The sequence below is a fragment of the Nicotiana tabacum genome, chromosome 7, assembly GCF_000715075.1.
Source record: "Nicotiana tabacum cultivar K326 chromosome 7, ASM71507v2, whole genome shotgun sequence".
Lineage (NCBI taxonomy): Eukaryota > Viridiplantae > Streptophyta > Magnoliopsida > Solanales > Solanaceae > Nicotiana > Nicotiana tabacum.
The window spans coordinates 159,603,461-159,675,549 of record NC_134086.1 but is presented as its reverse complement, the minus strand read 5'-3'; the positions used below and the strand labels follow the sequence as shown (position 1 = coordinate 159,675,549).

Genomic DNA, 72,089 nt, shown 5'->3' with positions numbered 1-72,089 from the left:
TCAACTTGCATCAATTAGGTCTGATCAGGGAACTGAATTTGAAAATACTAAGTTTGCTGAATTTTGTGATGAGCATGGTATAGATCATAATTTCTCTGCCCCTAGGACTCCTCAACAAAATTGAGTAGTTAAAAGAAAGAATAGGACTCTTGAAGATATGGCCAGGACTATGCTTCTTTCTAGTAAACTGCCCTATAGCTTCTAGGTAGATGCTGTAAATACTGCATGTTACATCATTAATAGATGCATGACTAGACCTCTTATAGAGAAGACTCCCTATGAGTTACTTAAAGGGAGAAAACCAAATATATCACATCTTAGGGCATTTTGATGCAAGTTCTTTGTGCATAATAATAGAAAGGACTCCCTAGATAAGTTTGATCCCAAAAGTGATGAGGGAGTATTCTTGGGATATTCTTTACATAGCAAAGCCAAGTGTACAACAAAAGAACTTTGTGTGTAAAAGAAAGTGTACATATAGTTTTTGATAAAACTAACATTCTTTCTGAGAGACAGGAACATGAAGATGAAGCTATTGGGCTAGTAAAAGAATTGAGTGAAGTCGCAGCTCAAGCTGAAGATGCACCAAAAGAAAGAACAGGTGATGGAACAGGTGATTCCATCCAGGGCAACCTAATAGGGGGAACTGAACAAAGAAGAACTTAAACCAATCCCCAAATGAAACCTGTCCATGAGCCTATTCCTCAGCAATAAAACATGGGAGAAACTTCAAACATAACCCAATTGGTTGTGAAACCTTACAATTATCAAAGTTCCCATCCCATTGAGAACATAATTATTGATCCAACATCTGGAGTTAAAACTAGATCACAATTAATGAATCTGTGTGCTTTTAATGCTTTCTTATCTCTTATTGAACCTAAAAATGTTGCTGAGGCTTTACAGGATGAAGATTGGGTAAATGCAATGCAAGATGAACTTAATCAGTTTGAGAGAAGTCAAGTTTGGCATCTAGTTCCAAGACACAAGGACATATCAGTAATTGTCACTAAATGGGTCTTCAAAAACAAGCTTGATAAAAATGGAACAGTTACAAGCAAGACTGGTGGTCCAAGGTTATACCCAAGAGAAGGGCATAGATTATGATGAGACCTTTGCTCCAGCTGCATGACTGGAGGCAATAAGACTCCTTATAGCCTTTGCAGCACACGTGGAATTCACTCTTCATTAGATGGATGTCAAAAGTGCCTTCCTGAATGGCTACCTAAAAGAAGAAGTGTTTGTCAAACAACCTCTAGGGTTTGAGAGCAAGGAGTGTCCGGAACATGTGTACAAATTAGACAAGGCTCTTTATGGACTCAAGCAGGCTCCTAGAGCATGGTATGAATGATTGTCCAAATTCCTGCTTGAACATGTCTACAAGAGAGGTAAAATTGACAGTACTCTATTCCTGAGGGAAAAAGGTAAGGATTTTCTTGTAGTACAAATATATGTTGATGACATCATCTTTGGGGAAACCACTGACAAAATGAGTAAGGACTTTGCCAAATTAATGGGGAGTGAGTTTGAAATGAGTATGGCGGGTGAGTTTAACTTTTTCTTTGGCTTACAGATCAAACAAAACCCAAATGGAATCATGATTCATCAGCAGAAATATGCAAAAGAGTTGATTGAGAAGTTTAAAATAGATAAATCAAAGGAAATAGACACACCCATTTCAACAGCTACTAAATTAGACATAGATGAACCAGGTTCATCTGTTGATCAGAAGTTCTATAGGGGTATGATTGGTTCACTTTTATATCTTACTGATAGCAGACCTGACATAGTTTTCAGTGTAGGGCTTTTTTGCAAGTTTTCAGGCAAATCCTAAGGAATCTCACTTGACTGCTGTCAAGAGGATACTGAGATATTTAAAAGGCATTACTTATCTTTGTCTTTGGTACCCTAAAGGTAGTAACTTTAATCTAGTTGGATATGCTGATGCTGACTACGCAGGTTTTCTTGTGGATAGGAAGAGAACCTCAGGTATGGCTCATTTTCTTGGTTCATGTCTTGCATCATGGGCAACTAAAAAGCAGAATTCAGCGTCCTTATCCATTGTTGAGGCTGAATATGTTGTTGATGCCTCTTGTTATGCTCAATTGCTATGGATCAAACAATAGCTGATAGATTTTGGCATTGAAGTTGGTTGTATTCCTATCTTTTGTGATAACACTAGTGCTATAAGTATGACAAAGAACCCAGTTCATCATAAGATGACTAAGCACATAGATGTTAGACATCACTTCTTAAGGGACAACTAGGAGAAAGGATTGATTACCATAGAATTTTGTGCTATTGATAAACAAATTGTTGATATCATTACTAAAGCACTAAGTAGAGAAAGCTTTGAAAGGAACAGGTTAGAATTAAGGATGATTAATATCACCTAATAGGACCATCTCTGAATGTACGATGAAAAAAATTGAGAAAACAAATTTGGCTAGGAAATCTGGAACTTGTGTAAATATCTAGATTAATTTTTACTTAGCTTCATACTGTAAATAGTATACTCATGTGACATGTGTTAATATGACTCACTAATCTCAAAAAAAAAAATCTATTGTGGTAAATTAAGGCATGATCAAGAGAATTCTAAATGAAGAACCTGGTTCATCAGTATTGGTTCATCTGAATGATAAGGTATGTTTTCTATACTCTGCATAATTAGAAATATAAATATTTAAATCATGAGCAGAGTCCTACCATTTTTCAACACATTAGAAAATCCTATCCGTTTGTTTTGAACCAGTTCCATCCTTATTAGAATCATTGCCACAAAAATGCCTAAAATCTAGGGAAGCATAACCGTTTGTTCGACCTGTAATTTTAGGTTGATTAGACCTCTAATTGACGGCTAAAGCTACCGTTATCCATTAAATGACTCTTTCTCTTTAAATACTCATTATTACTTTCTGCCACCCTCATTATTCTAAACCGTCAAAAATCTTTTTTCACTATAAATTATTTTCTTCTCCAAAAGCCTAATTCACAAACTCTCTGAAGCCATCAGCTACAATATCGAACCCTCAAGATAACCCAGGGACTCCTCCACTACCATCCCCTTGTGGTTCCTTCACGCCGCCTCCAACCAGTACAAACCCCTAGCCTAAGAAAAGACATATTAAAATGCTAGCCCGAAAAACTGTAGCCTTAGGTGCATTGTCAAAGAAATTAAACGCACAATTGAAGGCTACCCAAGCCCAAGATTCTGAGAACTCGATGATTCGTTCAAATCTGCTAGTGAGGGGGAAGAACCTGGGTCTTTTGACTCTGAGAAAACTCAAAACTCCCATTCTAACGTAAGTTCTGCTTTGGCTGAAAATTTAGAAAATAGGTTTATTTTGGTTGGGCCTATTAGGGGTGTGGAAATGCTTGAATTGGGAAGGTGTGGAGGTAAAAAGAAAATTGAAAAAGAAAAAAAGAGAGAGGGTGTATGTGGTGATGTGAGGGGAAAAGGGAAAGGAGTGGTTGGTTCTTTACCCAGTTCTGAATTGCCGTTACTAGCTATCTGTGGGATTGCACAGGCAACTGTGGAAGAAAGTGGCAAGAAATCAGGGGAGGCTACTGAAGGGTTGGTTAATCTAAGTTCACAGGCAGATGAACCTGGTTCATCTATTGAGGAGACCCTAGCAGACCTTCTGAAGAAAGTAGGTGCCAGTTATGATCCAAAGAAAAGGAGAACTCCAACACCAAAAGCCCTCAGTACAGCTAAACCTTCAGAGAAACGAAAGGCTTCCTCCCCAAAAACTACTGAAACTCCCTTGCCAAAGGGAAGAGCCATAAGAAGCAGGGTGAAACAGAGTGAGAGTGACCTATAAAAGGCTTTGGCTGAAAGTAACAAGAAAAGGATGGATAAAGGAAAAGGTAAGGTTGCAGAGTCCTTTGAAGCTGTTGATGTTGAGGAGATGGAACAGGTCCATCAGGAGGACCATACAATAGAGGTTCAGGCCCCCAAGCCCAAAAAGACCAAGACTTCTTCCAAGAAGTCTTCATCTGTGTCTAAGGCTGTTGAACCTTCATTGGCCAAGAGGACAAGGTCTGCAATGAAAAGCAAACAAGTTAGAGTTTTTGAAGATGAGGAATGGAGTGGTGAAGAAAAAAAGTAAGTATGATGATAAACAAGACAAGCTGGCCCAGTTTGGCAAAAGAAAAATTTTGAAGGCATACTGCTAACTATATGGACTTAGTTTGTCAACAAGTGTCTACTTCCCAGGCAGGAAAGAAGGCATACTGCTAACTATATGGACTTAGTTCTGATGGATTGCCTTGAAAATGGAAGGCAAATCAACTGGCTTGCATTCATCATCAATCTACTGGACAGGGTTATCATTGGCTCCAAGGCCCATGCCACCCCCTATAGTTTTATTCTGACTATTGTTCTGGATCGATGCAAGGTGCCTCTGAAGTAATGGGAAATGGCAACAAGCAAGGACTACTTTGGAATTAATACTCTGATTGCTTGTGACTATCTAGTCAATGACATTCCAAATGAACCTGGTTCATCCAAGAAGACACCTATCAATAGTAAAGTTAGGGCTTTAGTTCAGGAAAGTGAGGCCAGGGATGCTGAGATAGCTAGGCTGAAGGCTCTCTTAGCAGAGGTTGAATCTGAGAGGGATGCTCTCAGAACTGAGCTTACCAAGGAAAATGAGAAGAATGATGGGATTCTTCACAATATGTTGAATCTTCTCCAAGCCCAAAACCAACCCTCTAGCTCCCCCAAGCCTTAGGAATTCGAGCCTTTATCTCCTGAACCTGTCTAGTACCATCAGTGACCCGGATTAGGGATTTTTCTTTCTTTTTCCTCATGTTTTGAATATTTTTTATTTCTGGTTGTAGATTATGGTAGCAACATATCTTCTATCAATGATATCTACTGTTTTTGCTTTTGTTGACTGTTAATATTTCCTTGATAGTTTAAATATGTTTGCTTGATTACTGATAATTAATCCATGATTGCACTTGTAGTTGCCCCAGTGGCCATGAGTACTTATTAAAATCTGGGACTCACACTCTGTTTATGCAACTTTTTGATGATGCCAAAAGGAGGAAGAGATATTGTGCTTTATATATTCTGAATATGTGATATTTATAACCTAATTAACCTGGTCCTTGATGATAAGTGAATTTTTCTAAACTTTGTATTGATGATTAAGCTAAGTTCTTATAGGGTCTAAATGAGTAAAAAGCATAGAGTTTGTCATCATCAAAAAAGGAGGAATTTATTGGCCCAAGTAAATGTGAAGTTTTGAAGACTAACGAAAGAATTCAGACATGGACTAGGTCCATCTTGTGAAGCACAGTCCTGATCAACCCAAACATGTGAGATACATATGAAGGAGATAAATCTAACTTGTCAGAAGTAATATCTCCTGATCTGATCGAAAAGGTTGCATATTGGATAAGGAGAGAAAGACTCCTTACACAAAGAGAACACAGTTTAGGAAGAGGATAGAGTTAGAGTATGAGATCAACTAGAACTCTTCTACCATAGAAGAGTGGCATCTATATCCCAGTCAATCTTTAATTACTAACCTTTTAAATATCAGTATTGTTCTCTTTTACAGGTAATGCATATAAGCAGAAATTAAACGTGAATTGAGAGCAAAATAGCAAGGCAATTTTGCAAGCAATTTATGTGTGATTCAAGCGTGCAATCCTGAAGCTACTTGAACCAGATAGAAGAACCAATTCCAAGTGTCTATCTTTTATTCTAGTTCAATTGTAGTAGGTGATTTTACATTGTACCTTTCAGCTTATATAGAAACAATTGTATTAGTTACTTAGAGTTTTCAAGTTAGAGTTAACTTGAAGTTGTCGCAATAGTTGAGGCTGTGTGCCACAACAGGATTAGAGTTAATCCTAGGTTTACAAAAGAGTTTTTTGTAAATGCAGTTTTTGGCTCAGTGATTTTAGTGGAGAGTTTGGGAAAATCCTACTAGAAGGTAGGTCATGATTTTTTCACCTTTTGAGCCAGGTGTTTTCCACGTAAAATCTCTGTGTTCTTTATTTTTTGTACTTATCATTCCGTAATAGTTGTAGTTGGAACACATAGAAGAACCATGTCCTTTTATAATCAAGTTAAGCGAAAATTGAATACCACACAAATCACCCCCCCCCTTCTTGTGTGGTATTGAAGTATAAAACATCAATTGGTATCAGAGCGGGTTATCCTTGAAGAGGCTAACACCTTAGGAATAGATCAAGATGAGTGCATCACCTGGAAACTAGGAAGGGCAATCCACTGCTAGGCCTCCACTCTTCAATGGCCAGTACTACTCATGGTGGAAAAATAGGATGAGAGATCACATCATAGGTGAAGACTATGAACTCGGGGAAATAGTTATTGATGGTCCCCTGGCTACTACAAAGAAGAATGTTGAAGGAGTGGACGTGCCAAAGACAAGAGCTGACTATACTACTGAATATTTGAAAAAATGGGAAAAGAATGTCAAGGCCAAGAAATGGCTTGTGTGTGGACTAGGTCCAGACGAGTATAGCAGGATTCAAAGTCGTACCACTGCTAAGGAGATATGGGACACCTTACAAGTGGCCCATGAAGGAACTTCTCAAGTAAAGAGATCAAGAGGAACACTGTTATATTTTCAATATAAGAATTTCACCATGAAGGAAGGAGAAACCATCTAAGATATGTACACAAGGTTCACAGTACTAACAAATGAACTTAAGTCTCTTAGAATAATTACCCTTGAAGAAAACAAAGTTGAGAAAATCCTGACAAGGGTCTTGCCAGTAAGTTAGGAAAGCAAAATCATGGCTATTTAGGAATCAACGGACATTGCAACCCTCAAGTTGGATGAACTGATTGGGAATCTCACTGCCTATGAACTGAGAAGGCAAACTATGAATATGGATGTTCCCAAGAAGGAAAGAAGTTTGGCTCTCAGAATAGTTGAAGGTACAGACGTAGAGGATGATGAAATGGCTATGATCACGAGGGATTTCAAGAAGTACCTAATGAGAGGAAAGGGTTATTCAAAAGGTGAAACCTTCAACAAACCAAGGGCTCCTAAAAAATAGACCAACGAGGGTTGCTAAAAATGTGGTAAGACTTACCACATGATCAAAAATTGTCCCTAGTGGAAAATTAAATAGAAAAAGGAAAGGGTTGAACGAAGAAATAGGAAGAAGGAAAAGGTTCAACCCAAAAGGAACAAAGGATCAACAAAGGCTATGGTTGCTGCTTGGGAAGAAACCTCATATGAGGATTCAGAAGATGAAGCTGGAGATGAACATGCACTTACGGCCATTGGCGAATCAGACGATGAACAAGAGGTAAGTGTTATTCATCTCAAAGAAAAGATTAAATTTTTGTCTTAAAGAAAGGCTATTTGAATTATTGCTAGACTTCATTGATGAGTCTGAGGTCATAAACAATGAGAAGGAACAGCTGTCTAGGGAATGTGTGATCCTAAAAGCCAAATGCAAAAATTTGGAATTTAGGGCTAGTGAAAGTGATAGTAAAAATGTTGAGTTGAAGAACCAGGTTCTTGAACTTGACACCAGTGTCTTAGAACTTAGGTCTGAAAATTTAAAACTGAAATTAGGAATAGGTAAGAAGAAAGTTAATCACACACATCTCACCTTAAAAGAAAATCTAGGGAAGATGAAGGATGAGTTGTACAAGAAAGATGAGCAGATAAGATTCCTAAAAGAAGATCTAGGCAAAGTGAAGCATGAACTAGATAGAACTTGCAAATGGAATAAGTCCTCTAATGCACTATCCTGGCTACAAGAGCACCATAGTAGCAACACGACAAGACTTGGCTATGGGACCCCAGCACCTAAATAGGATCCCAAAAGTAAATACATCACACTTCCTGAAATTAAAATCTGCATACACTGTGGCAAGACTGGTCATTACAAAAGTGAATGTAATGCAAAAGAAAAGGCTAGTCAAAAGAACAAAACCTTTGTTCAAGAGAAAAATAGACTATCTCGATGGGCCAAAAGGAATTTAATTCACCCCTTTGCCTATAGAAAAGGACCCAAACTAGTTTGGGTTCCTAAGACTAACCCCTGATTTCATTTTACAAGTCCAAGTGAAGGAAAGTAGCCAAATATGGTACATGGATTGTGGCTGCTTAAAGCATATGACTGGAAGCAAGAACCAGTTCCTTTCACTTGAGGATCTAAAAGGAGGTAATGTCTCCTTTGAAAATGGGAAGAAAGGTGAGATCATTGGGGTTTGAAAGGTAGGTAAGATGGACTCACATTTCATTGAGAATGTCTACTTGATAGATGGTTTGAAATATAGCCTAATCAGTGTATCATAACTGTGTGACAGAGGTAACCTGGTAGCATTCACTTCTATCAAATATTTTGTGATTAATCTTACCACTAACAAGATTGTTTTGCAGGGAAAAAGAGTTAACAATATTTACATTGTAGATTTGTCCACTCTTTCAGAAAATGAACTCACTTGCTTGAGTGTGTTGGACAATGATCCCCTCTTGTGGCACAAAAGACTTGGTCATGCAAGTCTGAATCAACTTAACAAATTAGTCTCCAAGGATCTAGTAACAGGGTTACCTAACATCAAGTTCAATGAAGACAAAGTTTGTGAGGCCTGTGCAAGGGGGAAGCAGGTAAGATCATCTTTTAAAAGTAAGAAAATGGTAATCACAACCAGGACGATGGAACTGGTTCATATAGATCTCTATGGTCCAATGAGAACATTGAGCAGAGGTGGTAAGAAATATGTGATGGTACTTGTTGATGATTATTCTAGGTTTACATGGGTACTATTTTTAACATCTAAGGATGAAGCATTTGACATATTTACTGCCTTTGTTAGAAAAATTCATAAACAACTAGGTAATCAACTTGCATCAATTAGGTCTGATCATGGAACTGAATTTGAAAATGCTAAGTTTGCTGAATTTTGTGATGGGCATGGTATAGATAATAATTTCTCTGCCCCTAGGACTCCTCAACAAAATGGAGTAGTTGAAATAAAGAATAGGACTCTTGAAGATATGGCTAGGACTATACTTCTTTCTAGTAAACTTCCCCATAGCTTCTGGACAGAGGCTGTATACTGCATGTTACATCATTAATAGATGCATGACTAGACTTCTTGTAGAGAAGACTCCCTATGAGTTACTTAAAGGGAGAAAACCAAATATATCCCATATTAGGGCATTTGGATGCAAGTGCTTTGTGCACAATAATGGAAAGGACTCCCTAGGTAAGTTTGATCTCAGAAGTGATGATGGAGTATTCTTGGGATATTCTTCACATTGCAAAGCTTATAACGTGTACAACAAAAGAACTTTGTGTGTAAAAGAAAGTGTACATGTAGTTTTTGATGAAACTAACATTCTTTCTGAGAGACAGGAACATGAAGATGAAGCTATTGGGCTGGTAAAAGAATTGAGTGAAGTCACAGCTCAAGCTGAAGATGCACCAAACGAAGGAACAGGTGAATTCGAGCCTTTATCTCCTGAACCTGTCTAGTACCATCAGTGACCCGGATTAGGGATTTTTCTTTCTTTTTCCTCATGTTTTGAATATTTTTGCTTTCTGGTTGTGGATTGTGGTAGCAACATATCTTCTATCAATGATATCTACTATTTTTGCTCTTGTTGACTATTAATATTTCCTTGATAGTTTAAATATGTTTGCTTGATTACTGATGATTAATCCATGATTGCACTTGCATTTGCCCCAGCGGCCATGAGTACTCATTAAAATCTGGGACTCACACTCTGTTTATGCAACTTTTTGATGATGCCAAAAGGGGGAAGAGATATTGTGCTTTACATATTCTAAAATGTGATATTTATAACCTAATTAACCTGGTCCTTAATGATAAGTGAATTTTTCTAAACTTTGTATTGATGATTAAGCTGAGTTCTTACAGGGTTTAAGTGAGTAAAAAGCACAAAGTTTGTCATCATTAAAAAGGGGGAATTTATTGGCCCAAGTAAATGTGAAGTTTTGAAGACTGACAAAAGAACCCAGACATGGACTAGGTCCATCTTGTGAAGCACAGTCGTGATCAACCCAAACATGTGAGATACACGTAAAGGGGATAAATCTAACTTATCAGAAGTAATATCTCCTGATCTGATCGAAAAGGTTGCATATTGAATAAGGAGAGAAAGACTCCTTACACAAAGAGAACACAGTTTAGGAAGAGGATAGAGTTAGAGTATGAGATCAACTAGAACCCTTCTACCATAGAAGAGTAACATATGTATCCCAGTCAATCTCTAATTACTAACCCTTTAATATCAGTGTTGTTCTCTTTTACAAGTAATGCAGATAAGCAGAAGTTAAACGTGAATTGAGATCAAAATAGCAAGGCAATTTTGCAAGCAATTCATGTGTGATTCTAGCGTGCAATCCTGAAGCTACTTGAACCAGATAGAAGAACCAGTTCCAATTGTCTATCTTTTATTCTAGTTCAATTATAGTAGGTGATTTTATGTTGTACCTTTCAGCTTTTATAAAAGCAATTGTATTAGGTACTTAGAGTTTTCAAGTTAGAGTTAACTTGAAGTTGTCGCAACAGTTGAGGCTATGTGATACAACGGGATTAGAGTTAATCCTAGGTTTACAAAAGAGTTTTTATAAATGCAGTTTTTGGCTCAGTGATTTTAGTGGAGAATTTGGAAAAATCCTACTGGAAGGTAGGTCGTGGTTTTTTCACCTTTTGAGTCAGGTGTTTTCCACGTAAAATCTCTGTGTTCTTTATTTTCTGTACTTTTCATTCCGCAACAGTAGTAGTTGGAACACATAGAAGAACCGAGTCCTTCTATAATTAAGTTAAGCGAAAATTGGGTACCACACAAATCACCCATGTGTGGTATTGAAGTCTAAAACATCACTCCATACAAATTATCTCCATTATTTGTGCCAACAATTTTCTTCCGAATGTTTAAGAGCATTAAAGAGATTGGAATTTTGTATTACTAATAGAACGGAAATTTATCGGCACATTAATAGTTAAATAGTCTGAAAGGGAAAATCACTGAAGCCAGCAATAACTAAAATCTAGAATCACATTAGTTCAATTAGCACATCTGCAACAACTATTCAGAGCCTAGACAATATTAAATATAAAGGAAAAGAGAGACTCCAACTGCATTTATTATTTGTAGATAAAGCCCTATTTAAATGTAATATGATGCTAGCCACCTTCATCTAACTGTTCTGCAAATTCTTCCAATCACATGATTTCTTAAAAAAATAATCTGAACACGCCCCACACTGTATTACACCGCACTTGCAAATGCCCTAACCCGCCCCGTACCGCAAGCCCTGAAACCCGCTCCACCACGTCCCATTGTCATCCCTAGTGATTGATAAGTTATTTCTGGAGATTTCAAGATACACCTGCTCGACGCTCGCATGTCTTGAAGTCACTTTCTGCTTTTAGTTGTATTACTGTTCATTTCCTATTCAAAATAGTGTTATATTTTGATATTTTTAGTACACTATCTGTAGAGCTTATGACTCGTTTCCACCGGGTTTTGGAGAGTTATTTGACAGTTGTATCTTTTTGATTTTATTATGATAGGTTACTAGTTTAAGTTGATATTTAATCTTTATTTTTGCTAATCTTGATGTATGTTAGGCTTACCTAGTCTTAGAAACTAGGTGCTATCACGACATCTTAAGGTGAAAATTTGGAGTCGTGACAATGCTAAGTGTGTTGGGGGCGAATTTATGCATAGTGACGAATGTATAAGCATTTGTCATGGTTTAAGCACGCGGGTAGAATTAGCCAAACCCAAGAAGTTCATTTAATGCATATACCGCTACGCTTGCCCATTACCATTCTTAGGTCTAGAAGTACTTATTTATATGAATTTTTACCTCCTATAGCAAAGGTTAACCCCCTATTTATTTAAAATAGATACCATTTAAATAAATTACCTCTTATAGATACCTTTTATGGGTTATAGCAAATTTTCTAATTTTGGTTATATCCTACACTTAAGCCACTTAATACGCTATGTTTTATTTTTCTCTCTCCATCCTCCGATTTTTCTCTCGCAGACTTACTGATTTTCATACAACTTCTAAATACACGTTCAAAATCATGCTCAAAATCAGAGAAACCTCCTCACCCACACCGTTGCTTCCTCCTTCCCCCAATCTCGGCAAAAACCCTAATCTCCTCTAGATTCTACTAATTTGTTTCTATATTTAGTGTGGTAAGTATTTAATTTTTTTGATTTTCGCTGTGTTTGATTTTTCACAACATCTCTACTCACCAAATTTTCTCTAATCAACAGTATCCAAGCGTATTCTCACAATGTCTGAGAATACACCTAGCAAGTTGATTACTATAGGTATACCTACTAAAATTCTTAATTTCGATGGGCCATCTTTCTCATTGCAAATCACTCAAGGGGAATTGGATGCAGGTATAGCCAAAAATTTGGCATTGGAGAGGAGAACAAAATCTCGACATGACAATTTCCACAAACCCAAGTCGAGACATCATTGAAGGAAACAAGACTTCCCGTTGCGGAAAAAAGGAAAAAACATATTTCTCCAGCTTCATCTGTCAAGGGGAAGGAGGTTGAAGCAAGTAAAAGCTCGGATACACTTGAAGAAAAGGTATTTTATGATGTATTCATCTGTATTATTGATGTATTCACATGTATTTATATGTATACAACGGTTGAGTTCTCTATTCAAAAAGGATATTTAATGTATTTTTGTACTTATAGAAATTAATAATACAAATTTGTCAGTTGTATTCTGATGTATTCTTATAGTTATATTTATAAGGATTTTCATGTTAGTTGTATTCATATGTATTTATAGTTGTCAGTTGTATTCATATGTATTTATAGTTGTCAGTTGTATTTATATGTATTTATAGTTATCAATTGTATTCATATGTATTTATAGTTGTCAGTTATATTTATAGTTGTTAGTTATATTCATATGTATTTATAGTTGTCAGTTGTATTCATATGTATTCATGTCAGTTGGCTTATGTGTTGTATTCAGTTGTATTCATTTCAGTTGTATTATGACATGTGTTATATTCAATTTACTATGAAAATATGTGTTGTATTAAGTTGATTTTAGTTCTATTCATATCTATTCATGTCAGTTGTATTTATGAAATATGTGTTGTATTTAGTTGTATTTATATGTATTTTACATTTGTTAAATGCAGGGAATTAAGTTGTTTGTGAAAAAATAGCCTATATTTGCACCTCATATCAGTGTATATACTAACACTAACATATTCTCTGAGCTAAAAGAAAATCTTTCTCCAGAGCAGTACAACCAACTGGGTAATACTTGTTTTGGAAATTTCCTTCAAATGAAGCGTTGTGAAGTCCAACATCAACTCTTTAGATGCTTCATGGCTCTCCAGTTAGAAGGAACTCCTGACAATGTATTTGCTATACACGTCAATGGTACTCCATTATCTTTCTCAATAAGGGAGTCTGCGCTTGTGACTGGCCTCAAATGTGTTGGTAACGATGCTGATTTTGAGTTCAGTGAAAATGTTCCTAACCGGCTTATTGAGACTTACTTTGGAGGTGCCAATCTTGTTAAGAAGAAACATTTGATGAAATGCTTTGCTAACAAGAACTGGGGTCACGACAACGATGGTGATGCATTGAATATAGCTTTATTGTATTTCATACACACCTTCATTTTTTCATCCGAGAAGAACAGCACAACCATATCCAGGCTACATTTTGACTTGGTCAAGAGTGGGTGCTATTCTGAATATCCATGGGGTTTAAAAGCATTTAAAACGCTGACAAAATCTATTAGCAAGAAGATGGATGCTCAGAAGAAGTATTACAGGAAAGCTGGGATGCCCCTAGCTATGCAAGTGTGGTTTTACTGTTCAAATGTTGATCCCAAAATCGCACTTCGAGTTGATAACGTAGTCCTAGAATACTCAATTGGAGAACCACCGGAAATCAACCAAACTTTGCTTATCTAATGAACAGCATGTTCAATGACAAGGGAAACATGGTAATATACAATTTGTATCGTAGCTACTTTACAAAATTTACTAATCATTAATGTTGTATACAGTTGCATACAGTAGCTGAATACAGTTGCTGCTGCCTTCATTAGTACTGCTGCATATTTGGTTAATTGAAACTTCAATACAGTTGTTGCTGCCTTCATTAATACAATTGAATATAGTTGCATATAATTTACTAATCATTATTGCTGCCTTCATTTGAATACAAATTACATTTTGATTCCAGTATTAAAATACACCCATTGTAGTAAGACTTTGATTGTATTTCGTTTTTCAGATTGTTTACAAGGACATCCATCCAAACGATATAGAACTTGCCGTTATTCAGATTCCTCCAGTAGGCGTTGATGTTGAGAGCAATCCTACTCATACTCATTCAGACAAGTCGGCAGAGGATTCGGATGACTTTTCTCCTACACCTGATCTCCAGTGTAAGAAGAAACATGCTGCAAGTGTTGGTCCATATTCATCACCGCCCCATAAAAAGTGCAAGGAACAGAATATTTATCCTTCAAATACATCTCTAATTGGTGTGTCTAAAATTGCACAAAATGTTTTGCATCACAATCAGCTGGCAGATTCCAAAAATGATGAAGTATCTTCTTTGAGGAAAGACCTAAATTCATTTAAAGAATACGTGAGCTTTTTATCACATTAAACATTACAGTTTAGTGCTTAACATTCGTATGTATACAAATGCACCTATAATTATTTCTGTTTTGCTAAGGTTGTGGTCGAGTTCAAGTCTCTGAGATCATTGATCAATGATAAATTTAAAATGCTTGTTGGCCATCTTCAACACAATCAGCAAAAAGAAAGCTTACACCAGAGAAAGGAAACCACAGGGACATGTGATGATGGTATTGAAATGCCATATGAAGCGAACTTGCAAGATATTCCAAAAGGTCACAGACAGACTGATACACTAGTCGGCGATAATATTGAGGTTTAACATTTTTTAACCTCTTTAGTATATTTTTAGATCTCTTGTTTGCTCTTGTTCTGATTAATCATATATAAAACAATTTTATTACATTGTAAAATACAAGTCTATACAGAATAATTCAGTATTTTAAATTATATTAATCTATATGCATCTCTATTTCTGTTGTAACTCTTAAGGAGATTCATTGAACATACTTCTAACATGTATTCATATGTATTCGTAAGACATGTATTCAGATGTATTCATTGAACATACTTCTAAGTTATCTAAGTAAGACATGTATTCAGATGTATCTAAGTAAGACATGTATTCAAATGTATTCTGCTGTATTTTCAAGTTATTAGTAGTTTGTAACTAACATATGTATTACAGTAATATGTATTTAATTGACTCATTAGTTTTGAATAACATGTATTTAACTTAATCTCTATGATGTACTTAATTGCCTCTTTATTCATGAATTTCTGTTGTAGTACAGCAATTTCAAATGTATTTTTCTGTATTCAGTTGTATTCAGTTGTCTTTGAACATACTTCTAACAATGATGCATACGACTAACAGAATGCAGTGGTTAATGCTCCTTGTGTTGAGACAAGAGTGGAGGGGAATACTACATCAGAGGTGCCGTGCAACTTACCACCTATAGGCCAAGAGGGTGTATCCACAGATTACTATGTATCTCAATTTGAGCTAGACGACAAGTTTCTTCCCAGTCAAATTTCAGAAACTAGAATTGTGATACACAACAGTGCCAAAAAGGTTGCATTAACCCCAGTACCATCTCATAGGAATCGGCGACCAAGTAAATGGTATTCTTCGCCTTATGAGTCTAACTTCGACTCTGTAGGTTAGTGTTTTATAAACTAATTATCTATTTCACCATGGTTTTTATAATTAAAACTCTATATACATGAATTCAATGAACAACAGGTACCTCAGTAAAGTTGACCCCCATTTTTGAAAAAAGACACTCATTTGAGGATGATTCAATAATGGGGCCGCACCCTACATTAATCATTCAGGAATACGACAAATGGGTTTGTGATGGTCTTCTTGCTAGACATGAGCAGAAGTGAGTTTTTTCCTAGTATGTCTATTATGTATTTATATTTTTAAAAATGGATATAATTCCTTTTTTATATCATACTTGTAGAAGTAATTTGGAAGACCATTACAAGAAGAACAAGTCAACACTTCATATACCATTGGATTTTGGAATTGATCAAGTTAATTCAAAAAATTGCTTTTACCTTCTATCTTTTGACGGTAAACTATGGGATGACAATGTAAGTTTTACCCCTTCCAAATCCACTATAATTCATTTCTTTAGTATTGGTTTGTCTAATTGTATAATTAACAAATTGAGCTCTAACCCAAATTTGTCTTACATTACTTTGATGTACTCAATTGTATGCATATGTTACTAATAAATTTGTTGTATTTAATTGTATTCTGATGTATTTTAACATTTTTTATTAGCTGAAAATGCAACATGTTTTTAACTGAATCTTTATGATGTATTTAGTGGCATCATTATTCCTGAAGTACTGCTATATTTTAATGTATTCTGCTGTATTTTCAAAGTTATCATTAGTTTGTAACTAACATATGTATTACAGTAATATGTATTTAATTGACTCATTAGTTTTGAATAACATGTATTTAACTGAATTTCTATGATGTACTTAATTGCCTCTTTATTCATGAATTTATGCTGTAATAAAGCAAATTTAGATGTATTTTTCTGTATTCAGCTGTATCCAGTTGTATTCAGCTATATTATTCGGTTGTATTCTTTAATATGTATCTTTATGTATTCAGCTGTATTTTTCTATATTCAACTGTATTATTCTTTAATATGTGTGATGTATTGGACTAACACTACGTAATTAAATTTGTGTATAGCATATTGACGTCATATTCTACAATCTGAGAAAGAAGGGAAAGTACAACCAAACAAGCAACTTCAAATATACAACTGTTGATTGTATATTCAAGACAAGAATCGCTGAAATCTTCGACATGTATGCTGATACAGATAGTAATGCCAATGTAGCCAAAGAAGAGGATGTGGTATGTGAGTACATAAGGGGCTACAGTTTGCTAGCTAATGTACCTTGGCATACTATTGACAATCTCTTGATACCAGTCAACTTGAAGGATAAACTACACTGGATATTGGTTGTTGTCTCATTCAAGGAGAGGTGTATCAAAGTGTATGACTCGTATAGATCTGCAGGTCATGATGCCTATGTAGCTTTTGAGATAGATAAGCTAGCTAAGCTTGTACCTCTGTATCTATCAATCAGTGGCTTTTACAGAGATAGTCAAGGCATAGATTGGTCTACTTACTCAGCATACACTGACAAGCCATATACTGATTCCTTTGAAGTTGTTTTCATATCAAATCTACCTCAACAGAAAGCTGGGAGCATGTATGTATTCAATCATCATTCTTGTATCATTTTAAAAATCTAATTTTATGAATTATTTTTAATTGTTTCAATCAACATTTTTCGGGGATTGTGGGGTGCATGTTGCGGCATACACAGAGTTTCTGAGCACTCTTGGTGAGATTCCACAAGCAACATTTGATTCCAATCTACTCCGTCAAATATATGGTGATCTCCTCTAGGACTATGCTATGCGGAAGATAGATGTTGATGCCATAACCGAGAATGAAGCACCCTCAAAGATTGTTAGGCAAATTACAGAGTCAGATTCAAAGTTGCAGATAGTGTAAGAGTAGCTTTAGGTGAATGTTGTTTTTAGGTGAATACTTTTTTTTTGAATAGTTTTTTGATGAAGATGGTATTCAGTTAGAAAAAATCATCACTTTATCAACAGTATTCGTGTATGACAATTGCAATTTTTCAATCGATGTTTCATTGTTTTGTTCATAAGTATTCATACTTAATCTTTAGTTTATATTCATATGTATACTTACAGGATATAAGTATGTATTAATATTCAGTAACTTGGCTTGAACAGGTTATACGTATTGAACAAGTTAATATCAAAGTCAGAAACTTTAGGTATATTGAACAGGTTATATTAAAGAATTTAGATGTATTTTTCTGTATTCAGCTGTATTATTCAGCTGTATTCTTTAATATGTATCTTTCAAATTCAGTTAATACATATTAAAGAATACAAATTCATATGTATTAAACAAGTTATACGTATTTATTGAAATTGTTATATTATAGCTGAGTATATAGATGTATTCTGACTAGTTATGTATATTTTTAACTCAAACACTGTCTATGATTGTATGTCTAAGTATATGTGGACAAGGTTGTATTCGATTGTATTCAACACAATACTGCAACTAAATGTATACAGAATCTAATCATGTTATATGTATTTATTGAATTTGTTATATTATAGCTGAGTATATAGTTGTATTCCGATGTATTTTGACTAGTTATATATATAACTCAGGCACTGTCTATAAAAAATTGTCAAAGTATATGTGGACAAGGTTGTATTCGAATGTATCCAACACAATACTACAACTAAATGTATCCAGAATCTATTCACGAAAGGCATTTCAAAATTTATTACTTGACAATGAAAATTTATTACTTGACAATGTCATCATAAGTATTGACAAATCGTTAGAGCACTAATACATGGTTAACTAAATGCTACGTGGATCATTTCTACACGTTCGCTTGTTATGTCCTCCATGCCCACATATGCTACATGAATGTTGATTTTTCGGTTGCAGCAATTCACTTAAAGGTTTATCGTGCTTCTTCTTTGGCCTTCCAAGAGGTCTTTTCCATTTGGGTGGTAATACAACCTCCTCTACAACATGTGCTGGTATATTCCAATCATTTCTATCTGGTAGTGGGTACACAGGCACATCGTATGTCATTACAACAGAATTTGATTTGTAATAGTTAGAGCAATATTCTTCTGGCATTAGAAACTTGCTCTTCAATACAGCCCAAGCATGTGGGAATGGTAATTCATCAACTTGGAACCTCCCACAAATACATTTTCTCTCTAACAGGCAGACGGTGTAATGCCTCCCTCCATCGTTAATCGTATGTAAGTATTCAGTTGATGGTACCACCTACATTTAAACATAGAACTATAAGTTTTGAGCACATATAACTGAATTACCATATGTATAATGCTGAATTACTCAGTTATATACAACTAAAATGATTGCATACAGAAGAATACATCATATATTTAGATCGGCAGACTATAAACTATAATTACGTCTTAGCTTATGAATACAATGACATACATCAAAAATTTGTTGTACTTTAGGCAACTAAAGTGTAACAAAAACATTAGAAGGCTACGGTATGACAATACGTCTATATAAAAAAATTATGTATTATACAGATTTTTTAGTTGTATTCTGATGTATTCGAATAGTTTATTTTTGCAACATGTATTTATTTGTATTCATATGTATTCAACTCAGATCTTCGATAAACTATATGTTGTATGTAGTTGAATTTAGTTGTATTTATATGTATTCATGGCAGTTGTATTATAAAAAATATGTTGTATTCATGTCAGTTATTTCAGAAAATAATTAAGCTATATAATACAATGACATTAAAATAAAACTTACGGTCATGCATGTAGACATTACCTCATTCAAAGTCAACATCTCCTGGTATATTTTTCCAAGCGTTGTGTATGTCTGTGTAGCTTCTTTGCGGTTACTACAATTCCAACGTCCAAACATCTTCCTAACTTCTTCGAGGAAGTCGTATATTGGCAATTCCCTTGTTGACACTAGTGCGGCATTGATTGACTCGCAATATTTGACGTCATTGCCCATCCCCTGTTAACAGGTGCATACAACCTAGCCCACTTTTCGTATCCAGCTAACTCCAAGTATTCTTTCACCCCTAATATCTACCTTCTCCACCTTCTCCATCAGACTGTCAAATTCATCTTGTGTGTATGCTTTTGCCATCGAGAAGTATATCTCGCTCAACTTGGCATGGTTCTTTTTGAATTTCTTATATATGTTGTTCCATAAATGTCATATACAAGCAAAATGCGGTACATCTGGATATACTCTCGATACAGATTTAATGATACTCTCATTTCTATCTGAAACGATGCACATGTTTTACCTGTCACCGTATGCTATCTTGAATTGCTCAAAGAACCACATCCAAGCAGCATCGTTCTCTGAATCAATAACACCATATGCTAGTGGCAATATATGACCTGTAAAGACAGTTGAATACATATTTTTAAAACATATATTTCATTCTTTAAAATATTAACAGATTTTATTATAATTCACGTACTCACATACACCATCCAACGTGCTTGCCGAAACGAATGTCCCGGTGTAGTAAGATTTTAGGTGACTTCCATCCACAACAACAATGGGTCTACAATGATCAAACCCCTTTATAAAGGCATACAAAGATATATACACGTACATGAATTCATTTTTGGGCGATTTTACCATCCTGATGTGGGAACCTGGATATGTCATATCCATTGTATATAAGTATCCTGGTAATTTTTTGTATGAATCAGCCGGTTCACCTCTCAAAAAATTCATTGCCTTTTCTTTAGCCCTCACGCCAACATGTAGCTAACATCTACACCTAAATCTGATTTTACATCATCAATAATATCCTTTGTGGTGTATTTCCTCTTATGATTAGTAAGCTTAGGCATAATCATACCACCTATAAGGCTGCTACTTGCCTGCCGCTGTTCATACACCTTGTCCTTCAGCGGATATGTATGGTTATCAATGAACTCTCTCACTTTGAATAGTTCTGATTTGTTAATGTTTGAAGCCTTAAACCTCCATTCACAATCTTTTGAAATACATAATAATGCATAGCTGCAAAGAATTAATCATTGTACATATGATTAGTATAAATGTTTACAAAAAATGCACTCATATACACACGAATACAATCTGACATGAATATATTCTGACATCTATATATATAAATTATTATACAACTGAATTCAATTATAGTTATATGTATTTAAATAAAATGAATACAACTGACATACAATTATTATTATTATTATTATTATTATTATTATTATTATTATTATTATTATTATTATTATTATTATTATTATTATTATATGCATACACTTAAAAAGTACAGTAAACAAAATACGAAAATAATTAGAGACATTGTAATGTAATTATACCAGTAAAATACATATGAATACATGTATTTAAAGACCATGAACAAACATATGTTAAACACATCAGTGATGATCAAGTGGAAATCCACAAATACGCATAAATACATCAATGTTTAACTTGAAGCTCGAACCAATAATACAGAATACAAAAAAAAAAATTAAATGCACGCAAACCTGACAGCATTAGACCTATCAACCCGGAATTGAAACCTTTGAGATATAGCATAATTCTTCATCACCTCTTTCAATGTAGCCTTATCCTTATATACTTGTCCAATAATAACATCCCTTTGATTAGTTTTTGGAATTATCAAATTCTTGTTCAGTTCAAACACCCCAATTGCTTCTCCTGAATTGACAAGATCTAGAGCAAGCGTATCATATGTACCGGAATCATACCTTTGTAGAGATTCGCCTATTTGCACAATATCTCCTTCACTTAAAGTACCATAGGATACAAATTCTTTTTCAATCATTGTTATGCACAAAGGATACATCCCGAATTCTCTGTTCTCTTTTTTTAACTCTACATAAACCTTGTAACCCATGTCATTTTGTATTTTCATTGGCGTGCTATTCCCTTCTACTTTGTATTGAATTTTAATGGACTTTGTGCTCAAATCTATGCCCAGTTGATTAGAAATTGAAGCAACCAAATCATAATACGACGCATACTCCTTTATCAGTATTCCCTCAATTGAAAAATCGATGTAATTGCCCTCATCATTCCACTTGCCAGAATGACGCAACAACACTGTTAAACTTGCCATATGTATAATGGAACTATACCGTATTTTGAATACAATTGTATCAATCGTAATTTTTCGTGGTTGAATTGAGAACTGCGAACAGAGAAAAGGGAGAAGTGAATGGAAGAACTGCGGACAGTTTGCTCTTGTTTTCGTTAATTTTTTTGTTGAATCGTGAATGGAAGAATACAGATTAATGGGTAATAGTTTTTGTTCGTTGAGTTAAATTAGGAGAATATCAGGTAATTTGATTTCCTTTCCGTTTTTAACTAGTTCAACCTTCCAGATTTTACGCAAATACGTTACTGTATTCACGATAAGGTCGCATGAATACAATCAAATACATATCAACCTTAGCTGGAATTCCCTTTTTAACGCCTATTTTTGCTATTGTATTAATGAATACAATAGCCTAAATACATCAAATACATTGTATAACCACATAAAAGGTATCTATAACACGTAATATAGCAAAAGGTATCTATAAATGGCTAATTAGACCTAAAAGATGGTACTTTATGAAAAATTCTCTTATTTATATTGGTAAAGATTAACTCAAGCTAATAAGATGTTAGCTATGTATTTGTAATACATTGGGTCTTATTGTAAAAAAGTTTATTTACTAAGAAAAAGATATGAGTAGTTTAATTCAAAATTCTATAATATTTATTCTGTTAAAAGTTTGAGACATTCAAATTAATTGAATACTTGAAAACAAAAGTTACTGCATTCTTAGTGTCACCATACAAGGAAATAATATAAATTATTTTTATTAGTTAGAAGGTCAAATAATGAATAGTGGATTTTTAAAAATACTGATTGTGACCTTTTAATAGATATTGTAATTTTCTATGGTTAAAAAGGCATATCCGGATAACCAAATTAATTGTAAATTGAAAAATTAAAACTTGAAAACTTGGAAATAAAATTTATTACATTCCTATGATATTCTACGAAATTATGTATTTAATTAAAAATGCTAGTTAAATGGTATTTACAACCTCATAACGTTACTATAAAAGAAGATAATACCTTTTTATTAAACTTACCGCATTTTCCACCATTTTAAGAATCATGCACTCTTCATATCACCGTACAACAACAACAACAATAACATACTCAGTATTTATCCGTGTAGGAGAATTAAAAATTAATTGCAACTTAAGAAATTGAATAAAAAAAAACTGAAAGGAAAACTACTGCATTTTTAATGTTATTTTACCAGAAGATAATTTTGTATCAAGTAAAAGGCCAAATAATAAATACAAAAAATATTAGATTTTTTAATTAATACGAAAAAATGTTAATTTTTCTGTATGATTAACTATAGTTATAATTTCATCCAACATGGAATGCACCTATGAGGATAAAAATGTCGACTAACATTTGATGTTAGAGTTTCATGCTTTTTCTTCCAATAATTTTTTATAAAAAATAAATAATATAAAAACTCGATTCATTTAATATTTTGGGATACATTGTTGATCTTAGATAAGCTTTTGTTAATTTAATTTTAAAAAAAAAACTCTCAAATTTTCAAAAATTGTTAATATTATCTATAAGTGATATAGCCATTTTGAAAGAAAAAAAATACGTAAGCTATTTTTATTGAATATAAATATCATTTAAAGCATTATGTTCTAATTATATTATTTCTCTTAGAATTTTTAATTTTAAACGTAAGCTTAACCGTCATTATCAATTTGATTATTAAAATTATTAATCCTATATTTTAAGAAACATTAAGGTTAAGACAATATTATCTTTTTAAATTCTCGTGTCTCCTTTTTCTTCGGAGTCGTTTTCAGTCACCATCAGTTACACGCAGTATTCTTTTCTTTCTTTTTTATATAGATATAGATTCATATTTCCTATAAACTTCCAATATGTTTAAGCAAAAATAAAATAAAGAGAAATTTCCTCTATTAAAAAATTTTGGGCCTCAAAATTTTGGGGCCTTTGCTACACGACACAGATCGGGGAGAAATTAAAAAATAGCCAGATTTATAACTGGTCGTTCAAAAATAGCTCAGTTTCAAGTAATCGAAATTTAGTCACTTTTCATGTAAAAATAAATCTGAGCGAAAACACTGTTCAAAACCCGAAAAATACGCCAGTATATTATACTGGAGTTCCAGCATAAGTATGTTTGAACTCCAGCATATTATACTGGAGTTCCAGGATAAGTATGTTGGAACTCCAGCATAATATGATGGAGTTCCAGCATAAGTACACTAGAACTCCAGCATAATATACTGGAGTTCCAGCAAGTATAATTGTCCAGTATAATATACTGGAGTTTGGAGCACCGGTGCTCCAGTCTCCAGTATATTATACTGGAGTCAGCAAAGTATACCGGTCCAGCATAATATGCTGGAGTTCATACACAGGTGCACCGAACTCCAGTATATTATGCTGGACCAGTCTCTGTTTCAGCAAAATAGTGACTATTTTTCATTGACTTTGCAAACACTGGATATTTTTGAATGACCAGTCCGAAAACTGGCTATTTCGTACTATTTTCGTCAGACTAATTGATTGATGTGTCTCTTCCATTCTATATCCCTAACCTTTGACTAATTTGAGTACTTGACAAATACGTTACCATGGTACGTAATTGACTCTTTGCTAACTAACTTAATATAAGTTGAAAAAACTTAGACCCTTTGAAAACAGTATAACGTCAAGAAAGCACAATAAAAAGTAAAAACAATATTCCAATTCTTTCTAATTAAATAATTTTATTAGTGGAATATCATCGGTGTGTCCAACTTAAACTCATTATTTTCGATTCAAACGGTATCTAAGAGATGAACAATCGAATTACATATACACTTCACTGTGGAAGAGTCATCAAAGATCAATCCACATTTCTAATCAAGCAGTTGATCTTACAACAACACCGGTCTATAAGCAAAGCTTCTATCTTACATTTCCCTAACGGATACTCGAACGAAATGGACATATCATTACATCCTTTGGCTGCTCAGGCCTCTACTATATCTTTGTGTAGTTTCTGCACAGCACCAGTAGATGCACAGGCCACGTCTCAAATAGCTACACCAAATTTCATCAGTTGAATGGCGCGATGGGCATCAATTAGGTACTACTCTATAATTGTTACATAAAGGAGGGGAAAAAAGGAAAAACAAACTCAACGTGGTAATGTACTTGCGATTCCTAGAAATCTTGGGATTCAAGTTCGGGCTTTGACGGGTATTCAAGACCATGAAGGGCAGGTATCCTTCTTAAATCTTCTTCTGAGTAAGCTGGGATGAACCAATACCGCTTGTCTAGGCCAAAAACCTGATGCATAGAATTACAGCATTAGAAAGGTGAAATAAGATGGATATATCATAGAAGACAGACCAAGGTAACACCACAAACTCAATAAGGGGACTCTAGCCAAAGAAGACATCAAGCTACTGTACATGGACTAGAGCAGTCAGAAACACACAGGCTCACACCCTATGTTGGAAAAGCTTGAGATTTTGCTGTGTCCAACCCTTTCTTTTCAAGAAAAACATCATACCCTTGACAATTGACATGCATTTGAATCATCCGAGGACCATAATGCATTAGAAAAATAACACTACATAGCCGCTATAAAAATAATAGCCGAAAAATTGTATAAAATTTGTATAGTTTTTGTATAAATATTATGTATATTATATACAAAAAATTATACAAGTTTTATACACTTTTTCGGCTACCAAATGTAAATAGTTTCTGGCGTGGGCTAAAAGTGATAATACCCCTAATGCATTCATTAAGTCCCACTAAGAAAACAAGGGGTCATCACAGAGTACAAATTTCTGAAAACTTCTTGCTCTGGCTTCCTTAATTCCAGAGTTAAATTTACTAGGAATCAGGGTTCTTATTCACTCCACGCTTTCCTATCTTAAAAACACATTCATACATCAATTCTATATGGGATTTTTCAGAATTTGATTAAAACCCAGGTAATATGCATGTGGGTCTATCCACGTCCTAAGTTGGCGCTAACTGCTTCCTCGTCCCATATAAAGAAGTATTCCTCTTTTCCCTCTTTTCAGTTATACATATACATAAAATACCAAAATGCAATTGAAAGTGTTTAACCCAGTTTCAAACACAGAGACTCCAAGAAACGGGAGAAAAATGGTTAGCTCCAGACACAACAGATTCCTTCTACAGGTTGAAACTGCTCACCTTGATCTCGTACCTTTTTACACGAGTTTTGACTATAATTTAGCTCATATTGCTACATGAGATGCATCAATTTTCCTATTGCAACTGAGAGCAACCATCATTGAAAACAAGGAAATGACAATCTCAATCTCTTCCAAAGTTAACTAACCTGTTCAAAGTTCCTCTTCCGACCAAGATCATAACGCCATTTTGGAGTGGTCTTCTTCTCATATGCCTGAAGCAAGACAGGTGTATTAGTGTGGCAAAGAATACTAACATCCCATCGGTAAAGTGGGCAAACGAGCTGTGGATACTACAAATTCAAATGTCTCAAAGTGACTCTTATTTCTCGAATGAATTTTCATATGCAATTTATTGGATTCCAAGAGGAGCACAAGCAGTGGCCTCAAAGGAGCAGTTGGTTCATGAGACCTAGAATTCAAATAACAGAGTTTGAGCTTTGAAAAGCTTATCATCAGAAGATGTAAATAAGCCGTGGTCTCTTTGGGTTAACCCTGTAGTTTAGCCCAACAGTTACTGTAAAGATATCTTCCACAATTATTATATGGTGTTTGAAGGGCCAATGTCAAAGCCAGCGGCAAGAGAAGGATTCTATGCAAGGAGGCCACCTCTAGTAATGGGGACCATAGTGATCAATAAGAAAACACAACGAATATAAAATGAGAATGTTAAAAGATAACCAACTGTTTATTTTCTCTGCTATTCTTGCCAAGTCTGGCTGAGGAAGAGTTACAGGGTCATTTTCATTTTTCTCCTGTGGGAATCCACCACTTTTAGATTCTCAGTAACTTTGAGTTTTAAGAAATCACATTTGGAAAAGCAAAATGAATGTGAAAACTCTCTACTTCAATTTTGTTTGTTTCTTTCTTTCTTTTCGTGGGGTGGGAAATATGAAGAGTGTGACTTTCATGATTTTGCACGAAAGAAAACTTTTACAAGGTGGTCCAATCAAAACGGACCAAACTAAACATGCTTAGATAATTTTTTTGAAAATGATAAAGTTCATACACACGATTAGATAATTCATCTAGCAAAGAACACTTTCCTGAACCCACGACACAAAGAAACAACAAATTGTAGCAATAGTTTGCCCCTTAAAATCAGAGAGCAGTTCGCCAGTTAAACATTCAACCAAAAGTAAGGAAGGTGTAATACCTCGATGGTTGTGGTATTACCAGCTACCAATGATATGTGCATGATCAGAAATCCCAATACACTCAAAGCAAAAGCAAGGTTGAAAACTGCAATGCACAAGAATGGTGTAAATTAATAGGAAATAATACGCCTAGGAAAAAAATCACAGGAGGGGAAGTTTGGGAAGCAGGGTTTCTACACCTTACCAAAAGCAAGGAAAGTGGTAGCGAGAGTGCTTGGAGTCCCAGGTATCTCTCCATCACTGAAGAATGCAATAAACTGCGGCAGTAATGCTAGAGTCACAACAGTGGTTTCAAGGAACGTGTAGAACTGCATAAAGAAAGGACGTAATTAGTTCGCGAAAAAAGGTTCAATAAAGTATTTATTGTCAAGAAATGCAACATCAATTGTGGATGTATCTTCATTGAATATTGAGAATACAAATGTCAGTTGACAGGCATAACAAGCAGGACGATTGAACATATTAACTCAATATCACATGCAAGTCAATTGATAAATCAATTAAACCTCAATCACAAACTAGTACGGGTCGGCTGCATCATGATATGACTATTTTTATGCTGCCCAACAACCTCCAAAATCCTCCTTTATCCAGTCTTGGTACCAACTATGTAAGCTCAGATAGGCAGAATTGTACACTAACATAAAAGAAGAAGCAAATTTTGTCAAAGAACAAGACTACACAATACAGAAATTTCAAAATTAGAACTGTGTTCACAGTATGTTCAAATAAGATAGTGCTAATGGCCAAATCTTAATGCAATTTTAAGTGGTCTTGCAGCTAGTCATACTTGTACGACTAGCAGCATAAAAGTATGGAGAAGTAAGTCATAAATTAAGATCCTAGGATGATTGTGCTTAGGATCAAGAACTTGCAGCTACTCATGATTGTGCACTACGGAACAATACGAGAATATGATTTTCAACTCGGATCACGAATGACAACAAAATATGGTCTTCAGCTCTTTCGTAGTGTCTGTTTAACATAAGGAGTTGGTATAAAATAAAATGTTTGAAGCTTTGTGGTGTACGATGTACCCATTGAAATCCAGAAGGTGCAACTAAATGTAACAGCCAATACATTAAATTAAATAGAGAAAGGGCCTTAGCTATTAGAACAGAAAGCTAACAACCAAGGCTGACAGCAATCAGCGCAGAAAAGCCGCCGCGAAATTTCATATTCGCTGGTACATATTAATATTTTTTAGGATTTTGATAGTTAGAATCTTGCTAACAACTACACATGAATACTTTTCAACGTTTAAGAATAATGAAACTTACCAGAAAAAGAAGGAAATACTTGTAGTTTAGTGCTCCAACACAATTGACAACCCACACGCAGTGATGGTCCATCTTTAGCACACACCTTCCACCTAAACACGCAAACATGCACAACTCAATCTCGAACCAAAAAAAAATAAAAACAAAAAGCATCACAAACATGCATAACAAGAACTCACAAACAGAACAGTGATGGCATCGAGGTGGTTTCAACTGGTTGCATTTTTTACAAATCCGTATTCTTGGGTTTGCTGGATCAGCTGGTGAAGCCCCAAATTCTGATGCAGTTAATGGATCAGTGTCACCTCTTTCTTCATCCAGGACTGGATTCCAACTTTGAGGTACACTACCAGGATCCGTGAAAATGACAGAGAAGTAACTCCACAAAAGCATCACCAACTGCAATGATTAATGAACAACACATCCTTTAGCTACATACTACAAAGAATAGCTTATTGTGCATCCAGAGACTCATTTGGCTTTCGTATAAACATAAAACAAGAAGAATACAAAATCTCTAAGAGGAGAGTAAGATTTTTCATTATGGGAAATGAATACTATTTTCCCCAACTAAACCATCTGCTCCATTTGGAATATGTAAATCTCACACATAACTAGGAACGGATTTATAGCCCAATATATGGCCGTGAACCCATTGTCTCTCCGCCAAATTAGGTATTTTATGTACATATTTTCTTGAATTGATCTAATATTATCTGCTAGCAGTCATGCTCCAAAGAGCCTAAATAGTGCACTTCATTGAATGCTGAGTTATTTACCTAGAGGTGTAGGGATCAATTCCCACTTAACAGTTTCTTTTTTCTCTTTTCTTTAGTGGTGCACCTATACTATAAAAATACTGGATCCCCCTCTGCACATAACCCTGAACTATCATCAATTCCTAACCAAGCTAAAAACAGTCATGTCAAATTCAAGTGTGCATGATGCATAAACATGTTCTTCTAATATTCTCAAACACCTAACTTTTAACAAAGATCCCAAGAATAAAAATAAAATAAGTAAAAGCACCAAAAAAGAATATTTTCACAATTACTTCGCAAACCCCACACATGTCTAAATTCCTAGCAACCCATTAAAACAAATGATCAATCAGGAATCCCAATACCAGAAAAGTCAAGAAATTTACCAAACAATGAAATATGGCAAGTACGGCAACAGCGATGAAGGCATCAAGAATTCCACCACCACTGACGAGGGATGGGCCATAGTTGGTCAAAACGACGGCGTAGTATGTAACGCCCACAACGCCTAGGACCAACAAGATCATGATTGAGCCCAGCCCTCTTAGGGCCGTACAGAATCTGAATACGTTCCAAGCCATTACAGTTCCAGATCTATACATAATTTAAATCCCTCAAGAAAAAAAATTATGCAAAAATAAGAACCACAGGGGTATAATTTTATTTTGTTCTTGAGAGTGTTTATTTGATTATTTTGTTTGAAATTATTTTTTGGGTTCATGGATTCCAAGCAGAAGTGGAATCCATGGTTAAGAGGAGTGAAATGCTGAGGAAGAAGGGAAACTCAGAAGCGGAAAGGGTAATATTGGAATTACAGCACCCATTGTATTGGGATGGTCAAGCTTGGCATGTTTCCAACTCCTGTTGAAAAATTGTGTACTAAGCCTAGAGTTTTATTAATTGTTTAATGTGAAAAAATAATATAATTAATTAATTAATTAATTCGAAGGTTCTTTTTCTTTGGTCATCGGTGATTGCAAAATCCAGAAGGTCTTCTCATATTGGCTTTTATAAGGTGCATAAGATTATTTATTTATAGATATGAACGATTTGATTTGTTTCGTTATGTTTCTATTTAATCTAGATTGAAGAACTTTACTTGAGCATGACTAGATAAAATAGGAAAAATGATACGGTATAGCCTCTCTCAAAATAATAGTAAAAAATGTATAGTTTTGTATTTATTTATTTTTTGTATATATATGCATTTATGTACGTTATATACAAAAAAAATAAGTAAATTTTATATATTTTGCGGTTATTAAATATAAATATTTTTTGTCACGTGCTAAAAATGATATTTGCCCGATAAAATATCAATATGATTTCAACTTGGAATGCTATGGTTCAATTTGTAACATATGTCATTTGGTCACTAAATTGCTCTACTAAAGATGGTTTGGATTTGTAATATATAATGTCTTATCCTTAATCTATTATAATCACCCCAAACAAATACTTGGGACTTATTATAATGACACAAACAAATAAATTGTTGCCTAACTTACTTAATAGCATATTAATCACATATGCTAAAAATAATAAAATCGTAATTGTTGCCCAACTTGCTTAATTTAGGATCTCTTCTAACATAGACTACCAAAGGGAAAACCTTAATCGTCAAGTGCATTACTGGACAATACTGGAGGGGATCACAATAACATAAAAGTTTAATTATTTTTTGAAATTTGTTCTTCCTTAAAGTGTAGTTAGGAAATAGCCTGGAAAATGATATCGAGTTATAGATAAACAACTGATAGGACATGGTTGCTTTACTTCTTTAATTTGCAACTTGTTGACATGAAACAAATCTTTGTTTATCCTTAATCTTAATGAACATAAAGTTGTACTAGATTATATTAATGTATATTTATATTTTATTAAGCCAAAAAAAAAAAGATAATTTCATATATCTGTCTTGTTGGTTTGCTACTCAATTTCCTGATGTGCAATGTCACATTTGCCTCCTTTATTTTACTTTTTTAAATAATTTTTTAACTTATTTATCATCAATAAAAATAATAATTGTAATTTGACCAATTTAGTCTTTTTAATATTTTCTGTGTTACTCCTCAATCCAGATTAATCTTAATATTTATATTTATATTTATATCTATATCTATCTACATTATATTAAAAGCATGAAAGCCCTTAGTGAAATGTCATTCGCATTTTTAATGCTTTTGAAATAGAGTTCACATTGGATAAAATAGTTATTTGATTATTTTGTTAATATTTAGAAATAATTATTTTCTTAATATTTAGGCCTTTGAAATAATTAGATTTTATATGTTAAATTTTGCCTAATTTGCACTATGTGATATGCCATATTTGTAAAGAAAAGTAACACTAAAAAAGATCAAAGTAGGAAACTTTCCACTTCGGATCGGAGAACTAATGACTTCTTGAGTAGTCAAGATATTGAACAATGAATATTTGGCACAAGGTAAAGAATAAAAAGCGAAAAATAAAAAATGAGTGGTTTTATCACTTATTTTTTCTTGTTTGGTTGGTGAGTGAAAAACTTTTTTCAGGAAATATTTTCTAATGTTTGGTTGGAGACTAGAAATTCATACAAACCGAAATAAACTAACGTGCTGCTTTACTTTCTTACACAAACCAACATTGAAATTTATCCTCCATAACTATAAAGAAAATACTCTTTTTGATTGATAAAGAAAGTACTCTTTCTACAACATGAAAATAAAGTAACCATTTTATTAAAATAAAAGAAAATACATTTTCTACAGCATGAAAAGAAAATACTCACTTTATTGAAATGAAAAAAATACTTTTTCTACATCATGAAAAGAAAATACTTTTTTTGTTTAAATAATAGAAAATATTTTTTTCTACATCATGAAAAGAAAATACCCATTTCATTGAAACAAAAGAAAATACTTTGTGAAAAGAAAATATCTTTTTTGTTAAAAAGACTCACTTGTGAGATTATACTGGATTGTTGTTGTTGTTGTTATATCATGAAAAGAAAATACTCATTTATTGAAATGAAAAAAAATCTATCTATAACATGAAAAGAAAACACTATTAATAATATTTTTATTTAGGGTGGGGTAGGGGTTGGAGTGGGGGTAGGGGGCAAGGGTGGGGCGGAGGTTGGAGTGGGGTGGGGTTGAGGGGAGATGGGGGGTTGGTGGGGATGAGAAATAAGGTGGGGAAGGTTGAAAAAGAGTTTTGAAAAATGTTTTCTCTTCTCTTGATAGGGAAAACATTTTCCTCCAATTAGAAGAAAATAAGTTGATGAAGAAAATGTTTTCCAAAACGCCAACCAAACATAAAAATATTGAAAAATATTTTCCTTCATACCAAACACACCCTAAGGGAGTGGAATTTTTTAAGCACAAAAAAAAAATAAAAAAAATAATCTAGGTATGTCGTATTGAGTTGATAATGCACCATTAGTTGGTCGCCAGTAGCAGTTTGTTGGAGTACCTAACATGCCAAGTCTAAAGTTATGGGTATCAAATATAAATTACTTACTCATATTCGTAGTTTTTTTTTTTTTCAAATTCCAAAAATGTATATATATGAAAAATGGCCTCAATTTTCACAATTACACTCACCGCATCACTTTAACACTCAAAATAACATGTCCAATAGTTTGCTAAATTCTTAGATGATGCGTTTTATATTTGTTACCGTAAACAGTCTCTATTCAAAAAATAGTAAATCAACAAACGTTAGTTTAAAAAACAAAGCAGAAACAATTCCGAGCCCACAAGTTCCTTGTGTTTCTTTAAGAAATTTAATCCTCTCGTAATGTCCAAGGTTGCGGATTAATTCCTTTCAAGATAGAACGGAATAACTATTTTGTGATAACGACACTTCAAATCATAGAATTTCGGCGAACTCAAATGGCGGAGCAAATCACACAAAATACTTACGTTTTGTCTTTTAAAATTCAATGCAGAAGTTTGAGGGAAGAGATTTCAGATTTTTCGGTGGTGGAAAATGAGGCTAAGCCTCTCTATTTATAGCCAGCAATGTTGAGTCCCAACAGGCGCAAAGGTGCATGTTCGGTGATAAGGTGTCTATTGAGCTATTGAATGGAACGTTTTGGTGTTTATTCAGCTATTGGTCGCAAAAATAATTATGTGATCTTCCAACACACGGAAATGATTCCACGATCTTCCAACACACGAAAATGTTTAGAAAAGAAAATGTTAAATGATGGAAAAGAAAAAGAAAATCCGACGTCGAAGCCGAAGCCGAGCCGAGCGACGACGGCGCGAGGCATCACTTCTTCTTCTTAACTCTTTAAGAGCTAGAAGATAAGCATCTATATATATACACAAAGATTTTCTTTCCTTCTTCCAACGAGGGACAAAATGCGTTAGTAAAGTGAACTAATTCAAAATTTCACTTCCCTCCATTTCTTTTTCCACCATTTTCCATTCATACCTCTTTTGTTATTGATAACAAAAACCCAACAATCCCCCACATGAATAGAAAATGGCTATTTGAAACATATATGCATGAAAACCTGTGTGTGATTCACAAGTAAGGATTAATCGCATCTGGATAAGTAGGTTTCCCTTTGAACTTTCCGTTGTGAACATTGTCACACCTCCTTTTTGCCTACGCCCGCAGGGGCGTAAAGGGAGTTTTTCCAATTAAAGGAAAATCGAAACGGGATTTATGTATTTAATTAAGAGTCGCCACTTGGGAGATTTATGGTGTCCCAAGTCATCGGTTGAATCCCGAATCGAGGAAAAGATTGACTCTGTATTACAGTCCGCGAACCAGAAATCCGGATAAGGAATTCTGTTAACCCGAGAGAAGGTGTTAGGCATTCCCGAGTTCCGTGGTTCTAGCACGGTCGCTCAATTGTCATATTCGGCTTATTTATCTGATTTTAATACATGTTGAACTTATGTGCAAATTTTAACTTTTTACCGCTTTTATTATTATTATTATTATAAAAGAGAATTGCAACGTTATTAAAACACGTTTTGAACCATGTCACATCAATGCACCCATGATTTTGGACAAGTTTTAACATCGTTGAGATTTGGATTTAGGTCGCCTAAATGCGCACCCGAGTTTAGGGAAGTAATATTATTAAAGGCGCGCCTAAAGCGACTAGTGTATTATTATTTTGGGTAAAGCCGTGAAATTTTGCTAAACGGCCCATCCGAAATCTAAGTAATTTTACCAACACGTATAGAGGGCCCCGTAGCTTGTGTACTTTTGTTTGTCGAGGCTCGTCTCATTCATTATTTTTAAAGGAATTTGCAACGTCGTGAAAATGCATCTCGAACCACATCACAATCAATTTACCCGTGATTAGCGACACATTTTGACTCCGTTGGGATTTGGATTTGGGTCACATAAATGTGCACCCGGATTTGAGAAGGTAATGTTATTTAAAGTACGCGCCTAAAGAGATTAACGCGTGGTTATTTTGGGAAAAAGGCCATGAAGTTCACTAAGCGGCCGATCCCGAGTTCTAAGTAATTAATACATACATTTGTGAGGGCCCCGCAATCTATGCGTTTCACTAGGCAAGGCTCATCTCGTTTATTTTAAAAGGACAATCCTAAAGTGACTACATTTCTATTAAGTTCGTCTCTAAAATAAAAAAGAAGAAGTCCTAATTAGTTAATATTATAAAAGCGGGTTTCGAGTTCAAGTTCGAGTCCAAACAAAAGGACGGACCTTTTAATTTGAACCCGCTACCTAACTCAAAGCCCCAAACTTATATTGTGTTAATTATATACTGAAACCTTTAAATCAGGCCCAAATTAAATGGGCCAAGTAATTCTACTTGTGAACGAACAACAACCGGTGGGTCTTGAGGCAAGCCCAAAACCGAATGGGGCGTGCCAAGCTGCGTAGGAGAGATCGAGGGATCGAGCCCCTGAAGTCAAGCATTTACTTATTCATTTGCATGTCATTAGGTAAGCATCCTGATTTTATAGTGAAAGCAGTACGTCGTTCTATTTGGACCAACTTGAACAAAATAACCACAACACTCTTTATGGACCAATTTTAACATGCCATGATGTAGCAAATAAATAGTCCTATTTTAGTACAAAACACATGACGACCATTACTAAAGGTTCATTGCAATGTGAATCGCTTTCAAATGACTTCACGAAATAAATTACCAAAACGGAAATTAATCTAACTATCCTATTAACCTAACATAAAACTAAATACAACCACTGCTCGAGATCACATGCTTATATACATTCAAGACATATCGAGTGATAATCTAGCTAATAAAGAAACAGTTTCAGTTTATTTATACAGTCATGTCAAATAGAACTAACAGCTGCATTTCCATTTCATCTCAACTTCAACTTCAAATTCGAGCTTACATCAACACAGGTTTTTAGAATGTGTACTTGGATAGGGAATACAATGGAGAAGAAGAAGGAGTGATCAGCACAACAGATAGCACAACACAACAGCAACAAACAGCAACACAGTGACAGAACAAACCAGTAACAGATTTAAAAGGAACCAGCAGAATTCCAGCAAACCCAATGAAACAGTAGCAAATAACCAATAGCAAACACAAACACCCAGCAGAATTCCCAGCAATACCAACAGCAACACAAACACCCAATAACTGACCCCAAAAACAGCTTGATAGCAACCAAATATCAATCAAAACACAAGCATAAACACCCCTGGGATTCAGTAATCAAGAAAAACTCGAAAATACAACTCCACAGTTAAAGCTGAAACTCTTTTTAATTTCAATGGGATAGCACTAGTTGAACTAGACTAGCTCTTAAAACTCTCTTCCAGTTTTCAGAATGTTCAAACCCTTAAGATTTTTCGAGTCTTTTCTCTTCTAAAGTCTGCCCCAAAGAACAGCCAGACCAGACTAAAAAAGGATCCCCCCCCTAATTCTGTCCAAACCCCTATTTATACCCAAACCTCAGCCCCTTTCCAGCTCTAAGGAGCACTTAGCTAATTAGGAAAGTATTTCTGCCCACTACTACATGTTTTATTCTCCTTTTAATTCACTTGTTCCCCACTAGAGTATGTTTTGTTCCCCACTAAACTTCTTTTTTATTTCTTAATCCCACGCGGGTATGGGCAGCCTATTTTTCTATTCAAATCCCTTAAACCTTGTGAAATGGTGCCCATGATCCCTTACACAGCCATCAACCCCCCCCCCCCACTACTGTTTTAAACTATTTCATTAGTTTAATGGTACTTTAGTACCCCTACTATCAGAATATTCAACTAAGCCATTTGCTACACTGATTCAATTATCAAAATGAACTGAATTTAAACTCTAAACACCTCAGCTATAACCAATCCAGCCTATCAAATTCCAACAATGATTCAATCAGAATGGAAGCCGTATGAATCAAATTATTATCAGGTTATTCTAACATTCAAGCATGTAAAACTAATCGATGACACTTATCCAATCGACTACACGAATTACAACACATACAATCAATAGCAAATAATCAGAATCGAACAGGCACACAGGTGATTCGAGTCGTATTGATAGAGTAGGGATTTATAATAAAACTTAACTAGTCGACGGAGCTCATTCGAATCGATTATATAGTTTATTACATACTCGACCATGACCAGAACAAGTTCGACTAAATAAAAGGTATTTGAAGAAGGACAGAATCAATCGATAAAAGAAAAATTGAAAAATCAGTAAAACTAAACTAAACAAATAAACATGCATTTACAAATACAAAATGGAACAAACAGGAAAGGAAGAATACCTCAAGAACTCGGAAACTGGATGACCCTGACTTCGATTCTGACTCGGACTCTTTGAGGTCGAACGGACCTTAATCAAGTGTCCTCAACTGAGAACACTTCGACTAAGGTCGATTAGACCCCCAAATCATCCTTTAATTTGGACAGACTTCAACTTTTGGTTTTCTAGGGTTCTTGGGGGTTCGATTTGGGGTTTGAATGGTTTTAGCAAGATTCAAACCAGGCCATAGGTATTTTGGGCACGAGGGAGGTCAGGGGGTGCCGTAGTGTGAGTTTGGGACTGGTTGGGGTAGGTTTAGGTTCTGCTTGAATCTTCGATTGAAGATTTGAGAAGCTGGAGGTTGATTCGAGGCAAATGGTTAACGGATCCGTAAAGAAAAAGGCATGGAGGTTCAGCGGTATTAATTTGGTAGTCATCGAAGCCGGCGCCGCCGGGTTTTCAGGCGAAGGGAACGAGGGCGGCTAGGGTTTGGGTGTCGTCTCTGAGAGAGACGATGAATAGAGGGGGTCTGGTTTGGGGGGCTGGGTAGAGATTAAGGTTATATAGGGAAGGGGTGGTTTAATCTTGGCCGTTGGATCAAGCACGATCAACGGCCTGGATCAATTCATTTAAAGGAAATAGTGACGTTTGGTCATGCATCGAGACTGGGTCGACCCGAGTTGAAATAGACCGGGTTATAAGGGAAGGTTGGGACCGTTAGATCATTGGGAACGGACGGCTCGGATCAAATTGCCTAAAACGGCGTCGTTTCAAATAATGTTGGGTTGAACTGAACCGTCCAATGGAAACAAATCAACGGCTTAGATCTGAGGCGCTGAAACGGCATCGTTTGGACTGTCTGAGAGACCAGGCTTATTGGATTGGATCGTTTGATATGATTTGGGCCTAATTTTGCATTGAAATTGGCCCAGTTTCGATTTGGTCCAATTTTTCACTCTTTTCTTCTTCTTTTTTTCATTTTCTTTTAATTCCTAAAACCCAAAATTCCTAAATTGTAAAACCAAGCTTATTTTAAAGAGATATTAATTAACCCTTAACAATAATTAACACACAAGATCAAATAAAAATAAAATCACACAATTAAACAATAAAAATGACAAAGCTACCAAAATTCATATTTTTGTGATTTTCATTCTTTAAAATAGGACATGGTTTAATTAATTCAAAAATGCACAATTAAATCCTAAATATGCATGCAACATGTATTTTGGTATTTTTCAATTAATTAAAACAAGATAAACATTCACAGACAAAAATAATTATCCAAAATGTCACGCAAAATTCTCAAAATTGTACCCAAAGGCAATTTGTTTTATTTTTCGATTTCTTTTGGAGTAGTTTTCGTGAAGCAAAAATCACGTGCTCACCAGATGCCCCTCTTTGTCCGAAAACACAAAGAGTTTTCGTGCAAAGATAAAGTGAGTGGATACGAGCGATTTTTGCCCGTTGGAATACTCCGTGTGAAGCATTTTTGAAAAGATTTAACCGAACCTTTGCTTCACAGGTTTCCTACATATCCCTAGCTAAAAGGGAATCAGGTTAATGTAGTTCGGGAAGTTTTGGTAGCTGGGACTACCATGGGACTGCAACGTTGCTGTTACTGCTATTGCATGATGTTACTACTGCTTTCCGACCTCCTTATTACACCATTGCTAGAAAGAAAACAAAAAGCTAGACTAAACTAATGATTACAGAATCTTATCTATCTTCGACTTGCTCTTGTAGTCTTCTTTCTGATTTCTGAAATGGGATTCATGCTGGGGGTATTTTTGTTGTAACCCTCCGCATTACTGACTTCTGACTTGATCTTGAAATGTATTCCTCTGTTCTGCAGGCGGGCTCTTGACTTCAACTTGAATGTGTACTCCTTTGTTCTATAGGCGGGCTCCTGACTCCAATAGCGACTTTGCAAATAAATCAGCCTCTATTATCCAGGCGGGCTCCTGACTTCGACAGCAACTTTAAAATAAACACCTCCATTCTACAGGCGGGCTCCTGGCTTATTTTTGAAATGTACTCCTCTGTTCTACAGGCGGGCTCCTGACTCCAATAGCAATTTAAAGATAAAACAGCCTCCATTCTCCAGGCGGGCTCCTGACTTCAACTTAAAATATGACAATCTCCGTTCTACAGGCGGGCTCATGACTCCTTCAACTTAAAATATGATAACCTCCATTCTACAGGCGGGCTCCTGACTTCTTTATCTTAAAATATAACAACCTCCATTCTACAGGCGAGCTCCTGACTTCTTCAACTTAAAATATAACAACCTCCGTTCTACAGGCGGGCTCCTGACTCCTTTAACTCAAAATATAACAACCTCCGTTCTACAGGTGGGCTCCTGACTTCAGCTACTTCTTAAAAATATAATACCTCCATTCTCCAGGCGGGCTCCTGACTTCGTCTGCAACTTGCAATGATAACAACCTTCATTCTTTAGGCGGGCTCCTGACTTCCAACACAACTTAAAAATATAACACCTCCATTCTCCAGGCGGGCTCCTGACTTCAACAATGACTTAAAAATATAACACCTCCATTCTCCAGGTGGGCTCCTGACTTCATCAACTTCAAATATAACAACCTCCGTTCTACAGGCGGGCTCCTGACTTCATCAACTTCAAAAATAACAACCTCCGTTCTAACAGGCGGGCTCCTGACTTCTTCAACTTAAAATATAACAACCTCCGTTCTACAGGCGGGCTCCTGACTTCTTCAACTTAAAATATAACAACCTCCGTTCTACAGGCGGGCTCCTAACTTCAACTACAACTCAGAATGTAATACCTTCATTCTCCAGGCGGGCTCCTGACTTCACTACTTCCCAAAACATAATACCTCCATTCTCCAGGCGGGCTCCTGACTTCAACTACTTCTTAAAAATATAGCACCTCCATTCTCCAGGCGGGTTCCTGACTTCAACTTCAACTTGAAATGACAACAACCTCCATTCTCCAGGCGGACTCCTGACTTCAACTACAACTCAAAATGTAATACCTCCATTCTCCAGGCGGACTTCACTACTTCCCAAAACATAATACCTCCATTCTCCAGGCGGGCTCCTAACTTCAACTACTTCTTAAAATATAGCACCTCCATTCTCCAGGCGGGCTCATGTCTTCGACTGCAACTCAAAAATATAACACCTCCATTTTTCAGGAGGGTTCCTGACATCGACTATTTCTTAAAGACATAACACCTCCATTCTCCAGGCGGGCTCCTGGCTTCAACAAATTCTTAAAAATATAATACCTCCATTCTCCAGGCGGGCTCCTGACTTCAATAAACAATTTAGAGATAATACCTCCATTTTCCAGGCGGGCTCCTGACTTCGACAATTTCTTAAAAACATAATACCTCCATTCTCCAGGCGGGCTCCTGACTTCATCAACTTCAAATATAACAACCTCCGTTCTAACAGGCGGGCTCCTGACTTCTTCAACTTAAAATATAACAACCTCCATTCTACAGGCGGGCTCCTGACTTCAACTACAACTCAGAATGTAATACCTCCATTCTCCAGGAGGGCTCCTGACTTCAACCTTCTCAAGAAATATAACACCTCCATTTTTCAGGCGGGCTCCTGACTTCAATTATGACTTAAAAAATATAACACCTCCATTCTCCAGGCGGGTTCCTGACTTCAACTTCTTCTTAAAAATATAACACCTCTATTCTCCAGGCGGGCTCGTGACTGTCACACCTCCTTTTTCACCTGCGCCCGCAGGGGCGTAGGGGGAGTTTTTCCAATTAAAGGACAATCGAAATGGGATTTATTTTTTAATTCAGAGTCGCCACTTGGGAGATTTATGGTGTCCCAAGTCACCGGTTGAATCCCGAATCGAGGAAAAGATTGACTCTGTATTACAGTCCGCGAACCAGAAATCCGAGTAAGGAATTTTGTTAACCCGGGAGAAGGTGTTAGGCATTCCCGAGTTCCGTGGTTCTAGCACGGTCGCTCAACTATCATATTCGGCTTATTTATCTAATTTTAATACATGTTGAACCTATGTGTAAATTTTAACTTTTTACCGCTTTTATTATTTTTTTAATGAGAATTGTAACGTCGTGAAAACACATCTCGAACCACATCACATCAATGCACCCGTGGTTATTGACATGTTCCGACTCCGTTGAGATTTGGATTTGGGTCACATAAATGTGCACCCGAGTTTAAGAAAGTACTTTATTTAAAGCGTGTCGGAAGTGACTTGCACGTTATTATCTTTTGGGGAAGGCCGTGAAATTCGCTAGACGGACCATCCCTAAATCTAAGTATTTTAAAACAAATATTTATTGAGGGCCCCACAATTTTGTATTTTTTTTTATTCGGCGAGGCTCATCTCATTTTTTATTTAAGGATATCCTAAAGCGACTTTGATTTTCTATTTATTTGTCTCTAAGAATAAAGAAAATCCTAATCAATTAGCATTAAAAGTTCGGGCTTCAAGTTCAAGTCCGGGTCCAAACAAAAGGAAACACCTTCTAGTTTGAACCCGCTACCTAACTTAAGATCCGCCGCCAGCCATTGTAAATATTGACAAACCAGCTACCATTTCGATTCAGTTCAACTTTAGATTTATTATATGAATTAGACTATTGGAAATAACTATGTGGAATACAAAGCCATTTTTTGAGCTCTTTTTACGATTTACTGAAAAAAATGCATCAATGCTTAAAAATTGTCATCAAGCTAACATTAATCACTAACATTTGAGAACTAACATTAGTTACTAACATTATTTACGTTGCTATTTAAAATGATGTTATTTACTCAAGTGAACTCGCAATCTCAGAATTAGACCTATTAAACCAACATGCTGATTTTCATAAACTATTTGAACCTGTTTTGTGACATAAATTATTTGAAACTATTTCACGACTACTGAAAAAAGAATTAAATACAGTATATTTCGTAACTAGTAATCACCAACTAAGATTAATTACAATTGATATTCCATGTTTGTAGAAATAGATTCAATCAGTCCATTTTATGCATTCCAAAGTCATTCCAATACATACTATGAAATATCAAGTGAACTACTGCTTATACATCAAATTAAACACAAAGAAACAAGGGAAATTCAGAAATCCAATCCAAAAACTCTTTACTTCCTTTCCTTTAAATTTGAGAGCTTTAGAACGTGTACCTGGATAACGGAAATACAAGAAGATGAAGGAGCAGTCAGCAACAGTAATAACACAGCAACGCAGTGACAGAACAACCCAGTGAAAACAGTAGCCAATAACCAATAGCAAACTCAGGAAGAACCAATTGAAACCCCAGAAATACCAAACAACAACACCAATAAAACAGCACAGTACTAGTTCTGATATTTAGCAGTAAAAGAAAAGACTCACTTTTCAGTTTCTTAGCTCTCCAAACACTGAACCTTTTAGGATTAAAAACCAACCTCTTTTTTTACTCTCAAATTACTGAACTTTTAAATGTTAAAAATCCAATCCAGACTCTCTCAAAAAAAGACTAAAAGAGAATTAATTTTTCCTCTCCAAAAAAAACCCAGTTTCTGTCTTGAAATGACCCTATTTATAACCCAAAACAGGTATGGGCAACATATTTTAATCAATCCCTTTTTTATGCTTTTCATACCATTATGTTTTGTTCCCCACACTTGCATGCCTTGTTCCCCACTAGCAAATGTCTTGTCCCCCACTATATTAAACAAATGTATTAGTTCCCACTACCATATGTCTTGTCCCCCACTATGTATTAAACAATGTATTATTTTAATATTATTAGTGCTTAGTGGACGAAGCACTCAAATTAATCATTTTTTAAGACTTTAAATCCCAAAATACCCCCTGAAACTACTGAAATTACCATTCTACCCCATCAGCTATATCCAATCCTCCGAATCAATTAACCAAACTATAGCAGCTACAACAAATCTTAAGTGAGAAATCCTAACAATTGACTAATCAAATCATATGAGACTAACTCCCAATTGACAACACTTAGGGCCCAGTTTATCATGGTCAGATTCATATCAACAAACTTAATAGGACAAACAAGTAGATTCAAATCACTAAACTCGATCATCAATTGAACTTCAAATTAAATCCAACAACATTACAACCAAGATAAATGATTCAATGATTCAGAACCATTGTATTGAACTAGTAAGGTCAAAATTGATTCACACAGATACAAGAGAATAAACTAACTCTATTGGGAACAAAATCACAATTAACTTAGACAAAACATGAACGAGCAGGGAACCAAACAATATGATGAACAACCAAGAGCAGGGAAGCAAACAATACACAAAAATGAAACCATTTGAACCAAAAATGCTAGCAAACATTTATAGGAATAGTCACTGTTTGTACAAGAATATGAAATTGATTAATCAAACAAAGAAGTATCATTAAAGCTTTAATTAAGACCTAACCTCAAAAAGCCAATAGAAGAGATCGATTCCATAAAAATTCAGACTGTCGCCAAGGGCGTCAATCAATTCACCAAACCATTACGGAAAACTAGTCTTATACTGACTGATATCAAACAGAAGCAATATCTTGCTAGAAGTTATAATCTGACTTGTTTAGTTTTAGACAAAACAATCAAGAGAACATGACCAAGAGACAATTCAACTTAGAACCCTTCATGCGCACCTGTAGCCCCCGTCGCCATTAAAAACCAACAAGAACTATATTCACTTCAAGAGGGACTTGAAATGGATCCTCGGCGCGAGAGTGAAGCTTTTGACGAACATCTGATCGAACACTGTCTTTAACATCTTGAAAAGCTTCATGGTGCTACTGTTGGTGACCTAGAGTTCAAATGTGAGCTGACTGGAACGGAAGGTGTGACAGACAGTGTGGTCGACGGACTGGTTTGGCTGGAGGTGAACGACGAAGTGAGGAAGACGTGAAGCAGTTGATGACGAAGCTCAGGCGTGGTGGTTTGGAGATGGACGTTCTTCTGTGGTCGAAGAGCTGATGGAGTCGACGGTGAGGCTGGTTGGTTGCGTCGCTGGTTTGGTAGTTCGTAGACGGGAATGGAGGTGGTTGTTTGAAGGAGCTGCTGGTCGACGTGAGGCCTGGTGTTGCAGCTGGTTCACGGCTGGAAATGGTGATGGAAGTTGCTCGACTGAAGAGTGGTCGACGGTCATTCGCGCTGGAGTTGCTCGCTGGTGGTTATGGGGATAACAGAAGCAGACTGGTTGCTTGGTTTCGACGACGAGGCGGAGGCTGGGCTGTTGGTGGTTGCCGCTGGAGAAGACGATGAAGAAGATGAAGCAGAAGGGGTGGGGTGCTGGGGTCTCGAAGAAGAAGAAGAAAGAAGAGGGGGCGGGTGTTTGGGGTTTTTGGGGTTGGAAATGAAAACTGGAAGAAGGGGGTGGTTGTTTGGGCTATGGGGCAGACCGGGTCGGGGATAGGGTATTGGCTGGGTATCCGGGTTTCAATTTCAAAGGGGAAGAAAAATTGTTTGGACTTTAAATTGATTTGGCTCAAATATGACTTAACACTCCTTTATTTAGTTTTTCTTTTCTTAAACTAATAAAACTAAAAATTCCAAAAATTCTAAATTAGCTTATATGACTAGATTAATTTACAAAAGTACTAATAACTTTTTAATAACAATTAACACACACAATCAAATAAAATCACATAACTTGGACATGAAATGCTAAAAATGCAAAAAATACGTTATTCTGTGATTTTCTTTCTCTTAAAAACAAAACATGGTTCAATTAATTCCTAAGTACACACTTAAATTTTAAATGTGCATGCAACATATATTTTTTTGTATTTTTAATTAATTAAAACAAACTAAACATTCATAGACAAAAATAATTATCCAAAATGTCACGCAAAGTTCTCAAAATTGTACCCAAAGGCATTTTGTTTTATTTTTTGATTTCTTTGGGAATAGTTTTCGTGAAGCAAAAATCACGTGCTCACAGCTGCCCCTCTTTGTCCGAAAACACAAAGAGTTTTCGTGTAAAGATAAAGTGAGCGGATATGAGCGATTATTGCCTGTTGGAATACTCCGTGTGAAGCATTTTTTGAAAAGATTTAACCGAACCTTTGCTTCAGAGGTTTCCTACATATCCTTGGCTAAAAGGGAATCAGGTCAATGTAGTTCGGGAAGTTTTGGTAGCTGGGCCTACCATGGGACTGCAATGTTACTGTTGTTGCATGCTATTATTACTGCTTTCCGACCTCCTTATTACATCATGCTGAAAGAAAACAAGAAGCTAGACTAAACTATAGTCTATGAATTACAAAATCTTATCCAGATCTTCAGCCGTGCTCTTGTGTTTCTTGTTGCTTTGATGTCTCGGTGACTGGTGTTTCCTCTGATGTTTCTTTCTTTCTGTCTTGACTCGTAGTCTTCTCTTGATTGCCGAATTTGAACTGCTTATTTCCTTCTTGTGAGCTTCGAAGCTTGAACCGCCTTCTTCTAACTAGTGTTGCCCCCCTCCCGACTTCTGAACTTTAATTTATGATGGGGATCTTTGTTGTAACCCTTCGCTCTCCGGGCGGGCTCCTGACTTCAACAACTTCTTAAAAATATAACACCTCCATTCTCCAGGCGGGCTCCTGACTTCGACTATTTCTTAAAACGTAACACCTCCATTCTCCAGGCGGGCTCCTGACTTCGACTATTTCTTAAAACATAACACCTCCATTCTCCAGGCGGGCTCCTGACTTCAACTAATTTTGAAAAACATAACACCTCCATTCTCCAGGCGGGCTCCTGACTTCAACAACTTCTTAAAATGTAACACCTCCATTCTCCAGGCGGGCTCCTGACTTCAACTATTTCTTAAAACATAACACCTCCATTCTCCAGGCGGGCTCCTGACTTCAATAAACCTTAGAATATAACTACTCCATTCTCCAGGCGGGCTCCTGACTTCGACTATTTCTTAAATATAACACCTCCATTCTCCAGGTGGGCTCCTAACTTCAACTACTTCTTAAAAATATAACACCTCCATTCTCCAGGCGAGCTACTGACTTCACCTGATTTTTAAACATAACACCTCCATTCTCCAGGCGGACTCCTGACTTCGACTATTTCTTAAAACATAACACCTCCATTCTCCTGGTGGGCTCCTGACTTCAACTAATTTTAAAAATATAACACCTCCATTCTCCAGGCGGGCTCCTGACTTCAACTATAATTTAAAAGATAATGCCTCCATTCTCTAGGCGGGCTCCTGACTTCAACAACTTCTTAAAAATATAACACCTCCATTATCCAGGCGGGCTCCTGACTTCGACTATTTCTTAAAACATAACACCTCCATTCTCCAGGCGGGCTCCTGACTTCAACTAATTTTGAAAAACATAACACCTCCATTCTCCAGGCGGGCTCTTGACTTCAACTAATTTTGAAAAACATAACACCTCCATTCTCCAGGCGGGCTCCTGACTTCAACAACTTCTTAAAATGTAACACCTCCATTCTCCAAACGGGCTCTTGACTTCAACTATTTCTTAAACTATAACACCTCCATTCTCCAGGCGGGCTCCTGACTTCAACTACTTCTTAAAAATATAACACCTCCATTTTCTAGGCGGGCTCCTGACTTCAACTATAATTTAAAAGATAATGCCTCTATTCTCCAGGCGGGCTCTTGACTTTAACTACTTATTAAAATACAACACCTCCATTCTCCAGGCGAGTTCCTGACTTCAACAACTTCTAAAAACATAACACCTCCATTCTCCAGGCGGGCTTTTGACTTCAATTGATTCTTAAAAACATAACACCTCCATTATCCAGGCGGGCTCCTGACTTCAACAACTTCTTAAAAACATAACACCTCCATTCTCCAGGCGGGCTCCTGACTTCAACAACTTCTTAAAATGTAACACCTCCATTCTCCAAGGGGGTCTCCTGACTTCAACTACTTCTTAAACTGTAACACCTCCATTCTCTAGGTGGGCTCCTGACTTCAATTGATTCTTAAAAACATAACACCTCCATTCTCCAGGCGGGCTCCTGACTTCAACAACTTCTTAAAATGTAACACCTCTATTCTCCAGGCGGGCTCCTGACTTCAACTACTTTTTAAACTGTAACACCTCCATTCTCCAGGCGGGCTCCTGACTTCAACAACTTTTTAAAATGTGACACCTCCATTCTCCAGGCGGGTTCCTGACTTCAACAACTTCTAAAAACATAACACCTTCATTCTCCAGGCGGGCTCCTTACTTCAATTGATTCTTAAAAACATAACACATCCATTCTCCAGGCGGGCTCCTGACTTCAACAACTTCTTAAAATGTAACACTTCCATTCTCCAGGCGGGCTCCTGACTTCAACTACTTCTTAAACTTTAACACCTCCATTCTCCAGGCGGGCTCCTGACTTCAACAAATTTTTAAAATGTGACACCTCCATTCTCCAGGCGGGTTCCTGACTTCAATAACTTCTAAAAACATAACACCTCCATTCTCCAGGAGGGCTCCTGACTTCAATTGATTCTTAAAAACATAACACCTTCATTCTCCAGGCGGGCTCCTAACTTCAACTACTTCTTAAAATACAACACCTCCATTCTCCAAGCGGGTTCCTGACTTCAACAACTTCTAAAAACATAACACCTCCATTCTCCAGGAGGGCTCCTGACTTCAATAAACCTTAAAATACAACTCCTTAAACAATGCGTTTTATTGTTGTTGTTCCTTCTTGCCTCCTGAACCATTTTTCCTTCTAATCTTGAATCATTCTCTTTCAGAACTGCTTCCCTCAAAACTGGTGTTCTATTCCTCCGAAAACTGCTGGGGATAACACCGATGTTTTATTCAAAAATATGTCATTTTCTTACTTCAAAGACTACTTTTTTTAAAGCTGGCGCTTTCCTTCCACTGGAATTACTTCCCTCCGACTGGTGTTTTCACTTCTCTGAAACCTGCTGGAAATAACACTGCTGGGGAATTATATTCCCTCTTTAAGACTAATTACTTTCCTCCCTTTAACCATGGTGGGGATGACACTGATTCACGGACCACTACCCTTAAAACTCGGGTTATCTTGCTTCTTCCAAGATTGCTTTCTTTAAAACTTGTATCGCCTTCTCTCGTATACTGGTGGGGATTTTACTTCCTTCAAAACTTGTGTTATCTTCCCTCTTCCCCAAGTGGCTATCTGATCTCAAGAAAATTTTCGCAATGAACGAAAATTTTCTGCCCCAGTTTGATAATCTTCTTTGTGGCCATGTCTTCTTGCTGTCAATAACATTTTCCTTCCTGCTTCAAATCAAAGAAAAATTTGTTAGTTTAAAACGTGGTGAGTGGTCGTGCCACTCCTACTGGGGATGGTCTTTCCCTTCTTCCTTTCCCTGCTTTGCGCTTTATTACAAAACTTGTTGGGGATGATATTATTTGCTGGGGATGATATTCCTGCCGAGGATGGTTTTGTCTTTTCTCTTCCTTTCCCGTTCTGTGTTGTCCGACCATCGCGGAACTTGGTCGATAATTTGTCGGAGTTGTTCCTGTATCTCGCAAATCTGCTGGGGATCCTCTTGGAATCTGATCCATAACTTTTCAGCTGTTGTTTTTCTGTTTCTCCAACTTCCCCTGGAAATTCGGTCCTCTTGGAATCTAGACCCATTCATCATTTTGGTCTTGCGACAAGCTTCTTTTCGCTTTGTCGCCTTATCTTTGGCCCGTCCTATCCATATTGTGTTTTCGCACCATCTTGGCAACTGGTAATAAGCTCTGAAAATCCTTTTCAAAAACAAACTGCTGGGGAGATAAAGTCTTTAAACCAAAAAAGTGATGATTTCAAAAGATAGAAAAAAAAAGAAGAAATCTTTCTGAACAAATGTTGGGGAAAAGAAAAGAAAAAAAAACTTATCTGAATGATATAACCGATCCCAACGATCATGTCATGTATTCCGGATTAATCAACCCAGTCTATTTGTATCAATCAATTTTTCGGATGGCCTCATCTTGCTGGGGATAAACAGGCACTCAACTCTTTGCCAAATGCGGATCATTTCCGCCAATCTTGTCTTGTAGCCTCATAGTGCCCTTCGAGGGGTTTTCACTAATAAGACTCTCTCATTTCTCTCAACTCCCGTCGTCTTATGGTGCCTGTGAAGGTTTCCACCGATAAGACTCTCTCGTTTTATTTCTCTCATCTTCCGTCGCCTTATGGTGCCTATGAAGGTTTTCACCGATAAGACTCTCTCATTTTATTTTATTTTTTAGTTGGGGATTGGAGTGCTGCCGATATGACTCTCTCTACTGGGGATTCTTTTCGGCTATCAATTCATTTCCAGTTCATGATCCTCTTCTCTGCTGGGGATCGGGGTGTTATCCCCGACTTCTGTTTGCATGACTTGGCACTTCTCGGATACTGATTGGGAAGTCTTTTTTGGACACCAATATGGGTTTTCGTGTATGGCTAAAGAAAAGGGGTATCAAGAGTTCAAAATAATTTTGATGGGTAAAACAATACAACTCTTGGAATCAAACTTTCTTTCCAAAATTACAAACACAAACTTCTGCCCCAGTTTTTCTTGCTTGGGGATTTTTATTTTTTGTTACACTATGTTACACTATGCACACTATGTTACACTATGACCGAGCCGTGAGGCACCTACGTATCCTTTTTTGAGGAATCAGGTCAAACGTAGTTCCCAATTCCTTTGTTTTTCTTATGACTTTTCTTTTGTCTTTATTATTTTTCTCTTCTCTTTTTCTTTCATTTTCATTACTGATTCCAAAAGAGGGGTATGAAAGAATAAATAAGGCTCAAAAGGGGAAGCAAAGGTTAAAGTGTTTGAATAGAAGAAAGAATTGCCTCCGTCATTTCATTCTTCGATAAATGCCAAGTACAAACAGACGAATATCAATTGCAATCAAAGGAATTACACATAATATCTCTTGACTGCGTCATAATTGATAGCCATGTCGATGCATTTCCCTTCGATATCTGTTAAACATAAAGCGCCATTGGACAACACTCTGGTTACAATGAATGGCCCTTGCCAATTCGGGGCGAACTTGCCTTTTGCTTCGGCCTGATGTGGGAGGATGCGTTTCAGCACTTGCTGACCCACTTCAAACTTCCGGGGACGCACTTTTTTGTTGTATGCTCTTGCCATCCTCTTCTGATACAACTGGCTATGACATACTGCTGCCAATCTCTTTTCATCAATCAGGCTCAACTGCTCCAATCGGGCTTTGACCCATTCATTATCATCAATCCCAACCTTAGCGACAATCTGAAGGGATGGAATTTCAACTTCTGCCGATATCATTGCTGCAGTTCCGTATACCAACAAATAAGGAGTTGCACCTACTGAAGTACGAACAGTAGTGCGATAACCCAACAGTGCAAATGGTAATTTTTCATGTCATTGCCTCGAACCTTCTACCATCTTCCGAAGTATCTTCTTTATGTTTTTGTTGGCTGCCTCAACTGCTCCATTCGCCTTGGGACGATATGGGGTGGAATTGCGGTGTGTAATCTTAAACTGCTGACATACCTCTTTCATCAAATTACTGTTAAGATTAGCACCATTATCTGTGATGATCACCTTCGGGATTCCAAATCTACAGATGATATGGGCGTGAACAAAATCTACCACTACCTTCTTGGTTACCGACTTGAAAGTTTTAGCTTCAACCCACTTAGTGAAATAATCGATGGTCACCAGAATGAACCTATGCCCGTTGGATGCTGCTGGCTCAATTGGTCCAATGATATCCATGCCCTAGGCGACAAATGGCCATGGTGCTGACATTGTATGCAATTCTATCGGCGGAGAATGAATCAGATCTCCATGTATCTGACACTGATGGCATTTCCGCACGAAACTGAAACAATCACGCTCCATAGTGAGCCAATAGTACCCTGCTCGAAGAATCTTCTTCGCCAATACATATCCGCTCATATTTGGCCCACAAACTCCAGCATGTACTTCTGTCATAACTATCGTGGCTTGACTAGCATCTATACATCTCAGCAATCCCAAATCTAGTGTTCTTTTGTACAATACTCCTCCACTGAGGAAAAATCCATTTGCCAATCGCCTAATGGCTCTCTTTTGATCTCCGGTGGCCTGCTCAGGGTATATCCCCATCCTGAGGTATTCCTTGACATCATAAAACCATGGCTCGCCATCCATTTCTTCCTTTATCATGTTGCAATAAGCATATTGATCACGAACCTGGATATGCAATGGGTCAACATGAATTTTATCTGGGTGGTGAAACATTGATGCTAAGGTGGCCAAAGCATCGACAACCTCATTATGAACTCTTTGGATGTGTATGAGCTTCAAATCCCTTGTTTCCCATTCACCCTGAATCTGATTCACCAGGAGGTCCGAGTTTCCCAAGACCAAGACGTCCGGGACATCCATGTCTGCAGCTAGCCGTAGACCCAAAATGCATGCCTCATACTCATCCATGTTGTCGGTACAATAGAAACGCAGCTGAGCCGTAACAGGATAATGATGTCCTGTTTCAGAAATAAGTACTGCTCTTATTCTAACTCCCTTCGAATTTGCGGCTCCATCAAAGAAAAGCTTCCAACCTGGCTCCTCAAATAATTCCAACTCATCTACATGCATCACTTCTTCATCAGGAAAATACGTCCTCAATGGCTCGTATTCTTCATTAACAGGATTCTCAGCCAAGTGAACGGACAACGCTTGGGCATTCATGGTCGTCCTCGTCACATAGACGATGTCGAATTCTATGAGTAATATCTGCCATTTCGCCAATCTCCCTGTGGGCATAGGCTTCTGGAAAATATACTTTAGTGGATCCAAGCGTGAAATGAGATAAGTAGTATATGATGACAGATACTGCTTCAATTTCTGGTCCACCCAAGTTAGGGCGCAACATGTCTTCTCGAGTTGAGTGTACTTAACCTCGTAGCCTGTAAACTTCTTGCTGAGATAATAGATGACTTGCTCCTTCCTTCCTGTAATGTCGTGTTGCCCCAGTATGCAACCAAACAAATTCTCCAGGACCGTTAGATAAAGAATTAACGGTCTTCCTGGCTCAGGTGGAACCAACACAGGTGGATTTGACAAATATCCTTTGATTTGGTCAAATGCTTCCTGACATTCTGTCGTCCATTCTACTGCAGCATCTTTCTTCAGTAGCCGAAAAATGGGTTCACAAATTGTTGTGAGTTGAGCAATAAACCTGCTGATATAATTCAATCTTCCCAACAGACTCATTACTTCTGTCTTGTTCTTCGGTGGTGGCAAATCTTGGATGGATTTGATCTTTGACGGGTCCAACTCAATGCCTCGCCGACTGACGATGAATCTCAACAGCTTTCCAGATGGAACACCAAATGCACATTTGGCTGGGTTGAGCTTAATATCATACCTTCGAAGTCTTTGGAAAAATTTCCTTAGGTCTGCTACATGGTCTTCCTGATGCTTGGATTTTATGATCACATCGTCCACATATACCTCAATCTCTTTGTATATCATGTCATGAAACACAGTAGTCATTGCTCTCATGTACGTTGCCCCAGTATTCTTCAAACCAAATGGCATTACCCGGTAGCAATAAGTCCCCTACGGCGTAATGAAAGCCGTCTTTTCTTCGTCTTCTTCATCCATCAGAATCTGATGATACCCTGCATAGCAATCTACAAAAGACCTGATATCACATCCGGCACAGTTATCGATCAAGATATGGATGTTGGGTAATGGAAAGTTATCCTTTGGGCTTGCCCTGTTCAGATTGCGGTAATCGACACACACCCTGATATTCCCATCTTTCTTCGGCACTGGCACCACATTAGCCAACCAATCAGGATATCGAGTGACCCGAATAACCTTTGCTTCCAGCTGCTTGGTTACTTCCTCTTTAATCTTCACACTCATGTCTGTTTTGAACTTCCTCAATTTTTGCTTGACGGGAGGGTAGGCCGGGTTAATGGGCAATTTGTGAACCACTAAATCCATGCTTAACCTCGGCATGTCATCATACGACCATGCAAAAACATCTTTGAACTCAATAAGTGCTTTGATTAGTTCTTCCCTGATATTCGGTGCAATATGGATGCTTATTTTAGTTTCCCTGATATCAACTGCATCCCCTAAGTTGATGGCTTCTGTGTCATTTAAGTTGGGCTTGGATTTCTCTTCAAACTGGCTTAACTCTCTGTTTATCTCTTCGAAAGCTTCATCCTCATCGTATTCCGATTCATCATCATAATCGACCTCTTGTACAATTAGTTCGGAATCAGATTGACTTTTTAGACTGGGTTGAAGATCCGTTGTGCATGCCATGTCATTAGAACCAATATAAAGAGAACTGTTCAGAAAGAGAAAAAGAAGAAAACAAAGTTAAAACAAAATAAGAAGAGAAAAGCTTTCACTTTTTTTAAAATACGGGATAACAGAGTTTCATACTTTTCCGAATACAAAACAAAACTAGATTACAACCCTGGAATAATCCAAAAAAAATAAGAAAGAAAAATCAGAGCCCACTACCAAGACTCCCTCCGAGTAGGAAGGGGAGTAGCCATCCAATTGTTGATATTTGCCCTAGGCCCCACAAACTGTACATCTAACCTACTGGACCCTTCTCTAGCTTCTATCATGTTGACATCGGCGAACAGCCTTTCAAAGCCCTCATTCAAATCTCCATCTGGCCCAATCAGTGGTCCGAGAACTTTTGGGACCGATAACTTTCTGATACCTGCTCTGACAAATGATCTGGATAGGCGCGGGATTAGCTTGGGAAGGACCCAGACTCTTTTCTTCAACTTGCAGGCCCGTCTCACATCCGCCGTTGTAGGCTTGAACCCCAACCCAAAGGTATCCAGATTTTTGGGCAAAGAAACCGGCTGAACAATACCTTGAAGATCAGCCCCTAAACCTTTGCCTAGCACAAACCCGTTCTTCAACATCTCCGAGGCTACCATGACAGTTGCAGCTGCTATTTTGGGAAGCGGGATGCTTTCACCTTCGAGAACTTTGTCCACTAAAACCGTATCGAAAACCTGGTAAACCCACGGTCCCTTATCATAATCAGTCTCTATGAAGGGTACGATGACATCACTTATTGCACTTGCATTGTCTTCCCCATGTACTACGATCTCTTGCCTCTCCCACTCAAATTTGACCATCTGATATAATGTAGAAGGCACTGCTTTGGCTGCGTGGATCCAGGGTCACCCCAACAGAAGATTATATGACACTGCCATGTCTAACACTTGAAACTCCATGGTGAACTCGACTGGACCAATGGTTAATTCAATTATGATGTCACCCATTGTGTCTGTACCACCACCATCAAACCCTCGAACATAGATGTTGTTCTTGTGAATCCTGTCACCATCGACCTTCAGCTTGTTCAATGAGGTCAAAGGACAGATATTGGCACTGGACCTATTATCAATCAGTACTCGAGTGACTACCGAGTCTTCGCACTTCACGGTCAAATAAAGGGCTCTATTATGTTCTGTACCCTCCACGGGCAACTCGTCGTATGAAAAAGTGACCCTGTTGACCTTGAAAATCTTGTTTGCTATTTTCTCCAGATTGTTCATAGACATCTTATCCGGAACATGGGCTTCATTCAGAATTTTCATCAATATCTGGCGGTGCTCGTTTGAATGGACCAACAATGATAACAATGAGATTTGTGCTGGGGTCTTCCTCAACTGCTCCACAATGGAGTAATCTTGCGCCTTCATTTTCTTTAAAAATTCTTCCGCCTCTTTCTCGGTAACTGGATTCTTTGTCGCTACTGGATTGGCCCTACTTAACTCTGCGGGAGCAAAACACCTTCCCGAACGAGTTAACCCCTGTGCCTCACATATTTCCTCCACAACTTCTTTCCCCTTATGCATTACCATTACTTGACTGTAGCTCCATGGCACAGTTTTCTCGCTGATTATCGACAACTGCATTACTGGCCTGATAACAACTGGTCCTATGCATGCCCCCTTCACGGCTACTGGCTTGCTTGATATTCCTTGCACCGTTACTTTGACCGGCTCTGGATTCTTGGCAACATCAGACGAACTCTTCCCCATCACCACCACTGGCTTGCCTTCTACCCTTTCCGACTACACTACCACTTTTCCACTGATCGCCTTTTATTTCGGACTGGCACATATCATCATTACCGTTTGTGAGGGCTTCTTGAGCTTCCCTCCTTCGTGCACTAGTTCGATCATGTGGGCTTCATGGTGTGCCGGCAGCGGGTTCTGATTGATGTTAGGTGCCTCTGGCTCCTGGACCTCGATCCTATTTATGTCAATAAGATCTTGTACGGCAGTCTTCAACTTCCAACACTTCTCAGTATCATGCTTGGGAGCCCCCGAACAATATTCACAGCTTACCGAGTGGTCCAGATTTTTGGGAAGGGGATTTGGCAATTTGGGCTCCACAGGACTCAATAGGCCTAACTGCCTCAATTTGTGGAACAGAGTAGTATAGGTTTCTCCCAGCGGAGTGAATGTTCTCTGCCTCTATACCCTTTAATTCCTGAAAGTCTGATTCCCACGGAAACCTGGTCCCGAAGGATTCCTGTAGGCCCTTGGTAGTGGATATGTGTTTTGTGGAGGTGGATATGTATTCTGGGGAGCCAGCGCACGCCATTGCGGGCGAGCTGGAGACTGGGTGTAAGTTTGGGCGTGATGGACAGAGAAATGTGGCTCTTGTGGTAGGTAGTAGGGCTGTGGAAGGCCGTATGGAATGTGTGGGTAATTTGAGTGATGGGGTCTAGGTTGGTAGTGAGGGGGGACCTCTGGATCTGGACCAAGTACCTGCCTCGACTGTTGCAACATCTTCCCTTTTCTTCTTTCCTAGCGCCCCTCCCATGCCGCTCTGGATGGCCTGAGTGGTTGCTTTAATCGCCGAATAGCTCAGGATTTTGTTGGACTTAAGTCCCTCTTCAATCATACCGCCCATTTTTACTACTTCGTGAAAGATTTTCCAACTGACGTCACCAGGTGACCGAAGTAAGTTGGCTCTAGAGTCTGCAGAAAGTAGTCCACCATTTCCCCCTCTCTCATCGGAGGATCAACTCTTGCCGCCTGCTCTCTCTAGCAGAACCCAAATTCTTGGAAGCTTTCCCCGGGCTTCTTCTCAAGTTTCAGCAATGTGAGACGGTCAGGGACGATCTCAAGGTTGTATTGGAAGTGGCCTGCAAAGGCTTGTGCCAGATCGTCCCAGGTGTACCACCTGCTAGGATCCTGTCTTGTGTACCATTCCAGTGTAGAACCGCTCAGACTCTGACCAAAGTAAGCTATCAGCAGCTTATCTTTACCACCTGCTCCTCTCATCTTGCTGCAAAAACCTCGCAAATGTGCCATAGGATCGCCGTGCCCCTCGTATAGATCAAACTTTGGCATCTTGAACCCTGCCGGCAATTGAACGTCAGGGAAAGGGCACAGATCTTTGTAGGCCATACTGACTTGGTTGCCTAACCCATGGATATTCTTAGAGGACTGCTCCAGGCTTTTAAACTTTCGAAGCACTTCGTCTTGCTCTGGGCTCTTAGCCAGCTTTTCAGTCTCTACCGGGATCTCGAAGTGAGTATTATAAGTATGAGGCTCGGGTGCTTTAAAGGTTGGTTTAGAGGGGTAATATTGGTTATCGTGAGCCTGAAACAACGGCTCGCTGGATGATCTTTGCAGCGTGGCTGGTGGGGGTTCCACGAAAACAGGAACATTTGGTGGAGGAGGGTTCTGATTGGGTTGTGAAGCTTGGGGATCATAGACATTTCTTCCCTGATAGTATTGGTGACTAGGGAAGCTTGTCGAAGGGCCGGGGGGAGGGTATTCCGGCGAGTGTCCTGGTGGGAGAGTGGGAGTAACGGGAGGGTTAGGCACTTTTTGTACCCTAGCTAAGGCCAGCTGCATTTCTTTCATCTCCTGTCTCATCTTATCCATTTCCTCCTTCAGCATTTGATTCTCCGTCCTTTCATCCTCGACACTTTAGTCTGAACTAGTCATGCTTTTTAGTATGGGCCCCTTGGATCTTGTTAGGTAATGGTAATCTGCCAGAATGTTCTAACAAACTAACTGGTTCGAAATCTCTGAAAGGACAACAAACTTGTTAGTGTTAGAGTTTAACACATATTGCAATTTCACGTTGGGGGATGCAATGTTCCTAGGCAGTTTAACCATTTCTAACATGTCTTTGCTTCGACTGCATGCGTCGTTCCAGCTTACTTTATTTATGCCTCGTTTAGGTGTTTCTGAAACTTTCTTTATCTCTCTTTTTATTTCTTTCTTTTCCTTTCTTTTATTCACTTTGCCTTTCTCTTTTTCTTTTTAGTGGTGGTCGAATCTTATGTAGATTGCCTACGTATCATGTCCCCGCATGAATCAGACCGCGTGTAGTTCTGCGACAAGTGCGGAGAATAAAGACACCATTTTTGGATTTTTCAACCTTTACTAGCAAAATATTTTATTACAAGGCAAAACATTTTTGAAAGGAAATTGACAGACTTGATACAGACTACAGACTTTATGCCAAAAAAGGAAATACAAACTCCGACAGACAACAGACTCAAACTATGAGGAAAATACAGACTCAAACTATGAATGTTTTAGAATTTTAAATTTTGGCGCCCGCGGGGCATCGTTCGGCCTCGCCGCGGGCTTTGGTGCAAGGCCCCTTTGCAGATCTTTCAAATCTTCCATGATCTGGTGGACATAAATCATTATTGAAGCACAGAAGGTGGTACGGGACATATCCTCACAAGCTAGGCACTTTATGGTGATGTAGTGCCCGATATCGTCGATTCTTCCCTTGATTTTATCCCTTTCCATAAGCAATCGCTCTATTTGTTGATTCCGCGTCCCTAGCATTTGAGCGTTGTAAAGGAGTTGATCCTGAAACTCATTCATCTGTTTCTCCATTCGGGCCATTAGATCATAGTAGCGCTTCCTATCTGCTCTGGCATCTCGGGCTTGTCTGAAGATCCGCTCTTTGAGAGTGGATATTGTTTCTCTCAATATAGCGATGTTCCTTTCGTAGTCCTCCTTCATTTGTTGCATAGACCGTGCTCGCTCTTCTGCCTTCTTTATCCATTTCACCTAGATTCTCGCTAGGCCAGCTTTAGCTTTTTCCCGGTCTTCTTGATACTCGAGGACTTTCTTCTTTAGACCGTTTATGAGCCTTTCATCAACCCGCCTTCTCTTCAGGTTTCTGGTAGCTATTTTCATTTCCTTGATTTGAGTTTTGACGACCTCGTTTTCCTGAGCTGATTTGAGCTATTTAAATAAAATCCTGTTTCGGATTTGAGTTTTCCTGGATTGTCACACCTCCTTTTTCACCTACACCCCGCGGGGGGGGGGGGGCGTAAAAGGGAGTTTTTCATGAGCTGTCACACCTCCTTTTTCACCTACACCCCGCGCAGGGGGGGCGTAAAAGAGAGTTTTTCCAATTAAAGGACAATCGAAACGGGATTTTATTTAAAGATCAGAGTCGCCACTTGGGAGATTTATGGTATCCCAAGTCACCGGTTGAATCCCGAATCAAGGAAAATATTGAATTACAGTCCGCGAACTAGAAATCCAAGTAAGGAATTTTGTTAACCCGGGAGAAGGTGTTAGGCATTCCCGAGTTCCGTGGTTCTAGCACGGTCGCTCAACTGTCATATTCGGCTTATTTATCTGATTTTTAATACATGTTGAATCTATATGCAAATTTTAACTATGTACCACTTTTATTATTATTATTTTTTAGCGAGAATTGCAACATCATGAAAATACATCTCGAACCACGCCACATCAATGCATCCGTGGTTATTGACACATTTCAACTCTGTTGAGATTTGGATTTGGGTCACATAAATGTGCACCTAAGTTTAAGAAAATAACATTATTAAATACGCGCCTAAAGCGACTTGCGTATCATTATTTTGGGTAGGGCTGTGAAATTTTGCTAAACGGCCCATCCCGAAATCTAAGTAATTTTACCAACACGTATAGAGGGCCCCGCAACTTGTGTATTTTTGTTTGTCGAGGCTCGTCTCATTCATTATTTTTAAAAGAAATTTGCAACGTCGTAGAAATGCATCTCGAACCACGTCACAATCAATGTACCCGTGATTAGCGACACATTTCGACTTCGTTGAGATAAGGATTTGGGTCACATAAATGTGCTCCTGAGTTTAAGAGAGTAAATTATTTAAAGCGCGCCGAAAGTGACTTGCGCATTGTTATCTTTTGGGGAAGGCCGTGAAATTGGCTAAACAGCCCGTCCCTAAGTCTAAGTATTTTAAAATAAATATTTATTGAGGGCCCCGCAATTCTGTATTTTTTATTTGGCGAGACTCATCTCATTTTTTTATTCAAGGATATCCTAAAGCGACTATGATTTTCTATTTATTGGTATCTAAGAATAAAGAAAAATCCTAATCAATTAGCATTAAAAGTTCGGGCTTCAAATTCAAGTCCGGGTCCAAACAAAAGGAAACACCTTCTAGTTTGAACCCGCTACCTAACTTAAGATCCGCCGCCTGCCGTTGTAAATATTAACAAACCAGCTACCATTTCAATCCAGTTCAACTTTAGCTTTATTATATGAATTGGATTATTGGAGTTGACTATGTGGAATATAAAGCCATTTTTGAGCTCTTTTTACGATTTGTTGAAAAATACATCAATGCTTAGAACTAACATCAAGCTAACATTAATCACTAACATTCGAGAACTAACATTAGTTACTAACATTATTTACATTTCTATTTAAAATGATGTTATTTACTCCAGTGAACTCGCGATTTCATAATTAGACCTATTAAACCAACATGCTGATTTTCATAAACTATTTGAACCTGTTTTGCGACATAAACTATTTGAAACTGTTTCATGACTACTGAACAAAAGAATTAAATACAATATATTTCATAACTAGTAATCGCCAACTAAGATTAATTACAATTGATATTCCATGTTTGTAGAAATAGATTCAACCAGTCCAGTTTATGCATTTCAAAATCATTCCAATACATACTATGAAATATCAAGTGAACTACTGCTTATACATCAAATTAAACAGAAAGAAATAGTTATTTTCAAAAATCCATTCCAACAACTCTTTACTTCCTTTCCTTTAAATTTGAGAGCTGTAGAACATGTACCTGGATAACAGAAATACAAGAAGATGAAGGAGCAGTCAGCAACAGTAATAACACAGCAACGCAGTGATGGAACAACCCAGTGACAGATTAAAAAGAAGAAGGAACCAACAGAGTTCCAGCAACACCTAATGAAAACAGTAGCCGATAACCAATAGCAAACTCAGAAAGAACGAATTGAAACCCCAGAAATACCAAACAGCAACACTAATGAAACAGTAACAGTACTAGTTCTGATATTCAGCAGTAAAAGAAAAGACTAACTTTTCAGTTTCTTAGCTCTCAAACACTGAACCTTTTAGATTAAAAACCAGCCTCTTTTTCTTACCCTCAAATTACTGAACTTTTAAATGTGAAAAATCCAACTTAGACTCTCTGGAAAAAAAACTGAAATAGAACTCGTTTTTCTTTCTCCAAAAACCTGCCCCCCTTCTTGTGTTTTCTCCCCTTATTTATAGCCAAACTCAATTAACTTTATCTGCCTTGAAGCACTTAAATTAATTCGAAAATATTCTCCCCACACTTGGATGCATGGTTCCCCACTACTATATGGTTTGTCCTCTTTTTAATTCACTTGTTCCCCACTACTACATGTCTTTTCTTTATTTAATTCCCTTATTCCCCACTACAGCATGCTTTGTCCCCCACTATATTAAACAATGCATTATTGCCCACTACCATATGTCTTGTTCCCCTACTATGTATTAAACAATGTATTAATTCCCACCATCATATGTCTTGTCCCCCACTAGGTATTATTTTAATATTATTAATGTCTAGTGGACAGAGCACTCAAATTAATCATTTTTTAAGACTCATTTCCCATATTACCCCCTGAAACTACTGAAATTACCATTCTACCCCCATCCTCTTTGATCTGTATTACAAACCATATCAGCTATAACCAATTCATCTAATCAATTATCCAATTAATAATCAAACTCTGAATAAACAAACTTGCCAAACAAACTCCTAATCGACAACGTTCATGAATTAACAACAGAGTCAGATTCATATCAGAACAAACTTAACGGAACAAACGAGTAGATTTCAATCACTAAACTTGAGCATCAATCGAACTCAAAACAGTAGGAAAGTCGTCAAAACGCACACACACACAATTTCAACGAATATGCAGTAGGAATATCATGCGAAAATTTTATCAAAAATGAAACCACATATTAAAACGAAACCAAAGAAAAAGCGACAAAAATCCGTGAATGAACTATGGCTAACCTTTATGCTAACGATCCGACGTCGAACAATGTTGAACTTCCGATGAAACACAACTTCGTTCACAACACTGTTTTGACGCTTGACTAACTGACACGGACTCGAACGAAACCTCGACGTACTACCTCGACGTATGACTAAGCATGACCTCGGATGGTTGGTGTTTGGAGACTACCTAGGAGATGACTGTTTCAGTTCGTGGGGGGGCTGGGGTGGTAACGATGGTGAGGCTGGTTGGTTTCGTCGCCGGTTTGTCGACGGACTGTGTGTGTGCATGTGACGGAGCTGCTGGTCGTGAGGGTGTTGAAGACGAAGCTCAGGCATGGTGGTTATGGGGATAACAGAAGCAGACTGGTCGTTTGGTTTCGACGACGAGGGTGGCTGGGCTATTGGTGCTGGTTTGGTGCTTGAAAATAACTGGTTTGAACTACTGTTTTCATGTTCTTGGAGCTAGTTTTACAGCTGGTTGCAATGGAGGTTGGAGGTGTTGCTGCTCGCTGTTGCTCGACGGAGAAGGGTGGTCATTGGTCAGCTTTATGTCGAGCTGGCTTGGTGGTTCGTCAACGGGAATGGAGGTGGTCGTTTGGAGCTGGAGGGGTCGCTTGGGGTAGATGGTGGTGAGGGGGAAAGGAGGGCAGCCATGGGGGGTGGTTGTTCGAAGAAGAAGAAGAGGAAGGGCTGCCATGGAGGTGAGGGGGAAAGGGGGGGTGGTTTGAAGAAGATGAAGAGGAGAGGGGGGCGGGTGGTTTAGGGTTTTCTTTTGGTTAGGGGATGAAAAAATAAAAAATAGAAAATGGGGGTTTGGGGTTCGTTTGGGTTATGGGGCGGACCGGGTTGGGTCGACCCCGGTGGGGGTTTGGTTCTTTGGGCCTGTGGTTTAAAATTGAAGAAAAGGCTCAATCCGATTTTCTTCTTCTTTTATTTCCATTGCTTCTTTTTCTTTTTTTTTCTTAAAATAAAACTAAAATTCTAAAATTCTAAATTAACCTATAGAACTAAATTAATTTATAAAAGTACTAATTAACTCTTAACAATTAAGACACAATTACATAGCAATTACGAAAAAATCACACAATTTGGACATTAAATGCTAAAAATGCGACGTACATTGTTTTTATGATTTTTGTTCTTGTAAAACAAACTTAATTGCTCCTAATTGTAGAATTAAATCCTAAATGCAAATGCGACATATTTTTGTATTTTTTATTAATCTAATAAATAAACATGCACAGACAAATACAAATAATTATCCAAAAATGCCACGAAAATTCTCAAAATTGCACACAAAGGAAAATTGTTTTATTTTGAATTTTTGGGAGTAATTCTCACATAAGGGTAAAAATCACGTGCTCACAGCTGCCCCTCTTTGTCCGAAAACACAAAAGGTTTTCGCGCAAAGATAAAGTGAGCGGATACGAGCGATTTTTGTCAGTTGGAATACTCCGTGTGAAACAATTTTTGAAAAGATTTAACCGAACCTTTGCTTCAAAGGTTTCCTACATATCCCTGGCTAGAAGGGAATCAGGTTAATGTAGTTCTGGAAGTTTTGGTAGCTGGGCCTACCATGGGACTGCAATGTTACTGTTGTTGCATGTTGTTATTACTGCTTGCCGACCTCCTTATTACACCATGTTGAAAGAAAACAAGAAGCTAGACTAAACTATAGCCTATGAATTACAAAATCTTATCTAGATCTTCAGCCGTGCTCTTGTGTCTCCTATTGCTTTGATGTCTCGGTGACTCCTCCGGTATTTCTTTACTTTTGATTTGTCTTGTATTCTCCGTTGACTGCCGATCTCGAACTGCTTATTTCCTTCTCGGGAGCTTCGCATTATTTTTCCATCGAATCTTGGACTGCCTTCCTCTGCTGGGGATTTTTGTTGTTTCCCGCTGGGGATTTCGGTTGTATTCCTCCTCTTTACTGACTTCAACACCAATTACTTCTTAAAATATAACACCTTTATTCTCCATGCGGGCTCCTGACTTTGATACAACCTCTTAAAGATAACACCTCTGCCATTTCTTTACTTCTGGCTCGACTTGTGGTCTTCCTTCTGATTTCTGCTGGGTTTTTTTGTTGTAACACTCCGCTTTACTGACTTCAAACTTCAATGTATTCCTCTGTTATATGGGCGGGCTCCCAACTTCAAAACTTGAAATGTAAATACTGAAATGTATTCCTCTGTTATATGGGCGGGCTCCCAACTTCAAAACTTGAAATGGAAAGACTGAAATGTATTCCTCTGTTATATGGGCGGGCTCCCAACTTCAAAACTTGAAATGTAAAACGCCATTCCTTTCTTCAGGCGGGCTCCTGACTTCAACAACAACTTCGAAAAATAAATCGCCATTCCGTTCTTCAGGCGGGGCTCCTGACCTCAACAACAACTTCGAAAAATAAATCGCCATTCCGTTCTTTAGGCGGGGCTCCTGACCTCAACAACAACTTCGAAAAATAAATCATCATTCCGTTCTTCAGACGGGGCTCCTAACCTCAACAACAACTTCGAAAAATAAATCTTCATTCCGTTCTTCAGGCGGGGCTCCTGACCTCAACAACAACTTCGAAAATAAATCGTCATTCCGTTCTTTAGGCGGGGCTCCCGACTTCAATTAATTTCTTAAAACATAACACCTCCATTTTCCAGGCGGGCTCCTGACTTCAACTAATTTCTTAAAATAAATTGCCATTCCGTTCTTCTGACAGGGCTCCTGACCTCAACAACAATTTCGAAAAATAAATTGTCATTCCGTTATTCAGGTGGGGCTCCTAACCTCAACAACAACTTCGAAAATAAATCGCCATTCCTTCTTCAGGCGGGGCTCCTGACTTCAATTAATTTCTTAAAACAAAACACCTCCAATCTCCAGGCGGGCTCCTGACTTCAACTAATTTCTTAAAACATAACACCTCCATTCTCCAGGCGGGCTCCTGACTTCAACTAATTTCTTAAAACATAACACCTTCATTCTCCAGGCGGGCTCCTGACTTCAACAACAATTAAAAAAATAATTCAGCCTCCATTCTCCAGGCGGGCTTCTGACTTCAATAAAAACTAAAAAAATAATTCAGCCTTCATTCTCCAGGCGGGCTCCTGACTTCAACTACTTCTTCAAAAATATAACACCTCCATTCTCCAGGCGGGCTCCTGACTTCAATTAATTTCTTAAAACATAACACCTCCATTCTCCAGGCGGGCTCCTGACTTCAACAACTTCTTAAAATGTAACACCTCCATTCTCTAGGCGGGCTTCTGACTTCAACAACTTCTTCAAAATATATTTTATTGACGTTGTTCCTTCCTGCCTCCTAAACCATTTTCCTTCTATCTTGAATCATCTTCTTTCAGAACTGCTTCCCTCAAAACTGGTGTCTTATTCCTCTGAAAACTGCTGGGGATAACACCGGTGTTTTATTCAAAATATGTTATTTTCCTATTTTAAAGACTACTTCCTTTAAAGCTGGTGCTTTCCTTACACTGGAATTACCTCATCCGACTGGTGTTTTCCCTTCTCTGAAACCTATCGGGAATAACACTGCTGGGGAATTATCTTCCTTCTTTAAGACTAGTTACTTTCCTCCCTTTAACAATGGTGGGGATGATACCGATTCAAAGACCACTACCCTTAAAACTTAGGTTATCTTGCTTCTTCCAAGATTGCGTTCTTTAAAACTTGTATTCTTTCTCCCGTAAACTGCGGGGGATTCCACTTCCTTCAAAACTTGTGTTATCTTCCATCTTCCCCAAGTGGCTATCTGATTTCAAGAAAATTTTCGCAATGAGAGAAAACTTTCTGCCCCAGTTTGATAATCTTCTTTGTGGCCATGTCTTCCCGTTGTTAATAACATTTCCTTTCCCTTTTAACTGTTGCTTTCCCATTTTTCTCCAACTTCCCCTGGAAATTTGGTCCTCTTGGGATCTAGACCCATTCGTCATTTGGTCTTTCGACCAACTTCTTTTCTCTTTGTCGCTTTATTTTTGACCGCCTTTTTGCTTTGCACTGTTTTGGCAACTAGTAGTAAGCTCTGAAAATCCTTTTCAAAAATAAACTGCTGGGGAGGTAAAGTCTTTAAACCAAGAAATGAAAAAGTGATGATTTCAAAAAATAGGAAAAGACGAAATCTTTCTGAACAAGTGCTGGGAAAAAATAAAGAAAAGAACTTATCTGAATGATATAACTGATCCCAACGATCATGTCGTGCATTCCGGATTAATCAACCCAATCTATTTGTATCAATCAATCTTTCGGACGGCCTCCTCCTGCCGGGGATAAACAGGCACTCAAGTCTTTGCCAAATACGGATCCTTTCCGCCAATCTTGCCTTGTCACCTCATAGTGCCCTTCGAGAGGTTTTCACTAATAAGACTCTCTCGTTTCTCTCAACTCCCGTCGTCTTATGGTACCTGTGGAGGTTTTCACCGATAAGACTCTCTCATTTTATTTTATTTTATTTTTCAGCTGGGGATTAGAGTGTTGTCGATATGACTCTCTCTGCTGGGGATTCTTTCGGCTACCAATTCATTTCCAACTTATGATCCTCTTCTCTGCTGGGGATCAGAGTGTTATCCCCGACTTCCGTTTGCATGACTTGGCACTTCTTGGATACTGATCGGAAGGTCTTTTTGGACATCAATATGGGTTTTCGTGTATGGCTAAAGAAAAGGGGTATCAAGAGTTCAAAATAATTTTGATGGGTAAAACAGTACAACTCTTGGAATCAAACTTTCTTTCCAAAATTTCAAACACAAACTTCTGCCACAGTTTTCTTGCTTGGGGATTTTTATTTTTTTGTTTCACTATCTTACATTATGCTACACTATGACCGAGCCGTGAGGCGCCTACATATCCTTCTTTTTAGGAATCAGGTCAAACGTAGTTCCCAGTTCCTTTGTTTTTCTTGTGACTTTTCTTTTGTCTTGATTATATTATTGTTCTCTTCTCTTTTTCTTTCATTTTCATTACTGATTCCAAAAGAGGGGTATGAAAGAATAAATAAGGCTCAAAAGAGGAAGCAAATGTTAAAGTATTTGGATAGAAGAAAGAATTGCCTCCGTCATTTCATTCTCCGATAAATGCCAAGTACAAACAAACAACAATTACAATTAAAAGAAATCATACATAATATCTCTTAACTGCATCAGAATTGATAGCCATGTCGACGCATCTCCCTTCGATATCTGTTAAACATAAAGCGCCATTGGTCAATACTATGGTTACAATGAATGGCCCTTGCCAGTTCGGGGCGAACTTGCCCTTTGCTTCAGCCTGATGTGGGAGGATGTGTTTCAGTACTTGCTGGCCCACTTCAAACTTCCGGGGATGCACCTTTTTGTTGTATGCTCTTGCCATTCTCTTTTGATATAACTGGCCATGACACACAGCTGCCAATCTCTATTCATCAATCAAGTTCAACTGCTCCAAACGGGTTTTGACCCACTCGTCATCATCAATCTCAGCTTCAGTGACAATCCGAAGGGATGGAATTTCAACTTCCACCGGTATCACTGTTTCAGTTCCGTATACCAACAAATAAGGAGTTGCGCCTACTGAAGTATGAATAGTAGTATGATAACCCAATAATGCAAATGGTAATTTCTCATGCCACTGTCTGGATCCTTCTACCATCTTCCTCGGTATTTTCTTTATGTTCTTGTTGGCCACCTCGACCGCTCCATTCGCCTTGGGGCGATATGGGGTGGAATTACGGTGTGCAATCTTAAACTGCTGACACACCTATCTCATCAAATTGCTGTTAAGATTGGCACCATTATCCGTGATGATCACCTTTGGAATTTCAAATCTACAGATGATATGGGAATGAACAAAATCTACCACTGCCTTCTTGGTTACCGACTTGAGAGTTTTAGCTTCAACCCACTTAGTGAAATAATCGATGGTCACCAGAATGAACCTATGACCGTTGGTAGCTGCCGGTTCAATAGGTCCAATGACATCCATGCCCCAAGCAACAAATGGCTATGGTGCTGACATTGTATGTAATTCTGTCGGCGGAGAATGAATCAAATCTCCGTGTATCTGACACTGATGGCATTTTCGCATGAAATTGATACAATCACGCTCCATTGTGAGCCAATAGTACCCTGCTCAAAGAATCTTCTTCGCCAACACATATCCGCTCATATGTGGCCCACAAACTCCAGCATGTACCTCTGTTATAACTGTCGTGGCTTGACTAGCATCTATACATCTCAGCAATCCCAAATCTGGTGTTCTTTTGTACAACACTCCTCCACTGAGGAAAAATCCATTTTCCAGTCGCCGAATGGCTCTCTTTTGATCTCCGGTGGCCTGCTCCGGGTATATCCCCATCCTGAGGTATTCCTTGACATCATAAAACCATGGCTCGCCATCCATTTCTTCCTTTATCCTGTTGCAATAAGCGTGCTGATCATGAACCTGGATATGCAATGGGTCAACATGAATTTTGTCCGGGTGGTGCAACATCGATGCTAAAGTGTCCAAAGCATCGACAACCTTATTATGAACTCTTGGGATGTGTCTGAACTCCACTGATCGAAATCACTTGCTCAGATCGTGCAAACATTGATGATATGGTATAAGCTTTAAATCCCGTGTTTCCCATTCACCCTGGATTTGATGCACCAAGAGGTCCGAGTCTCCCAAGTCCAAGACGTCCTGGACATCCATGTCTGCAGCTAGCCGTAAGCCTAGAATGCATGCCTCATACTCGGCCATGTTGTTGGTACAATAGAAACGTAGATGAGCCGTAACAGGATAATGATGTCCTATTTCAGAAATAAGTACCGCTCCTATTCCAACTCCCTTCGCATTTGCGGCTCCATCAAAGAAAAGCTTCCAACCTGGTTCCTTGGTCATTTCCAACTCATCTATATGCATCACTTCTTCATCAGGAAAATACGTCCTCAGTGGCTCGTATTCCTCATCAACAGGATTCTCAGCCAAGTGATCGGCCAATGCTTGGTCCTTCATGGCCGTCCTTGTCACATAGACGATGTCGAATTCGGTGAGTAATATATGCCATTTCGCCAATCTCCCTGTAGGCATAGGCTTCTGGAAAATATACTTCAGTGGATCCAAGCGTGAAATGAGATAAGTAGTATATGATGACAGATAATGCTTCAATTTCTAGGCCACCCAAGTTAGGGCGCAACATGTCTTCTCGAGTTGAGTGTACTTAATCTCATAAGCCGTAAACTTCTTGCTGAGATAATAGATAACTTGCTCCTTCCTTCCTGTAATGTTGTGTTGCCCCAGTACGCAGCCAAATGAATTCTCCAGGACCGTTAGATAAAGAATTAATGGTCTCCCCGACTCAGGTGGAACCAACACAGGTGGACTTGATAAATATCCTTTGATTTGGTCAAATGCCTCCTGACATTCTGCCGTCCATTCTACCGCAGCATCTTTCTTCAGTAGCCGAAAAATGGGTTCACAAGTTGCCGTGAGTTGAGCAATAAACCTGCTGATATAATTCAACCTTCCCAACAGACTCATTACTTCTGTCTTGTTCTTCGGCGGTGGCAAATCTTGGATGGATTTGATCTTTGACGGGTCCAACTCAATGCCTCGCCGACTGACGATGGATCCCAACAACTTTCCAGATGGAACACCAAATGCACATTTGGCTGGGTTGAGCTTAATATCGTACCTTCGAAGTCTTTGGAAAAACTTCCTTAGGTCTGCTACGTGGTCTTCCTGATGCTTGGATTTTATGATCACATCATCCATGTATACCTCAATCTCTTTGTGTATCATGTCATGAAATACAGTAGTCATTGCTCTCATGTACGTCGCCCCAGCATTTTTTAAGCCAAAAGGCATTACCCGGTAGCAATAAGTCCCCCACGGCGTAATGAATGCCGTCTTTTCCGCATCTTCTTCATCCATCAGAATCTGATGATACCCAACATAGCAATCTACAAAAGACCCGATCTCACGTCCGGCATAATTATCGATCAAGATATGGATATTGGGTAATGGAAAGTTATCCTTCGGGCTTGCCCTGTTTAGATTGCGATAATCGACACACACCCTGATCTTCCCATCTTTCTTCGGCACTGGCACCACATTAGCCAACCAATCAGGATATCGAGTGACCCGAATAACCTTTCCTTGCAGCTGCTTGGTTACTTCTTCTTTAATCTTCACACTCATATCTGTCTTGAACTTCCTCAATTTCTGCTTGACGGGAGGACACGCCGGGTCAATGGGCAATTTGTGAACCACTAAATCCGTGCTTAACCCCGGCATGTCATCATACGACCATGCAAAAACATCTTTGAACTCAACATGTGCTTTGATTAGTTCTTCCCTAATATTTGGTGCAATGTGGATGCTTATTTTAGTTTCCCGGATATTATCCGCATCCCCTAAATTGATGGCTTCTGTGTCATTTAAGTTGGGCTTGGATTTCTCTTCAAACTGGCTTAACTCTCTGTTTATCTCTTCGAAAGCTTCATCCTCATCGTGTTCCGATTCATCATCATAATCGACCTCTTGTACAATTAGTTCAGAATTAGACTGATTTTTTAGACTGGATTGAAGATCCGTTGTGCATGCCATGTCATTAAGACCAATATAAAGAGAACTGTTCAGAAAGAGAAAAAGAAGAAAACAAAATTAAAACAAACTAAGAGAAAAAGCTTTCACTTTATTAAAATACGGGATAAAAGAGTTTCACACTTTGCCGAATACAAAACAAGACTGGATTACAACCCTGGAATAATCCAAAAACAAGAAAGAAAAATCAGAGCTCACTACCAAGACTCCCTCCGAGTAGGAAGGAGAGTAGCCATCCAATTGTTGATATTGGCCCCAGGCCCTACAAACTATATGTCTGCCCTACTGGAACCTTCTCCAGCTTCTATCATGTTGACATCAGCGAACAGCCATTCGAAGCCTTCAGTCAAATCTCCATCTGGCCCAATTAGTGGTTCGAGGATTTTCGAGACCGATAGCTTTCTGATACCTGCTCTGACAAATGATCTGGATAGGCGCGGGATTGGCTTGGGAAAGACCCAGACTCTTTTCTTTAACTTGCGGGCCCGTCTCACATCTGCCGTTGTAGGCTTGAACCCCAACCCAAAGGTGTCCAGATTTTTGGGCAAAGAAACCGGCTGAACAATACCCTGAAGATCAGCCCCTAAACCTTTGCCTGGCACAAACCCGTTCTTCAACATCTCTGAGGCTACCATGACAGTCGCAGCTGTGACCCTGGGAAGTGGAAGGTCCTCGCCTTCAGAAATTTTACCCACTGAAACCGTATCGAAAACCTGGTAAACCCACGGTCCCTTATCATCATCAGTCTCTATGAAAGGCACGACGACATCACTTACGACGTTTGCATTGTCTTCCCCATGTACTATGATCTCTTGCCTATCCCACTCGAATTTGACCATCTGTTGTAATGTAGAAGGCACTACTTTGGCGGCGTGGATCCAGGGTCGCCCCAACAGAAGATTATATGAAACTGCCACCTCTAACACTTGAAACTCCATGGTGAACTCGACTGGTCCAATTGTTAACTCAAGTATGATGTCACCCACTGTGTTTGTACCACCACCATCAAACCCTCGAACATAGATGTTGTTCTTGTGAATCCGGTCACCCTCGACCTTCAGTTTGTTCAATGTGGCTAAAGGACAGATATTGGCACTGGACCCATTATCAATTAGTAATCGAGTGACTACCGAGTCTTTGCACTTCACGGTCAGATAAAGGGCTCTATTATGTTCTGTACCTTCCACGGGCAACTCGTCGTCTGAAAAAGTGACCCTGTTGACCTCGAAAATCTTGTTTGCTATTTTCTCCAGATGGTTCACAGAGATCTTATCTAGAACATGGGCTTCATTCAGAATTTTCATCAACACCTGGCGGTGCTCGTCTGAATGGATCAACAATGATAGAAATGAGATCTGTGCCGGGGTCTTCCTTAGATGCTCTACAATGGAGTGGTCATGTGCCTTCATCTTCTTCAAAAACTCCTCTGCTTCTTCCTCCGTCACTGGCTTCTTTATTGTTATAGGATTGGCCCTTCTCAATTCTGCGGGAGCAAAACACCTTCCCGAACGAGTTAACCCCTGGGCCTCACATACTTCTTCCACAACCTCCTTCCCCTTATGCATCACCGTCACTTGACTGTAGTTCCATGGTACAGCTTTCCCACTTGTTATCGGCAACTGCATTACTGGCATGATAACAACTGATTCTACGCGACCCCCCTTCACAACCAACACTGGTGTGCTTGATATCCCTTGCACCGTTACTTTGACCGGCTCTGGGTTCTTGGCAACATCAGCCGAACTCTTCCCCATCACCATCACTAGTTTGCCTTCTACCCTTTCTGGTTGTACTACCGCTTCTCCACTGATCAACTTTTCTTTCGGACTGGCACGGATCATCATTACCATTTGTGAAGGCTTCTTGAGCTTCCCTCCTTCGTGCACTAGTTCGATCATGTGGGTTCCGTGGTGTGCCGGCAGCGGGTTCTGATTGATGTTGGGTGCCTCTGGCTCCTGGACCTCGATCCTATTTGTGTCAATAAGATCTTGTATGGCAGTCTTCAACTTCCAACACTTCTGAGTTTCATGCCCGGGAGCCCCCGAACAGTATTCATAGCTTACCGAGTGATCCAGATTTTTGGGAAGGGGATTTGGCAATTTGGGCTCCACAGGACTCAATAGGCCTAACTACCTCAATTTGTGGAATAGAGTAGTATAGGTTTCTCCCAGCGGAGTGAATGTTCTCGGCCTCTGCACCCTTTCATTCCTGATAGTCTGATTCAC

At 38.1% G+C, this 72,089-nt stretch overlaps 2 protein-coding genes across 2 annotated transcripts; both read right to left on the bottom strand.

Moving 5' to 3' along the window:
- Positions 1-18,600: 18,600 nt before the first annotated feature.
- LOC107762116 (uncharacterized) lies at positions 18,601-19,908 on the bottom strand. Its single transcript, XM_016580441.1, has 3 exons — positions 19,852-19,908; positions 19,579-19,773; positions 18,601-19,041 (listed from the first exon to the last, which is right to left on the bottom strand). Exons 1-3 carry the CDS (start codon positions 19,906-19,908, stop codon positions 18,601-18,603), a joined length of 693 nt encoding a protein of 230 aa, XP_016435927.1.
- Positions 19,909-24,726: 4,818 nt separating this feature from the next.
- Positions 24,727-30,033, bottom strand: LOC107762117 (putative protein S-acyltransferase 14). Its single transcript, XM_016580443.2, has 7 exons — positions 29,652-30,033; positions 28,684-28,903; positions 28,505-28,596; positions 27,409-27,532; positions 27,224-27,309; positions 26,217-26,282; positions 24,727-25,183 (listed from the first exon to the last, which is right to left on the bottom strand). The coding sequence occupies exons 1-7, from the start codon at positions 29,865-29,867 to the stop codon at positions 25,058-25,060; spliced, it is 930 nt and encodes a 309-aa protein (XP_016435929.1). The 5' UTR covers positions 29,868-30,033; the 3' UTR covers positions 24,727-25,057.
- Between the last annotated feature and the right edge of the window lie 42,056 nt (positions 30,034-72,089).

Bases quoted from the DNA above. Each gene is read 5' to 3' on its own strand.
- LOC107762116 (XM_016580441.1), bottom strand. From the start codon at position 19,908: ATGGCAAAAGCATACACACAAGATGAATTTGACAGTCTGATGGAGAAG. The intron at 19,774-19,851 runs GTAGATATTAGG...ACCTGTTAACAG, and splicing joins TGATGGAGAAGGTGGAGAAG to GGGATGGGCAATGACGTCAA. The intron at 19,042-19,578 runs GTAATGTCTACA...GTTTAAATGTAG, and splicing joins AGATGTTGACTTTGAATGAG to GTGGTACCATCAACTGAATA.
- LOC107762117 (XM_016580443.2), bottom strand. From the start codon at position 29,867: ATGTATAGATCTGGAACTGTAATGGCTTGGAACGTATTCAGATTCTGT. The intron at 27,310-27,408 runs GTAAGGTGTAGA...TGTGCATTGCAG, and splicing joins TACCACTTTCCTTGCTTTTG to TTTTCAACCTTGCTTTTGCT. The intron at 26,283-27,223 runs GTATTACACCTT...GTCTTGCTTCAG, and splicing joins GTAATACCACAACCATCGAG to GCATATGAGAAGAAGACCAC.